Source organism: Podarcis bocagei, assembly GCF_964188305.1.
Source record: "Podarcis bocagei genome assembly, chromosome: 15".
NCBI classification, from domain to species: Eukaryota; Metazoa; Chordata; class Lepidosauria; order Squamata; family Lacertidae; genus Podarcis; species Podarcis bocagei.
The window spans coordinates 187,119-258,192 of record NC_138141.1 but is presented as its reverse complement, the minus strand read 5'-3'; positions in this window follow the sequence as shown (position 1 = coordinate 258,192).

Below are 71,074 nucleotides of genomic sequence, written 5' to 3'. Positions count from 1 at the left end.
GATGACGACGACCCGAGATCTCCTAGTCTTTCCAGTGAATCAGAGGATTCACAGAAAGGAGCACCAGTGGCCAGGGCAAGGGGGGAGTCTAGGGGGGCACCCCAGGAAGATAGAGCCAGAGGGGACTCAGGGGAGAGCAGTTGGAAATCGGGACCACGTCACCGCCAGGGAGCAGGGAAGAAGGAGGGAGCCAGGGGGCAAGCGCTGGCAGCTCACCACAGGAGGGAGGGCATGAGTCAGGAGTGGCCACACCTCCATCGGGGAGCGAAGAAACGGTTAAGAGGAAAGTGGAAGGCTGGGCGCGCGCGCCAAGTTCAAATGCAGAGGAAGGCGGCGCAGTAAGCAGCCCGGAAAGGGAACCAGGTCCTAAAGCCCGGCGCAAGGAGGCAGGAGGGTCCGGGTCAGCGTCAGAAGAATCCAGGAAGGAAGAAACCCCGGGGGGTAGAGGGACCCAGAGGAGGACAGTCAGGCGGAAAAGGTGGAGCAGGGCTAGGATATTAAGTTGGTGCACAAGGGGCGGAGACTCAGACGGAGCTTCGCCGATCTAGCCATTAGACGTAGAGTTGCAAGTAGCAGCTTGAGAATGGAAACTGTAACTCAATAAAGACTTTTACTTAATGACCGCTGGCTAGCGTGATCCTCTGTGAGCTAGGATCTTGAAGCAGCTCTGACAACGGCACTGAAAGAAAATGTTATGAAAATGTTTTACAGATGGTACATCACACCTGTAAAGTTAGCAAAGATGTATAAGACGTGTAACAAATGTTGGAAATGTAAAGAAAAAGAAGGGACGTTCTTTCATGTGTGGTGGGAATAAGAAAGTGAAAAGCTTTTGGGAAATGATATACAATAAAATGAAAAAACTGTTAAGATATACTTTTGCCAGTGGCATAGCGTGGGGGGTGCAGGGGGGGCGGCCGCACCGGGCGCAACATCTGGGGGTTAGGGTTAGGGGGCGCAAATCCACGGGTTAGGGGGCGCAAATTACTTGCCTTGCCCCGGGTGCTGACAACCCACGCTACGCCACTGACTTTTGCAAAAAAACCAGAGGCTTTTCTTTTAGAGATCTTAGGAAAAGACATAAGAAGAAAAGACTGTAAACTTTTTCAATATGCAGCAACGGCAGCCAGAATCTTGTTGGCCCAGAAATGGAAGCAAGAGGAAATACCGACGATAAAAGAATGGAGACTGAAATTGACAGATTATGCGGAATTGGACAAATTAACTGGGAAAATCAGATACACCAAAGACCAAAAGTTCATCGAAGACTGGGGAAAGTTCGTAGATTATCTGAAAAACGTATGCGGCGTGAACACAACTCTAGTGGGATTTCAAGAGGCACTGTAAAAATAGAGAAATATTGTTAATATGAAATAGTGGGGGAAGGGAGGTATAATGGCAATACGAAAGAAGGGAATGTGTAATTAAAGTTATAAATATGGATGATTATCAGAGACGCTGAAGGAAATTAAAAAAAGAAGATAATTTGTTGTATTTTGGATAAAAATGTATAATTGCATGGAAAATCAATAAAATTTATTATAAAAAAAACAAAAAAAACCTTATGCGAATGTCAGAGCTGCTTGAAGATCCTAGCTCACAGAGGATCACGCTAGCCAGCGATCATTAAGTAAAAGTCTTTATTGAATTACAGTTCCCATTCTCACGCTGCTGCGCGCAAACTCTACGTCTAGTAGCTAGATCGGCGAAGCTCCGTCTGAGTCTCCGCCCCGTGTGCACCAACTTAATATCCTAGCCTTGCTCCACCTTTTCCGCCTGACTGTCCTCCTCTGGGTCCCTCTACCCCCCGGGGCTTCTTCCTTCCGGGATTCTTCTGACGCTGACCCGGACCCTCCTGCCTCCTTGCGCCGGGCTTTAGGACCTGGTTCCCTTTCGGGGCTGCTTACTGCGCCGCCTTCCTCTGCATTTGAACTTGGCGCGCGCGCCCAACCTTCCACTTTCCTCTTAACCGTTTCTTCGCTCCCCGATGGAGGTGTGGCCACTCCTGACTCATGCCCTCCCTCCTGTGGTGAGCTGCCAGCGCTTCCCCCCTGGCTCCCTTCCTCTTCCCTGCTTCCTGGCGGTGACGCTGATCCCGATTTCCAGCTGCTCTCCCCTGAGTCCCCTCTGGCTCTATCTTCCTGGGGTGCCCCCCTAGACTCCCCCCTTGCCCTGGCCACTGGTGCTCCTTTCTGTGAATCCTCCGATTCACTGGAAAGACTGGGAGATCTCGGGTCGTCGTCATCACTCATCTTTTCTTCTGCCTCCTCCCCTTCGCTCTCTGTTTCCTCCCTTGCCCGTGCCTCTGCTCCTAAACCCCTGACATCCATCCCCCCCTCGAAGCCCCCCATTCCCCCCTCCCCTCCTTCCGGTGCTGGAGCTGGGGGCTGCTGTTGCAAAGGGACGAACGTCGGATATCGGTCGCTTCCCGTGGCGGGCCTCCATCTGAACTCTCCCGGGTCTTCCTCCCTGCTCTCGTCGACGACGGTCACCTCCGCTTCCATCTCTGTGCCGCCGTGCTCGAAACCAGGATCTTCCCCGAAAATGTCCATGTCCGTCTCTCCCTCACTTCCTCCTGGCGGCGTTGCTCGTCCTGAGCATTCCAGCCACTTCCTGCGGAACTGCTCCTCTGGCCTATCGTCCCACCAATACGAGGGTTCTGAGGCGGATCCCGAGGGTGACCCCTCCGGGGAACGGACGTCTCGTGTCGGTTCCTCGTCCGAGTCGAACCCCCGGAAAGTGCTGGCCGAAAGCGTGGGCGTGAAAAGCCAGTCGTCGAAAAAGTCTGCTGGCATAGGTCTATGTGGGAAGAGGGCATGAAACTCGTCTTTGAGCAGAGGTTCGTCTAAGGCGTAGCCCGGCACCCAGCTGTTCGCACTGGCCGGGGTGCCCTCCTTGGCGAGAAGGTATTCTACCCCCTCTTCCCCCCATCTGGAGTCCAAAATCTCCGTGACTTCGTTGATGCGCTCCTTCTGTGCCACTCCCGCGTGCCCTGTTCTGTCTCTGGCCGGACTCGGCGCCGTTCCGGGTTCCTGGAACCTGTGCGGTGCCTTGTAGGGAGTGAGCACCGATCTGTGGAATACCGGATGCATTCTGGAACCCTCCGGAAGTGCCAGTCTGAAAGCTACCGGGTTGACCTGCTCTTCGACTTGGTAGGGCCCCAGTTGCTTATGCCCAAGTTTCTTCTTGGCCAACGACCTGGCCGGCACTGCGTGGGCTGCTAACCAAACCCAGTCTCCCACGTGGAGCTCTTCTCCAACCCTTCTGTGCTTGTCTGCTTGTACCTTGTATGCGTGCTTGGCCAGCTCCAGGTGGCGCCTCAGCTGATCGTGGACTTCCTGCAGCTCCGACGCGAACGCATCTGCTGTCTGCGGCTCCCCCTCCCCCATTCTTTCCAGTCCCGGGAAGGTTCTGGGGTGCCTCCCGTTGTTGGCGAAGAACGGCGTGACCCCCGTGGACACGTGCTTCGTGTTGTTGTAGGCGAACTCGGCAAGCGGCAGGTAATCCCCCCACGTCGCAGGCTGTTGATTTGCATAACATCTCAGGTACTGCTGCATGATGGCATTGACCCGCTCCGCTTGCCCGTTGGTCTGCGGGTGTCTCGCCGACGCCAGGTTGATCTTGACGTTCAGGAAGCCCATCAGCTTCTGCCAGAAATTCGAGATGAACTGCCGCCCCCGGTCGGACAGAATAGACCGTGGCAGACCGTGAACCTTGAACACGTGGTCTATGAACAGTTTGGCGGTTTGCTCCGCCGTGGCCACCTTAGCACACGGAATGAAATGCGCCATCTTGGAAAACAGGTCCACCACCACCAGCACTGCCGTCTTGCCCCTTGAGCTGGGCAGATCCGTGACAAAGTCCAGGGCCACCCTTTCCCAAGGTTCGACCGGAGTTTGCAGCGGTTCCAACAGTCCGGCCGGCGGTTTGTGCACTGGTTTGGCCCTCTGGCAGGTGTCACACCTCGCCACGTAGTCTGCGACCTCCCCTCTCATTCCAGGCCACCAGAAATCCCTGGCTACTAATTCCACCGTCTTCTCCTTGCCAAAGTGCCCGGCCGTGGGCGCGTCGTGCAGCTGCTGCAGCACCTTGGCTCGAAGTTCGTCTCCCGGCACGTAGATGGCCCCTTTACGGATGAGCAATCCATCTCTTAGCTGGAAACCGTCGGCCGCTGCCTTGCCCCTTTGCACCTCTGCCATCTTTGCTTGTGCGAAGGAGTCCCCCTGCAACGCTCGTCGCACCGCCTCTAGGTCCACGGTCGCCGCGGCGCACGCCCACACCGTCGGTGCGAAGATGTGCATGGCGGCCGCTGGTGTTGCGTCCTCCAGATACTGTGGCTTACGGGAGAGAGCGTCTGCCATGATGTTGGTGTCCCCCGGGACATACTCTATTCGGAAGTCGAAGTTCGCAAAGAACTCAGCCCAACGTATCTGCCTCTGGTTCAGGAACTGTGCCGTGCGCCAGTGCTCTAGATTCTTGTGGTCCGTGCAAACCTGCACCGTGTGCTTGGCGCCGATCAGAAAGTGCCTCCACGCCTTGAACGCTGCGTGAATGGCCAGCAACTCCCTGTCCCATATGGTGTAGTTCTGCTCGGACTTGCTGAGCTTCCTGGAGTAAAACGCTCCCGGTCGCCACACCCCCTGCGGGTCTTTCTGCAGCAGGACCGCCCCCACGGCTCTGTCCGAAGCGTCTGTCTCCACCCTCATCGGCTTGCTGGGGTTGACATGAAGCAGCTGCTCTTCCGACGCGAAGAGACGCTTGAGTGCCTGAAAGGACTGCTCCGCCTGCTCTGTCCAAATGAACTTCTTTTTCTTGGAGCTAAGCGTGTCAGTGATGGCCGCCGTCTGCATCGCGAAGCCCTTGATAAACTTGCGATAGAAGTTCGCAAAGCCGACAAACCGTTGGACCTCCTTCCGGTTGCGCGGGCTCTTCCAATCCAACACCGCTCGAACCTTGGCGCTGTCCATGGCGAGCCCCTTGTCAGACAGCTTGTAGCCCAGAAAATCCACCTCCGGCACGTCAAATTGGCACTTCTCCAGCTTGGCGTAGAGCCTATGTTGCTTTAGCCTGCTCAGCACTTCCTTGACGTGTTTGTCATGCTCCTGCTGCGACTCCGAAAAGATCAGGATGTCATCTAAGAAACAGACGCACGTCTTGTAGAGAAGTCCCGCCAACACGTGATGCATAAATGCTTGAAAAACGTGGGAGCCATTTTGCAATCCAAAAGGCATAACTCTATATTCGTAGGTCCCCAGTGGCGTGAACATGGCTGTCTTCCACTCATCACCCTCCCGCATGCGAATGAGGTTGTACGCCCCCCGCAGGTCCAACTTGGTGAACACTCTGCCCTTCCGTACCTTTGCGAGGAGGTCGTCAATTCGGGGCATGGGGAAGTCCGATGGCCTAGTCACACTGTTCAAAATCCTGTAATCCACTACGAGTCTCTTTTGGGGCGTGTCCCGCTTCTTAACAAAGAATACGGGACTGCCCCCCACTGCCTTGGACTCCCGGATGAAGCCGCGCTGCAAATTATGATCAATGAACTCCTTGAGTTCTTGCAGTTCGTCCTCTGACATGGAATACAGTCTCCCTTTAGGCAGCGCCGCCCCCGGCAGCAGGTCAATTTTGCAGTCATATGGTCTGTGAGGGGGTAGCCTGTCTGCCTCCTTCTCGCAGAAAACTTCCAAAAATTCAGCGTACTTGTGGGGAATCGCTTGCAGCGTGCCTAGCAGCAGCTGTGACTCCTCTTCCTCTCCTTCCTGCCTGGGCACGATGCAGTGTTCAGCACAAAAGGAAGAGCCGAAGGTCAGCTGCCTCTGGTACCAAGCCATCGTTGGGCTGTGCTTGTCCAGCCAACTCATGCCCAATACCACGGGCGTGTCAGATAGTTGAGTGACGTTGAAGCTGATGATTTCTCTGTGATTCCCAAGTCGCATCACCATTGGTGGCGTCTGCTTCACCACTTGCCCCCCGAGCAGCTCCCTGCCATCCACCGTGACAACCTGCAGGGGCAGTGTGGCCGGCAGCAACTGCACAGCGTGCCTGTCGACAAAGTCCTGCCCTATAAAGTCCGCATTGCTGCCTGAGTCAATGGTGATTGGCACGTCTATGGTGATGCCATTGGGCAGCTGGAGAGATGCTGTGAGCCTCACTACTGGTTTGGGCGGGAGGGGGTTCACGGGCTGTAAAATCTCTGGGGACTGCGTCACTAACACGTCTGGCTGGGCCCCAGTGCCTCTTCCTCCAGCCAGACTGCGTCGTTTCCCTGCTGTGGTCCTCCTTGCTGCGTTGCTGCAGTCACCATTGCTGAGGCTGCAGTGAGCTTGTGGGGCCTCTGGGGACACTCTTTCGCCATATGCCCTGGTTCCTCACAGACGTAACACTTCCTGTTCCCTCTAGGAGGCTTCGCTTTCACTGCTGCCGGTGCTAGGGCTCTGGTTGCTGACTGAGCCCTTGCACCTCCAACCTCCATAGGTTCGGCTCCTCCTCCTGGCGGAGGCGTGGATTGCGCCCGCGCTGCTTCTCTGGGAAGGAAGGAGGGGCCCCCGGCTGGTTCGCGCCCTCCACGCCCTTCGTCCTTGCTCCACGGACGTCCTTCCAGCCTCACCCCCACTGCCAGTGCCCTCTGAACGACCTCCTGGGTGGTCCGGGGTCTCTCCCCCCTCGCGATCTCATCTTTAATCGAGTTGTGCAGCCCCTCCCAAAAGAGGTCTCTTACAGGAGCCGAATCTCTGTCCCATTCCAGGGCACTGACCAAGGCGAAAAAGCGGGCATGATACTGCCTGACGCTGGCCCTCCCTTGTCTCAGCCCATGCACCTCCTTCCGTGCAAGATCCACGTCAATACTTGATAAAAAGCACCCATCCATCGCTTTAATAAAGGCATCCGCATTCTGGAGCGCCGGATCCTTATCTCTCCATAAATTGCGTAGCCATGCTTTCGCATCCCCATGCAGATGGGACATGATGAACCCCACTCTCTCTTGTTCATCTCTAAAGTCTTTATGCAGCAGTTGCAGTGCGCACAGTACGTCGGCTCTAAAGTTGGGATACTGTTGCAGGTTCCCATCGAAGTGAGAGACCAGCCCGCCTGTCCGTCTCGCCAACCCAATTCCCTCCTGCCGGGGTGTCTGCTTTGTCAGCACGTCTAACCTGACCTGGAGATCCCTGCAGGCGGCAGCTGCCTCCTCCTCTCTCTTCCTGGATGCGAGAACCTCGGCGTTCAGTTGTGCCACTGCTTTTCTGAGGTCCTCTATCTGCTGCTCAGCCGTCATGTCGTCTGCCGTTCGTGAGCTCGCTAGTAGGCACCTGTTTCTCTCCCCTCCTCGAGGCTGTAGATGCCCACAATGGAGAGACGGAGCTTACTGTCAGAGCTGCTTGAAGATCCTAGCTCACAGAGGATCACGCTAGCCAGCGATCATTAAGTAAAAGTCTTTATTGAATTACAGTTCCCATTCTCACGCTGCTGCGCGCAAACTCTACGTCTAGTAGCTAGATCGGCGAAGCTCCGTCTGAGTCTCCGCCCCGTGTGCACCAACTTAATATCCTAGCCTTGCTCCACCTTTTCCGCCTGACTGTCCTCCTCTGGGTCCCTCTACCCCCCGGGGCTTCTTCCTTCCGGGATTCTTCTGACGCTGACCCGGACCCTCCTGCCTCCTTGTGCCGGGCTTTAGGACCTGGTTCCCTTTCGGGGCTGCTTACTGCGCCGCCTTCCTCTGCATTTGAACTTGGCGCGCGCGCCCAACCTTCCACTTTCCTCTTAACCGTTTCTTCGCTCCCCGATGGAGGTGTGGCCACTCCTGACTCATGCCCTCCCTCCTGTGGTGAGCTGCCAGCGCTTCCCCCCTGGCTCCCTTCCTCTTCCCTGCTTCCTGGCGGTGACGCTGGTCCCGATTTCCAGCTGCTCTCCCCTGAGTCCCCTCTGGCTCTATCTTCCTGGGGTGCCCCCCTAGACTCCCCCCTTGCCCTGGCCACTGGTGCTCCTTTCTGTGAATCCTCCGATTCACTGGAAAGACTGGGAGATCTCGGGTCGTCGTCATCACTCATCTTTTCTTCTGCCTCCTCCCCTTCGCTCTCTGTTTCCTCCCTTGCCCGTGCCTCTGCTCCTAAACCCCTGACAGCGAATAAAGCATTGCTTATTCTTCATCCACTGGTGTGCTTATTGGCTCCAGATCCAGAAATAACCCTGCCCTTGGCAGAACATATACAGTGCTTTTTTCGGGGGGGGGGCACAGAGGAATGCATAAAACATTTTGTGAATGTACTTTTGTCCATTTACTGTATTTATTTTTCCCGGTTTGAACTAAAAAATGGCGATTTTCTTGAGTCAAAATGAGAGTACCCCCAATCATTTTTTTTAGAAAAGAAGCACTGCATATATACACACACATATACATATATCCGTTTTATTTTTATTTATTTACAAACGGACACCTATATCTAGGTATGTATATTCTTGTATATAAACTTCCGCGGCCCACCCGCCCCATCCCTCCGCCAAGGGGCACGAGAGGAAGGCCACTGGGGGAGAAAGGCAGGTGAGGGCGGGGCGGGGGACAGGGCTGCCCCCTGGGGAGAGCGGGGTCGAGAGAGAGTGGGCGGGAGAAAGAGAGAGGGCCAGCCTGGCTCCGCACGTCTCTGCTGGCCCAACGTCGCAGCACAGGCTCTTCCGCCCGTTTCCCACCCCTTCCTGTCAGCTTGCCTCTCCTCCGGTGGCACCTCCTTCCGGTACCCCTGCCCTCTCCCAAGATGGCGGCAGCACAGGCTCTTCCGCCCGTTTCCCTCCCCTTCCTGTCCTCTTGCCTCTCCTCCGGTGGCACCTTCTTCCGGTACGCCTGCCCTCGCCCAAGATGGCGGCAGCACAGGCTCTTCCGCCCGTTTCCCTCCCCTTCCTGTCCTCTTGCCTCTCCTCCGGTGGCATCTCCTTCCGGGTACCCCTGCCCTCGCCCAAGATGGCGGCAGCACAGGCTCTTCCGCCCGTTTCCCTCCTTTTCCTGTCCTCTTGCCTCTCCTCCGGTGGCATCTCCTTCCGGTACCCCTGCCCTCGCCCAACATGGCGGTAGCACAGCCTCTTCTGCCCTTCCGAGCTAGGAGTGCAGAAAAATGTGAAACTGCCAGGAAAAGGAGAGGAGGAGTGAGTGAGTGAGTGAGTGAGTGAGAGTGAGACAGGGAGCATCCTAGTAGAGATGGAAGGGGAACCCAAGGGTCATCTAGTCCAATCCTCTGGAAAGAAGCTCAGAGCTTTTTTGGGTGTATACCAGAATCACCCCCAAAGAAAGCAATAAAGTATTTTGCGTTCTATCTACGTATGAAGAAGATAAAAACGCTCTTTGTATTATTTCAAATAGCTGTTTTTGGGGTTAGAATGCACATTCAACAAAAAATCACTGAGCGAAATGTTTGTTATCAGCCCAAATCAACCATACGTGTTTATGTTCATCTCAATAGAAAGAGAACGAATAAGCTTGGATTGCTCTTTCGGTATTCATTCACCCACAAGCTGCAAAGCAAAGTGTCATAAGCATAAACAACGCAAAAGAGGTAGTTTTGGTTTCCATCTACATAGAAAGAAGAATCTTGGATTTCGCTTATTTCAAAATCGTGTTCTTTGGACTTAATGCACATTTACCCAGAAATCGCAGTGTATGTAATGAGACCAAAATAACAAAACGACATATTTCCGCTTCCATATGAGTAGAAAGAAGACGAATAAGCTTCGATTGGGCTTATTTCAATTCATAGAATCATAGAATCATAGAGTTGAAATTAGCGTGGTGTTTTTTGGGTGTGCACCAGAATCTCTTAACCAAAGCAAAAAATTGTTCTGGGTTCAATCTACATAAAAAGAAGATGATAACGCTCTCATTGGGCTTATTTCAAATTGGTGTTTTCTGGGTTAGAATGCACATTCAACAAAAAATCGCTGTGAAATGTTTGTTAGCCCAAATCAAGCATAGTTAATCTCAATAGAAAGACGAATAAGCTTGGATTGCTTTTTCGGTGTTCATTCACCCGGAAATAGCAAAGCAAAGTGTCATAAGCCTAAAGAAAGCAAAACAGGTTGTTTTCGGGTCCATCTACATAGAAAGAAGAATCTTGGATTTCGCTTATTTCAATGTCGTGTTCTTTGGTGTTAATGCACATTTACCCTGAAATCGCAAAGTGTATGTAATGAGACCAAAATAACAAAACGCCATATTTCCGCTTCCATTTGCGTAGAAAGAAGACGAATAAGCTTCGATTGGGCTTATTTCAATTCATAGAATCATAGAATCATAGAGTTGAAATTAGCGTGGTGTTTTTTGGGTGTGCACCAGAAACACAACAACAAAAGCAAAAAGGTCTTTTGGCTAACATCTGCATAAAAGAATAATATTGGATTTCGCTTATTAAAAAGTAGTGTTCTTTGGTGTTAATGCACATTTACCCAAAAATCACAAAGTGAATGTAATGCGACCAAACTAAAGAAACACCATATTTCCGCTTACACATGCGTAGAAAGAAGACGAATAAGCTTCGAGAGGGCTTATTAGAATTTGCATGGTATTTTTTGGGTGTATACCAGTCACCCCCAAACAAAGCAATAAAGTATTTTGCGTTCTATCTACGTAGGAAGAAGATAAAAACGCTCTGATTGGGATTATTTCAAATAGGTGTTTTTGGGGTTAGAATGCAGATTCAACCAAAAATCGCAGAGCGAAATGTTTGTTATCAGCCCAAATCAAGCATAGACGTATTAGTTAATCTCAATAGAAAGAGTAGGAATAAGCTTGGATTGCTCTTTAGGTGTTCCAAAGCCGAAAGAAAGCAAAACAGGTTGTTTTGGATTCCATCTACATAGAAAGAGGAATCTTGGATTTCGCTTATTTCAAACCCAGAACACCTTTTTGCTTTGGTTAGGTAATTCTGGTGCACACCCAAAAAACACCACGCTAATTTCAACTCTATGATTCTATGAATCTATGAATTGAAATAAGCCCAATCGAAGCTTATTCGTCTTCTTTCTACTCATATGGAAGCGGAAATATGTCGTTTTGTTATTTTGGTCTCATTACATACACTGCGATTTCTGGGTAAATGTGCATTAACTCCAAAGAACACGATTTTGAAATAAGCGAAATCCAAGATTCTTCTTTCTATGTAGATGGAATCCAAAACAACCTGTTTTGCGTTGTTTATGCTTATGACACTTTGCTTATGACTTTGCTTTGTGGGTGAATGAACAACGAAAGAGCAATCCAAGCTTATTCGTTCTCTTTCTAGTGAGATGAACATGAACACCTATGGTTGATTTGGGCTGATAACAAACATTTCACTGCGATTTTTGGTTGAATGTGCATTCTTTTTGCTTTGGTTGTGTGATTCTAGTGCAAACCCAAAAAACACCATGCAAATTCAAATAAGCCCTCTCGAAGCTTATTCGTCTTCTAGAAGAAGTCTATGGAAGAGGAATGGTGTTTCTTTATTTTGGTCGCATTACATTCACTTTGCGATTTTGGGGTAAATGTGCATTAACACCAAAGAACAATACTTTTTATTAAGCGAAATCCAAGATTCTTCTTTCTATGTAGACGGAACCCAAAACAACCTGTTTTGCGTTGATTATGCTTATGATACTTCGATTTTCTATTTGTGGGTGAAAGAAAACCGAGTGCAATCCAAGCTTATTCTCCCTCTTTAAATTGAAATGAACCGAAACACCCATGCTTGATTTGGGCTGATAACATACATTTCGCTCTGCGATTTTTGGTTGAATGTGGATTGTAACCCCAAAAACACTTATTTGAAATAAGCCCAATCAGAGCGTTTTCATCTTCTTCCTATGTAGATGGAATCCAGAAGACCTTTCTGCTTTGGTAGTGTGATTCTGGTGCAAACCCAAAAAACACCACGCTAATTCCAACTATATGATTCTATGATTCTATGAATTGAAATAATCCCAATCGAACCATTCGTCTTCTTTCTACGGATATGGAATCGGAAATATGGCGTTTTGTTATTTTGTTCTCACATACACTTTGCGATTTCTGGGTAAATGTGCATTAACTCCCTAGAACAGGACTTTGAAATAAGCGAAATCTAAATTCTTCTTTCTATGTAGATGGAACCCAAAACAACCTGTTTTGCTTTCTTTAGGCTTTGGAATTTGTGGGTGAATGAACACCTAAAGAGCAATCCAAGCTTATTCGTCCTCTTTCTATTGAGATTAACTGAAACGTCTATGCTTGATTTGGGCTGATAACAAACATTTCGCTCTGCGATTTTTGGTTGAATGTGCATTCTAACCCCAAAAACACCTATTTGAAATAATCCCAATCAGAGCGTTTTTATCTTCTTCCTACGTAGATAGAACGCAAAATACTTTATTGCTTTGTTTGGGGGTGACTGGTATACACCCAAAAAATACCATGCAAATTCTAATAAGCCCTCTCGAAGCTTATTCGTCTTCTTTCTACGCATGTGTAAGCGGAAATATGGTGTTTCTTTAGTTTGGTCGCATTACATTCACTTTGTGATTTTTGGGTAAATGTGCAATAAGCGAAATCCAATATTATTCTTTTATGCAGATGTTAGCCAAAAGACCTTTTTGCTTTTGTTGTTGTGTTTCTGGTGCACACCCAAAAAACACCACGCTAATTTCAACTCTATGATTCTATGATTCTATGAATTGAAATAAGCCCAATCGAAGTCTTCTTTCTACGCAAATGGAAGCGGAAATATGGCGTTTTGTTATTTTGGTCTCATTACATACACTGCGATTTCTGGGTAAATATGCATTAACTTTTTAATAAGCGAAATCCAAGATTCTTCTTTCTATGTAGATGGAACCGAAAATATCCTGTTTTGCTTTCTTTAGGCTTATTACACTTTGCTTTGTTATTTCTGGGTGAATGAACACCGAAAAAGCAATCCAAGCTTATTCGTCCTCTTTCTATTGAGATTAACTAAAACACCTATGCTTGATTTGGGCTGATAACAAACATTTCACTCTGCGATTTTTGGTTGAATGTGCATTCTAACCCAGAAAACACCAATTTGAAATGAGAGCGTTATCATCTTCTTTTTATGTAGATTGAACCCAGAATACCTTTTTGCTTTGGTTAAGTGATTCTGGTGCACAGCCAAAAAACACCACGCTAATTTCAACTCTATGATTCTATGATTCTATGAATTGAAATAAGCCCAATCGAAGCTTATTCGTCTTCTTTCTTACTCATATGGAAGCGGAAATATGTCGTTTTGTTATTTTGGTCTCATTACATACACTGCGATTTCTGGGTAAATGTGCATTAACTCCAAAGAACACGATTTTTGAAATAAGCGAAATCCAAGATTCTTCTTTCTATGTAGATGGAAACCAAAACAACCTGTTTTGCGTTGTTTATGCTTATGACACTTTGCTTTGCAGCTTGTGGGTGAATGAACACCGAAAGAGCAATCCAAGCTTATTCGTTCTCTTTCTATTGAGATAAACATAAACACTTATGGTTGATTTGGGCTGATAACAAACATTTCGCTCTGTGATTTTTTGTTGAATGTTCATTCTAACCCCAAAAACAGCTATTTGAAATAAGCCCAATCAGAGCGTTTTCATCTTCTTTCTACGTAGATGGAACGCAAAACACCTTATTGCTTTGTTTGGGAGTGATTCTGGTGCTCACCCAAAAAACACCATATAAATTCCAACTATGATTCTATGATTCTATGAATTGAAATAAGCCCAATCGAAGCTTATTCGTCTTCTTTCTACGCATATGGTTTCGGAAATATGGCGTTTTGTTATTTTGGTCTCATTACATACACTTTGCGATTTCTGGGTAAAAGTCCCTTAATACCAAACACGACATTGAAATAAGCGAAATCCAAGATTCTTATTTCTATGTAGATGGAACCGAATACAACCTGTTTTGCTTTCTTTAAGCTTATTACACTTTGCTTTGTTATTTGTGGGTGAATGAACACCGAAAGAGCAATCCAAGCTTATTCGTTCTCTTTCTATTGAGATGAACTTAAACACCTATTGTCAGAGCTGCTTCCAGATCCTAGCTCACAGAGGATCACGCTAGCCAGCGGTCACTTTGTAAAAGTCTTTATTGAGTTACAGTTTCCATTCTCAAGCTGCTGCGTGCAGCTCTACGTCTTATGGGTTAGACCGGCGAAGCTCCGTCTGAGTCTCCGCCCCCTGTACACCAGCTTAATACCCTAGCCTTACTCCACCTTTTCCGCCTGACCGTTCTTCTCTGGGTCCCTCTTCCCCCCGTGGTCTCTTCCTTCCGGGACTCTTCTGACGCTGACCCCCCGGACCCTTCTGTCTCCTTGCGTCGGGCTTTAGGACCTGGCTCCCTTTCCGGGCTGCTTACTGCGCCACCTTCCTGTGCATTTGAACTTGGCGCGCGCGCCCAACCTTCCACTTTCCGCCTGACCGTTTCTTCGCTCCCCGATGGAGGTGTGGCCACTCCTGACTCATGCCCTCCCTCCTGCTGCAAGCTGCCAGAGCTCGATACCTGGCGCCCTTCCTCTCCACTGCGCTCTGTTGGTGACGCTGGTCCCGATTTCCAACTGCTGCCCTCTGAGCCCCCTCTGGACCCTTCTTCCTGGGATATCCCCCTAGGCTCCCCCCTTGCTCTGGCCACTGGCACTCTTTTCTGTGAATCTTCTGATTCACTGGAAAGACTCGGAGATCTCGGGTCGTCGTCATCACTCATCTTTTCTTCTGCCTCCTCCCCCTCGCTCTCTGTTTCCTCCTCCCCCTCGCTCTCTGTTTCCTCCCAGAGGCTGCATTGAGCTTGTGGATCCTCTGGGGACACTCTTTCGCCATGTGTTGCGGACTTTCGCAGATGTAACACTTCCGGTTCCCTCTAGGAGGCTTCGCTTTGACTGCTCCCGGCGCTAGGGCTCTGGTTGCTGACTGAGCTCTGGCACCGCCAACCTCCATAGGTTCCGCTCCCCCTCCTGGCGGAGGCGTGGATTGCGCACGCGCAGCTTCCCTGGGAACGAAGGAGAACCCTCTTGCTGGTTCGCGCCCTCCACGCCCTTCGTCCCTGCTCCATGGACGTTCCTCCAGCCGCACCCCAACCGCCAGCGCCCTCTGAACGATCTCCTGCGTGCTCCGGGGTCTCTCCCCCCTTGCAATTTCGTCTTTAACCGCGCTGTTCAATCCTTCCCAAAACAGGTCTCTGACTGGAGCCGAATCTCTGTCCCATTCCAGGGCACTGACTAATGCAAAAAAGCGGGCATGATACTGCCTTACACTGGCCCTCCCTTGTTTTAGTCCATGTACCTCCTTCCGGGCAAGATCCACGTCTATGCTTGATAAAAAGCACCCATCCATCGCTTTAATAAAGGCATCCGCATCTTGGAGCGCCGGATCCTTATCTCTCCACAAATTGCGCAGCCATGCTTTGGCATCTCCATGCAAATGGGACATGATAAATCCCACCTTCTCTTGCTCATCTCTAAAGTCCTTAGCCAGCAGTTGCAGTGCACACATTACATCTGCTCTAAAGTTGGGGTACTGTTGTAAATTCCCATCGAAGTGAGAGACTAGACCGCCTGTTCGTCTCCCCAACCCAATCCCCTCCGGTTTGGGTGTCAGTTGCCCTTGCTTCGTAAGCATTTCCAACCTGACCTGGAGATCCCTGTAGGCGGCAGCTGCGTCCTCCTCTCTCTTCCTGGATGCAAGTGTCTCGGCATTCAGTCGTGTCACTGCTTCTCTGAGTTCCGCTATCTGCTGTTCGGCCGTCATATTGTCTGCCGTTTGTGAGCTCGCTAGTAGGCACCCGCCTTCTCTCCTCTCCGCGAGGCCGTAGATGCCCACAAGTTGGGACGGAGCTTACTGTCAGAGCTGCTTCCAGATCCTAGCTCACAGAGGATCACGCTAGCCAGCGGTCACTTTGTAAAAGTCTTTATTGAGTTACAGTTTCCATTCTCAAGCTGCTGCGTGCAGCTCTACGTCTTATGGGTTAGACCGGCGAAGCTCCGTCTGAGTCTCCGCCCCCTGTACACCAGCTTAATACCCTAGCCTTACTTCACCTTTTCCGCCTGACCGTTCTTCTCTGGGTCCCTCTGCCCCCCGTGGCCTCTTCCTTCCGGGACGCTTCTGACGCTGACCCCCCGGACCCTCCTGTCTCCTTGCGTCGGGCTTTAGGACCTGGCTCCCTTTCCGGGCTGCTTACTGCGCCACCTTCCTGTGCATTTGAACTTGGCGCGCGCGCCCAACCTTCCACTTTCCGTCTGACCGTTTCTTCGCTCCCCGATGGAGGTGTGGCCACTCCTGCCTCATGCCCTCCCCCCTGTTGTGAGCTGCCAGTGCTTGATCCCTGGCTCCCTTCCTCTTCCCTGCTCTCTGGCGGTGACGCTGGTCCCGATTTCCAACTGCTCTCCTCTGAGTCCCCTCTGGCTCTATCTTCCTGGGGTGCCCCCCTAGACTCCCCCCTTGCCCTGGCCACTGGTGCTCCTTTCTGTGAATCTTCTGATTCACTGGAAAGACTCGGAGATCTCGGGTCGTCGTCATCACTCATCTTTTCTTCTGCCTCCTCCCCCTCGCTCTCTGTTTCCTCCCTTGCTCTTGCCTCTGCTCCTGAACCCCTGACAACGTGGATCTTGCCCGGAAGGAGGTACATGGACTGAAGCAGGGGAGGGCCAGCGTACACCAGTACCATGCCCGCTTTTTTGCATTGGTCAGTGCCCTGGAATGGGACAGAGATTCAGCCCCAGTCAGAGACCTATTTTGGGAAGGATTGAACAGCGCGGTTAAAGACAAAATTGCAAGGGGGGAGAGACCCAGGAGCACGCAGGAGGTCGTTCAGAGGGCGCTGACGGTTGGGGTGCGGCTGGAGGAACGTCCATGGAGCAGGGACGAAGGGCGTGGAGGGCACGAACCAGCGAGAGGGTTCTCCTTCGTTCCCAGGGAAACTGCGCGTGCGCAATCCACGCCTCCGCCAGGAGGGGGAGCGGAACCTATGGAGGTGTGCGGTGCCAGGGCTCAGTCAGCAACCAGAGCCATAGCACCAGGAGCAGTGAAAGTGAAGCCTCCTAGAGGGAACAGGAAGTGTTACATCTGCGAAAGTCCGCAGCACATGGCGAAAGAGTGTCCCCAGAGGATCCACAAGCACACTGCAGCCTCAGCAATGGTGACTGCAGCAACGCAGCAAGGAGAACCACAGCAGGGAAACGACGGAGTCTGGCTGGAGACAGAGGCACTGGGGCCCAGCCAGACGAGTCAGTGAAGCAGTCCCCAGAGATTTTGCAGCCCACAGACCCCCTCCCGCCCAAACCAGTAGTGCAGCTCACTGCATCGCTTCAGCTACCCAATGGCCTCACTCTAGACGTGCCAATCACCGTTGACTCAGGAAGCAATGCGGACTTTATAGGGCAAGACTTTGTAGATAAACACGCTATACAGCTGCTGCCTGCCACGCTGCCCCTGCAGGTCGTCACGGTGGATGGCAGGGAGCTGCTAGGGGGGCAGGTGGTGAAGCAAACGCCACCAATGGTGATGCGACTTGGAAATCACAGGGAAGTCATCAGTTTTAATGTTACCAGACTGTCGGACACGCCTATTGTCTTGGGCATGAGTTGGCTGGACAGACACAGTCCGACGTTGGCTTGGTACCAGCGGCAGCTGGTCTTCGGCTCATCGTATTGCACTGAACACTGCATTCTGCCCCGGCAGGAGGGAGAGGAGGAGGAAGCGCAGCTGCAGCTGGGGACGCTGCAAGCAATCCCCCACAAATACGCGGGATTTTTAGAGGTCTTCTGCGAGAAGGAGGCGGACAAGCTACCCCCCCACAGGTCATATGACTGCAAGATTCACCTGCTGCCAGGGGCGGCACTGCCCAAAGGGAAGCTGTATTCCATGTCTGAGGACGAGCTACAGGAACTCAAAGAGTTCATAGATCATAATTTGGAGCGCGGTTTCATCCGAGAGTCCAAGGCAGCGGGGGGCAGTCCTGTATTCTTTGTTAAGAAGAAGGACACGCCCCAAAAAAGACTTGTGGTGGACTATCGGATCTTGAACAGTGTGACCAAGCCATCGGACTTCCCCATGCCCAGGATCGACGACCTCCTCGCGACGGTACGCAAGGGCCGCGTGTTCACCAAGTTGGACATGCGTGGGGCGTACAACCTCATTCGCATGCGGGAAGGTGATGAGTGGAAGACAGCCATGTTCACGCCCCTGGGCACCTACGAATACAGAGTTATGCCTTTTGGATTGCAAAATGGCTCCCACTGTTTTCAAGCTTTCATGCATCACGTGCTGGCGGGGCTCCTCTACAAGACGTGCGTCTGCTTCTTGGATGACATCCTGATATTTTCTGAATCGCAGCAGGATCACGACAGACACGTCAAGGAAGTGCTGAGCAGGCTACAGCAGCATAGGCTTTACGCCAAGCTGGAAAAGTGCCAGTTCGACGTGACGGAGGTGGATTTCCTGGGCTACAGGTTGTCAGACAAGGGGCTCGCCATGGACAGCGCCAAGGTTCGTGCAGTGTTGGACTGGAAGAGCCCGCGCAACCGGAAGGAAGTCCAGCGGTTTGTCGGCTTTGCGAACTTCTATCGCAAGTTTATCAAGGGGTTCGCTATGCAAACAGCGGCCATCACGGACACGCTCAGTTCCAAGAAAAAGAAGTTCATCTGGACGGAACAGGCGGAGCAGTCCTTTCAGGCACTCAAGCGTCTCTTCGCGTCGGAAGAGCAGCTACTCCATGTCAACCCCAGCAGGCCGATGAGGGTGGAGACGGACGCGTCAGACAGAGCCGTGGGAGCAGTCCTGTTGCAGCAAGACCCGCAGGGGGCTTGGAGGCCGGGAGCGTTTTACTCCAGGAAGCTCAGCAAGTCTGAACAGAACTACACCATCTGGGACAGGGAGTTGCTCGCCATTCATGCTGCATTCAAGGCGTGGAGGCACTTCCTGATCGGCGCCAAGCACATGGTGCAGGTCTGCACGGACCACAAGAATCTGGAGCACTGGCGCACGGCGCAGTTCCTAAACCAGAGGCAGATACGTTGGGCCAAGTTCTTTGCAAACTTCGACTTCCGAATTGAGTATGTCCCGGGAGACACCAACATCATGGCGGATGCCCTATCCCGTAATCCACAGTATCTGGAGGAGGCGACGCCAGTGGCTGCCATGCACATCTTCGCACCGACAGTGTGGGTGTCAGAGCTGCTTCAAGATCCTAGCTCACAGAGGATCACGCTAGCCAGCGGTCATTAAGTAAAAGTCTTTATTGAATTACAGTTTCCATTCTCACGCTGCTGTCTGCAACTCTACGTCTACTAGCTAGATCGGCGAGGCTCCGTCTGAGTCTCCGCCCCGTGCGCACCAACTTAATATCCTAGCCTTGCTCCACCTTTTCCTCCTGACTGTCCTCCTCTGGGTCCCTCTACCCCCCGGGGCTTCTTCCTTCCGGGATTCTTCTGACACTGACCCGGACCCTTCTGCCTCCTTGCGCCGGGCTTTAGGACCTGGTTCCCTTTCGGGGCTGCTCACTGCGCCGCCTTCCTCTGCATTTGAACTTGGCGCGCGCGCCCAACCTTCCACTTTCCTCTTAACCGTTTCTTCGCTCCCCGATGGAGGTGTGGCCACTCCTGACTCCTGCCCTCCCTCCTGTGGTGAGCTGCCAGCGCTTCCCCCCTGGCTCCTTTCCTCTTCCCTACTTCCTGGCGGTGACGCTGGTCCCGATTTCCAGCTGCTCCCCCCTGAGTCTCCTCTGGCTCTATCTTCCTGGGGTGCCTCTCTAGATTCCCCCCTTGCCCTGGCCACTGGTGCTCCTTTCTGTGAATCCTCTGATTCACTGGAAAGACTGGGAGATCTCGGGTCGTCGTCATCACTCATCCTTTCCTCTGTCTCCTCCCCTTCGCTCTCTGTTTCCTCCCTTGCCCGTGCCTCTGCACCTAAACCCCTGACATCCATCCCCCCCTCGAAGCCCCCCAGTCCCCCCTCCCCTCCTTCCGGTGCTGGAGCTGGGGGCTGCTGTTGCAAAGGGACGAACGTCGGATATCGGTCGCTTCCCGTGGCAGGCCTCCATCGGAACTCTTCCGGGTCTTCCTCCCTGCTCTCGTTGACGACAGTCACCTCCTCTTCCATCTCTGTGCCGCCGTGCTCGAAACCAGGGTCGTCCCCGAAAATGTCCATGTCCGTCTCTCCCGCACTTCCTCCAGGCGGCGTTGCTCGGCCGGAACAGTCCAGCCACTTCCTGCGGAACTGCTCTTCCGGCCTATCGTCCCACCAATACGAGGGTTCTGAGACAGATCCCGAGGGTGACCCCTCCGGGGAACGGACGTCTCGTGTCGGTTCCTCGTCCGAGTCGAACCCCCTGAACGTGCTGTCCGAAAGCGTGGGCGTGAAAAGCCAGTCGTCGAAAAAGTCCGCTGGCATAGGTCTATGTGGGAAAAGGGCATGAAACTCGTCTTTGAGCAGAGGTTCGTCTAAAGCGTAGCCCGGCACCCAGCTGTTCGCACTGGCCGGGGTGCCCTCCCTGGCGAGAAAGTATTCTACTCCCTCTTCCCCCCATCTGGAGTCCAAAATCTCCGTGACTTCGTTGATGCGCTCCTCCTGTGCCACTCCCGCGTGCCCCGTTCCTTCTCTGAGCGGACTCGGCGCCGTTCCGGGTTCCTGGAACCTGTGCGGTGCCTTGTAGGGAGTGAGCACCGATCTGTGGAACACCGGATGCATTCTGGAACCCTCCGGAAGCGCCAGCCTGAAAGCCACCGGGTTGACTTGCTCTTCGACTTGGTAGGGCCCCAGTTGTTTATGCCCTAGTTTCTTCTTGGCCAACGACCTGGCCGGCACTGCGTGGGCTGCTAACCAGACCCAGTCTCCCACGTGGAGCTCTTCGCCAACCCTTCTGTGTTTGTCCGCTTGTACCTTGTATGCGTGTTTAGCCAGCTCCAGGTGGCGCCGCAGCTGATCGTGGACTTCCTGCAGCTCCGACGCGAACGCATCTGCTGACTGCGGCTCCCCTTCTCCCCTGCATTCCAGTCCCGGGAAGGTTCTAGGGTGCCGCCCGTTGTTGGCGAAGAACGGCGTGACGCCCGTGGATACGTGCTTCGTGTTGTTGTAGGCAAACTCTGCAAGCGGCAGGTAATCCACCCACGTCGCAGGCTGTTGGTTCGCATAACATCTCAGGTACTGCTGCATGATGGCATTGGCTCGCTCCGCTTGCCCGTTGGTCTGCGGGTGTCTCGCCGACGCCAGATTGATCTTGACGTTCAGGAAGCCCATCAGCTTCTGCCAGAAGTTCGAGATGAACTGCCGCCCGCGGTCGGACAGAATAGACCGTGGCAGACCGTGAACCTTGAACACGTGGTCTATGAACAGTTTGGCGGTTTGCTCTGCCGTGGCCACCTTAGCACACGGAATGAAATGCGCCATCTTGGAGAACAGGTCCACCACCACCAACACTGCCGTCTTGCCCCTTGAGCTGGGCAGATCCGTGACAAAGTCCAGAGCCACCCTTTCCCAAGGTTCGACCGGAGTTTGCAGCGGCTCCAACAGTCCAGCCGGCGGTTTGTGCACCGTCTTTGCCCTCTGGCAGGTGTCACACCTCGCCACGTAGTCTGCGACCTCCCCTCTCATTCCAGGCCACCAGAAATCCCTGGCTACTAATTCCACTGTCTTCTCCTTGCCAAAGTGCCCGGCCGTGGGTGCGTCGTGCAGCTGCTGTAGCACCTTGGCTCGAAGTTCGTCACCCGGCACGTAGATGGCCCCTTTACGGATGAGCAATCCATCTCGTAGCTGGAAACCGTCGGCCGCTGCCTTGCCCCCTCGCACCTCTGCCATCTTCGTTTGTGCGAAGGAGTCCCCCTGCAACGCTCGCCGCACCGCCTCTAGGTCCACGGTCGCCGCGGCGCACGCCCACACTGTCGGTGCAAAGATGTGCATGGCGGCCGCTGGTGTTGCGTCCTCCAGATACTGTGGCTTGCGGGAGAGAGCGTCTGCCATGATGTTGGTGTCCCCCGGGACATACTCTATTCGGAAGTCGAAGTCCGCAAAGAACTCAGCCCAACGTATCTGCCTCTGGTTCAGGAACTGTGCCGTGCGCCAGTGTTCCAGATTCTTGTGGTCCGTGCAAACCTGCACCGTGTGCTTGGCGCCGATCAGAAAGTGCCTCCACGCCTTGAACGCTGCATGAATGGCCAGCAACTCCCTGTCCCATATGGTGTAGTTCTGCTCGGACTTGCTGAGCTTCCTGGAGTAAAACGCTCCCGGCCGCCACACGCCCTGCTGGTCCTTCTGCAGCAGGACCGCCCCTACTGCTCTGTCCGAAGCGTCTGTCTCCACCCTCATCGGCATGCTGGGGTTGACATGAAGCAGCTGCTCTTCCGACGCGAAGAGACGCTTGAGGGCCTGAAAGGACTGCTCCGCCTGCTCTGTCCAGATGAACTTCTTCTTCTTGGAGCTAAGGGTGTCAGTGATGGCCGCCGTCTGCATCGCGAAGCCCTTGATAAACTTGCGATAGAAGTTCGCAAAGCCGACAAACCGTTGGACCTCCTTCCGGTTGCGTGGGCTCTTCCAATCCAACACTGCTCGAACCTTGGCGCTGTCCATGGCGAGCCCCTTGTCAGACAGCTTGTAGCCCAGAAAATCCACCTCCGGCACGTCAAATTGGCACTTCTCCAGCTTGGCGTAGAGCCTGTGTTGCTTTAGCCTGCCCAGCACTTCCTTGACGTGCTTGTCATGTTCTTGCTGCGACTCCGAAAAGATCAGGATGTCATCCAAGAAACAGACGCACGTCTTGTAGAGAAGTCCCGCCAACACGTGATGCATAAATGCTTGAAAAACGTGAGCGCCATTTTGCAGTCCAAAAGGCATAACTCTGTATTCGTAGGTACCCAGTGGCGTGAACATGGCCGTCTTCCACTCATCACCCTCCCGCATGCGAATGAGGTTGTACGCCCCCCGCAGGTCCAACTTGGTGAACACCTTTCCCTTCCGTACCTTCGCCAGGAGGTCGTCGATGCGGGGCATGGGGAAGTCCGACGGCTTGGTCACACTGTTCAAAATCCTGTAATCCACTACGAGTCTTTTTTGGGGCGTGTCTCGCTTCTTAACAAAGAATACAGGACTGCCCCCCGCTGCCTTAGACTCTTGGATGAAACCGCGCTCCAAATTATGATCGATGAAGTCTTTGAGTTCCTGCAGTTCGTCCTCAGACATGGAATACAGCTTCCCTTTAGGCAGCGCCGCCCCCGGCAGCAGGTCAATTTTGCAGTCATATGGTCTGTGAGGGGGTAGCCTGTCCGCCTCCTTCTCGCAGAAAACTTCCAGAAATTCTGCGTACTTGTGGGGAATCGCTTGCAGCGTGCCTAGCAGCAGCTGTGACTCCTCTTCCTCTCCTTCCTGCCTGGGTACGATGCAGTGTTCAGCACAAAAGGAAGAGCCGAAAACCAGCTGCCTCTGGAACCAAGCCATCGTTGGGCTGTGCTTGTCCAGCCAACTCATGCCCAATACAATGGGCGTGTCAGACAGTTGAGTGACGTTGAAGCTGATGACTTCCCTGTGATTTCCAAGTCGCATCACCATTGGTGGCGTCTGCTTCACCACTTGCCCCCCTAGCAGCTCCCTGCCATCCACAGTGACAACCTGCAGGGGCAGTGTGGCCGGCAGCAACTGCACAGCGTGCCTGTCGACAAATTCCTGCCCTATAAAGTCCGCGTTGCTGCCGGAGTCGATGGTGATTGGCACGTCCATGGTGATTCCAGTGGGTAGCTGGAGAGATGCTGTGAGCCTCACTACTGGTTTGGGCGGGAGGGGGTTCACTGGCTGTAAAATCTCTGGGGACTGCGTCACTAACACGTCTGGCTGGGCCCCAGTGCCTCTTCCTCCAGCCAGACATCGTCGTTTCCCTGCTGTGGTCCTCCCTGCTGCGTTGCTGCAGTCACCATTGCTGAGGCTGCAGTAAGCTTGTGGGGCCTCTGGGGACACTCTTTCGCCATATGCCCTGGCTGCTCACAGACGTAACACTTCCTGGTCCCTCTAGGAGGCTTCGCCTTCACTGCTGCCGGTGCTAGGGCTCTGGTTGCTGACTGAGCCCTTGCACCTCCAACCTCCATAGGTTCGGCTCCTCCTCCTGGCGGAGGCGTGGATTGCGCCCGTGCTGCTTCTCTGGGAAAGAAGGAGGGGCCCCCGGCTGGTTCGCGCCCTCCACGTCCTTCGTCCTTGCTCCACGGACGTCCTTCCAGCCTCACCCCCACAGCCAGTGCCCTCTGAACGACCTCCTGGGTGGTTCGGGGTCTCTCCCCCCTCGCTATCTCATCTTTAATCGAGTTGTGCAGTCCCTCCCAAAAGAGGTCTCTTACAGGAGCCGAATCTCTGTCCCATTCCAGGGCGCTGACCAAGGCGAAAAAGCGGGCATGATACTGTCTGACGCTGGCCCTCCCTTGTCTCAGCCCATGCACCTCCTTCCGTGCAAGATCAATGTCAATACTTGATAAGAAACACCCATCCATCGCTTTAATAAAGGCATCCGCATTCTGGAGCGCCGGATCGTTATCTCTCCATAAATTGCGCAACCATGCTTTCGCCTCCCCATGCAGATGGGACATGATGAACCCCACTCTCTCCTGTTCATCTCTAAAGTCTTTATGCAACAGTTGCAGTGCGCACAGTACGTCGGCTCTAAAGTTGGGGTACTGTTGCAGGTTCCCATCGAAGTGAGAGAGCAGTCCGCCTGTCCGTCTCGCCAACCCAATTCCCTCCTGCCGGGGTGTTTGCTTTGCCAGTACGTCTAACCTGACCTGGAGATCCCTGCAGGCGGCAGCTGCCTCGTCCTCTCTCTTCCTGGATGCGAGAACCTCGGCGTTCAGTTGTGCCACTGCTTTTCTGAGGTCCTCTATCTGCTGCTCAGCCGTCATGTCTCCTGCCGTTCGTGAGCTCGCTAGTGGGCGCCTGTTTCTCTCCCCTCCTCGAGGCTGCAGATGCCCACAATGTAGAGACGGAGCCTACTGTCAGAGCTGCTTCAAGATCCTAGCTCACAGAGGATCACGCTAGCCAGCGGTCATTAAGTAAAAGTCTTTATTGAATTACAGTTTCCATTCTCACGCTGCTGTCTGCAACTCTACGTCTACTAGCTAGATCGGCGAGGCTCCGTCTGAGTCTCCGCCCCGTGCGCACCAACTTAATATCCTAGCCTTGCTCCACCTTTTCCTCCTGACTGTCCTCCTCTGGGTCCCTCTACCCCCCGGGGCTTCTTCCTTCCGGGATTCTTCTGACGCTGACCCGGACCCTTCTGCCTCCTTGCGCCGGGCTTTAGGACCTGGTTCCCTTTCGGGGCTGCTCACTGCGCCGCCTTCCTCTGCATTTGAACTTGGCGCGCGCGCCCAACCTTCCACTTTCCTCTTAACCGTTTCTTCGCTCCCCGATGGAGGTGTGGCCACTCCTGACTCCTGCCCTCCCTCCTGTGGTGAGCTGCCAGCGCTTCCCCCCTGGCTCCTTTCCTCTTCCCTACTTCCTGGCGGTGACGCTGGTCCCGATTTCCAGCTGCTCCCCCCTGAGTCTCCTCTGGCTCTATCTTCCTGGGGTGCCTCTCTAGATTCCCCCCTTGCCCTGGCCACTGGTGCTCCTTTCTGTGAATCCTCTGATTCACTGGAAAGACTGGGAGATCTCGGGTCGTCGTCATCACTCATCCTTTCCTCTGTCTCCTCCCCTTCGCTCTCTGTTTCCTCCCTTGCCCGTGCCTCTGCACCTAAACCCCTGACAGTGGGCGTGCGCTTCGGCTACAGTTGACCTGGATGCGGTGAGGAGAGCGTTGCAGGACGATCCCTTCGCGCGAGCCAAGCTGGCAGAGGCGCAAAGGGGCACGGCGGCGAACGGCGAGTTCCAGGTTCGCGATGGATTACTCCTCCGTAAAGGGGCCATCTACGTGCCGGGGGACGATCTTCGCGCCAAGGTCCTGCAGCAGTTGCGCGACGCGCCCACTGCCGGCCACTTTGGCACAGAGAAGACGATGGAATTAGTCGCCAGGGACTTCTGGTGGCCCAGAATGAGAGGGGAGGTCGCGGACTACGTGGCGAGGTGTGACACCTGCCAGAGGGCCAAACCAGTACACAGACCGCCGGCGGGACTGCTGGAACCGCTGCAAACCCCGTTCGAACCGTGGGAGAGAGTGGCTCTGGACTTTGTCACGGATCTGCCCAGTTCGAGGGGCAAGACGGCAGTGCTGGTGGTGGGGGACTTGTTCTCCAAGATGGCGCATTTCATCCCGTGTGCGAAGGTGGCCACGGCGGAACAAACCGCCAAACTGTTCATAGATCACGTGTTCAAGGTTCACGGTCTGCCGCGGTCTATACTGTCCGACCGGGGGCGGCAGTTCATCTCGAACTTCTGGCAGAAGCTGATGGGCTTCCTGAACGTCAAGATCAACCTGGCTTCGGCTAGACACCCGCAGACCAACGGGCAAGCGGAGCGGGTCAATGCCACCATGCAGCAGTACCTGAGATGTTATGCTAATCAACAGCCTGCGACGTGGGTGGATTACCTGCCTCTCGCCGAGTTCGCCTACAACAACACGAAGCACATATCCACGGGGGTGACGCCGTTCTTCGCCAACAACGGGAGGCACCCCAGAACTTTCCCGGGACTGGAAAGAATGGGGGAGGGGGAGCCGCAGACAGCGGATGCGTTCACGTCGGAGTTGCAGGAGGTCCACGATCAGCTTCGGCGGCACCTGGAGCTGGCTAAACACGCATACAAGGTACAAGCGGACAGACACAGAAGGGTTGGCGAAGAGATCCATGTGGGAGACTGGGTCTGGTTAGCAGCCCACGCAGTGCCGGCCAGGTCGTTGGCAAAGAAGAAACTAGGGCATAAGCAACTGGGGCCCTACCAAGTCGAAGAGCAGGTCAACCCGGTGGCTTTCAGGCTGGCGCTTCCGGAGGGTTCCAGGATGCATCCGGTGTTCCACAGATCGGTGCTCACTCCCTACAAGGCACCGCACAGGTTTCAGGAACCTGGAACGGCACCGAGTCCGCTCAGAGAAAGAACCGGGCACGCGGGAGTGGCACAGGAGGAGCGCATCAACGAAGTCACGGAGATTTTGGACTCCAGATGGGGGGAAGAGGGGGTAGAATACCTTCTCGCCAGAGAGGGCACCCCGGCCAGTGCGAACAGCTGGGTGCCGGGATACGCTTTGGACGAACCTCTGCTCAAAGACGAGTTTCATGCCCTCTTCCCACATAGGCCAATGCCAGAAGACTTTTTCGACGACTGGCTTTTCACGCCCACGCTTTCAGCCAGCACGTTCCGGGGGTTCGACTCGGAGGAGGAACCGATACGAGACGCCCGTTCCCCGGAGGGGTCACCCTCGGGATCCGCCTCAGAACCCTCGTATTGGTGGGACGATAGACCAGAGGAGCAGTGGCGCAGGAAGTGGCTGGTGGGTCCAGGACGAGCAACGCCGCCAGGAGGAAGGGAGGGAGAGACGGACATGGACGTTTTCGGGGACGACCCAGGTTTCGATCACGGCGGCACAGAGATGGAAGCGGAGGTGACCGTCGTCGACGAGAGCAGGGAGGAAGAACCGGAAGACTTCAGATGGAGGCCCGCCACGGGAAGCGAACTGTATCCGACATTCGTCCCCCTGACACAGCAGCACCCAGCTCCTGCACCGGAAGGAGGGGAGGGGGGAACGGGGGGCTTCGAGGGGGGGATGGATGTCAGGGGTTCAGGAGCAGAGGCAAGGGCAAGGGAGGAAACAGAGAGCGAGGGGGAGGAGGCAGAAGAAAAGATGAGTGATGACGACGACCCGAGATCTCCGAGTCTTTCCAGTGAATCAGAAGATTCACAGAAAGGAGCACCAGTGGCCAGGGCAAGGGGGGAGCCTAGGGGGACACCCCAGGAAGAAAGGGCCAGAGGGGACTCAGAGGGGAGCAGTTGGAAATCGGGACCAGCGTCACCGCCAGAGAGCAGGGAAGAGGAAGGGAGCCAGGGATCAAGCGCTGGCAGCTCACAACAGGGGGGAGGGCTCGAGTCAGGAGTGGCCACACCTCCATCGGGGAGCGAAGAAACGGTCAGACGGAAAGTGGAAGGTTTGGCGCGCGCGCCAAGTTCAAATGCACAGGAAAGTGACGCAGTAGGCAGCCCGGAAAGGGAGCCAGGTCCCAAAGCCCGGCGCAAGGAGACAGGAGGGTCCGGGGGGTCGGTGTCAGAAGAATCCAGGAAGGAAGAGACCCAGGGGGGCAGAGGGACCCAGAGGAGAACAGTCAGGCGGAAAAGGTGGAGCAGGGCTAGGATATTAAGTTGGTGCACAAGGGGCGGAGACTCAGACGGAGCCTCGCCGATCTAACCACTAGACGTAGAGTTGCACGCAGCAGCTTGAGAATGGAAACTGTAACTCAATAAAGACTTTTACTTAATGATTGCTGGCTAGCGTGATCCTCTGTGAGCTAGGATCTGGAAGCAGCTCTGACACCCACGCTTTCAGCCAGCACGTTCCAGGGGTTCGACTCGGACGAGGAACCGACACGAGACACCCGTTCTCCGGAGGGGTCACCCTCGGGATCTGCCTCAGAACCCTCGTATTGGTGGGACGATAGACCAGAGGAGCAGTGGCGCAGGAAGTGGCTGGAGGGTCCAGGACGAGCAACGTCCCCAGAAGGAAACGAGGGAGAGACGGACATGGACGTGTTCCGGGACGACCTGGGCTTCGAGCACGGCGGCACAGAGATGGAAGCGGAGGTGACCGTTGTCGACGAGAGCAGGGAGGAAGAACCGGGAGTCTTCAGTTGGAGGCCCGCCAAGGGAAGCGAACTGTATCCGACATTCGTCCCCATGACACGGCAGCACCCAGCTCCCGCACCGGAAGGAGGGGAGGGGGGAAGGGGGGGCTTCGAGGGGGTATGGATGTCAGGGGTTCAGGAGCAGAGGCGAGGGCAAGGGAGGAAACAGAGAGCGAGGGGGAGGAGGCAGAAGAAAAGATGAGTGATGACGACGACCCGAGATCTCCGAGTCTTTCCAGTGAATCAGAAGATTCACAGAAAGGAGCACCAGTGGCCAGAGCAAGGGGGGAGCCTAGGGGGACACCCCAGGGAGAAGGGTCCAGAGGGGGCTCAGAGGGGAGCAGTTGGAAATCGGGACCAGCGTCACCAACAGAGAGCAGGGGAGAAGAAGGGCGCCAGGTATCGAGCGCTGGCAGCTCGCAACAGGAGGGAGGGCACGAGTCAGGAGTGGCCACACCTCCTTCGGGGAGCGAAGAAACGGTCAGGCAGAAAGTGGAAGGTTGGGCGCACGCGCCAAGTTCAAATGCACAGGAAGGTGGCGCAGTAAGCAGCCCGGAAAGGGAGCCAGGTCCTAAAGCCCGGCGCAAGGAGACAGGAGGGTCCGGGGGGTCCGCGTCAGAAGAGTCCCAGAAGGAAGAGACCACGGGGGGCAGAGGGACCCAGAGAAGAACGGTCAGGCGGAAAAGGTGGAGTAAAGCTAGGTTAGTAAGCTGGTGCACAGGGGGCGGAGACTCAGACGGAGCTTCGCCGGTCTAACCCATAGGACGTAGAGCTGCGCGCAGCAGCTTGAGAATGGAAACTGTAACTCAATAAAGACTTTTACAAAGTGACCGCTGGCTAGCGTGATCCTCTGTGAGCTAGGATCTGGAAGCAGCTCTGACATTATTGAACCAGATAAAGCAGATAAATTTAATAAATTATCTCTACTCTCATGGTCACTTTTCTTTGCTCTGGCCGGAAAGAAGCCGTGCAAAAATACTGTCTCTCAAACCCTGGATCCACCAATTGCTGGGCTTCTTCACCTTCCTTGCTGCTCCCCTGGCACTGCTCCTCGCACCCACCTCCGGCTGCGTACGCTATGTTGTCCACCGCAAGACACGGGTTCAGACTAGCAGCTTTAAGTCTGCATTCCTGCCAGGGAGGAATTCGAACCCACCACCTGGCTGCCCAGAGAGGCATTTCAAAGTGGCAGGGAGTTCCAAAGCCCCCCCGGCACTGTAGCAGTGAGTCCCAAAGGGGTCATTGGGATTTCTTTTTCATGCTGAAAAGCCCCATATCTTTATAGGGCATCCAGTGGCAGGCAGTCCCAAAAGTGGACAAACACTGTCACCTTTAAAAGGAGTTTAACAGGAATAACATAAGGAAAAGTCATTATTATAGCAACTCCAGTGGCAGGCAGTCCCACAGCCCCCAAACTTTCTGAGAAGGCTTGCCTGAAACTTGCCACCGCTGTCGACCAGAAGCTTCTCCTCTTGCCAGGCCCAACCAGAACTCGGTGCCAGCTGAGAGATGAAAAGAAGAGTCAGGTGGGCAGTGGATTCAAGTGCCGGAGGCTCTTCCTTTGGCAGGGAGTTCCATTGGCCCAAGCAAACCCTGACTTGCCACTTTCTCCCTGGAAAGCTGGTAGTGGTAGCGGAAGAGTCTCGCTTGCGAGGCGGGTGGCACGGCGCCCACCTGGACGGAGACTAGCACCCTAGAAAATAGAAAATACTTATCGGGAGAGAAAGAGAGGGCTGAATCAGCTCCGTTCACACCCAGCTGGGTGTAAATTGTTATTGGGATGATTCATTCCCATCCCCTCAGCCCACCACACAGGGTTGTGAGCTGGAGGCACTCGATGGTCATCCCTCCTGACCCGGACACTTAGGGGTGCCTTGTGTGAGCCCCACCTTCATCACCCACCTCAGCCCAATCCCAGCTCCACCAATCGCCGTGGGGCATCCTCCAGCTTCAGGTGTCATATTCAAAATCGCACAAGCCTGAGCGGGAAACCACATTTTCAGGAGTTCTTTAATAGAAGTATGGGATAGATACAAAAATATATTGGAGCCAAAAGTCCCTTATTGGCTATCTCTGATGGAGGTAATGAGTGTTAAGAAAATTAATATGAAAGGTAATTGGAGTACATATGGTGAATTGGTAATTAAAGAAGGAGGAAAATGGAAATTGAAACCATTTGAACAAGTTAAAGATTATGTATATGATTGGTTGCATTACTTTCAAGTAAATGAAATTGTCAGGGGTTTAGGAGCAGAGGCAAGGGCAAGGGAGGAAACAGAGAGCGAAGGGGAGGAGGCAGAAGAAAAGATGAGTGATGACGACGACCCGAGATCTCCGAGTCTTTCCAGTGAATCAGAGGATTCACAGAAAGGAGCACCAGTGGCCAGGGCAAGGGGGGAGTTTAGGGGGGCACCCCAGGAAGATAGAGCCAGAGGGGACTCAGAGGAGAGCAGTTGGAAATCGGGACCAGCGTCACCGCTAGGGAGCAGGGAGGAGGAAGGGAGCCAGGGGGCAAGCGCTGGCAGCTCACCACAGGAGGGAGGGCATGAGTCAGGAGTGGCCACACCTCCATCGGGGAGCGAAGAAACGGTTAAGCGGAAAGTGGAAGGTTGGGCGCGCGCGCCAAGTTCAAATGCAGAGGAAGGCGGCGCAGTAAGCAGCCCGGAAAGGGAGCCAGGTCCTAAAGCCCGGCGCAAGGAGGCAGGAGGGTCCGGGTCAGCGTCAGAAGAATCCCGGAAGGAAGAAACCCCGGGGGGCAGAGGGACCCAGAGGAGAACAGTCAGGCGGAAAAGGTGGAGCAGGGCTAGGATATTAAGTTGGTGCACAAGGGGCGGAGAATCAGACGGAGCTTCGCCGATCTAGCTACTAGACGTAGAGTTGCACGCAGCAGCTTGAAAATGGAAACTGTAACTCAATAAAGACTTTTACTTAATGATCGCTGGCTAGCGTGATCCTCTGTGAGCTAGGATCTTCGAGCAGCTCTGACAGTAAGCTCCGTCACACAAGTGTGGGCATCTACAGCCTCGAGGAGGGGAGAGAAGCAGGTGCCTATCAGCGAGCTCACGAACGGCAGCCGACATGACGGCTGAGCAGCAGATAGAGGAACTCAGAAAAGCAGTGTCACAACTGAATGCAGAGGCTCTCGCATCCCGGAAGAGAGAGGAGGAGGCAGCTGCCGCCTGCAGGGATCTCCAAGTCAGGTTAGACGTGCTTACAAAGCAGACACCCAGACAGGAGGGAATTGGGTTGGCGAGACGTACAGGCGGTCTGGTCTCTCACTTCGATGGGAACCTGCAACAGTATCCCAACTTTAGAGCAGATGTACTGTGCACACTGCAACTGCTGAATAAAGACTTTAGAGATGAGCAAGAGAAGGTGGGATTCATCATGTCCCATTTGCATGGGGATGCTAAAGCATGGCTGCGCAATCTATGGAGAGATAAGGATCCGGCGCTCCAAGATGCGGATGCCTTTATTAAAGCGATGGATGGGTGTTTTTTATCAAGCATTGACGTGGATCTTGCCCGGAAGGAGGTGCATGGACTAAGGCAAGGGAGGGCCAGCGTAAGGCAATATCATGCCCGCTTTTTCGCTTTGGTCAGTGCCCTGGAATGGGACAGAGATTCGGCCCCTGTGAGAGACCTCTTTTGGGAGGGGCTGCACAGCTCGATTAAAGATGAAATCGCGAGGGGGGAGAGACCCCGGACCACCCAGGAGGTCGTTCAGAGGGCACTGGCAGTGGGGGTGCGGCTGGAAGAACGTCCGTGGAGCAGGGACGAAGGGCGTGGAGGGCGCGAACCAGCCAGGGGCCCCTCCTTCCTTCCCAGAGACGCAGCGCGGGCGCAATCCACGCCTCCACCAGGAGGAGGAGCGGAACCTATGGAGGTTGGAGGTGCAAGGGCTCAGTCAGCAACCAGAGCCCTAGCACCGGCAGCAGTGAAAGGGAAGCCTCCTAGAGGGAACAGGAAGTGTTACGTCTGTGAGGAGCCAGGGCACATGGCGAAAGAGTGTCCCCAGAGGCCCCACAAGCTCACTGCAGCCTCAGCAATGGTGACTGCAGCGACGCAGCAAGGTGGACCACAGCAGGGAAACGACGCAGTCTGGCTGGAGGAAGAGGCACTGGGGCCCAGCCAGACGTGTTAGTGACGCAGTCCCCAGAGATTTTACAGCCCGTGAACCCCCTCCCGCCCAAACCAGTAGTGAGGCTCACCGCATCTCTCCAGCTGCCCAATGGCATCACCATGGACGTGCCAATCACCGTGGACTCGGGCAGCAATGCGGACTTTATAGGGCAGGAATTTGTCGACAAACACGCTATACAGTTGCTGCCGGCCACACTGCCCCTGCAGGTTGTCACGGTGGATGGCAGGGAGCTGCTAGGGGGGCAAGTGGTGAAGCAGACGCCACCAATGGTGATGCGACTTGGGAATCACAAAGAAGTCATCAGCTTCAATGTCACTCAACTATCGGATACGCCCATTGTATTGGGAATGAGTTGGCTGGACAAGCACAGCCCAACGCTGGCTTGGTACCAGAGGCAGCTGATCTTCGGCTCTTCCTTTTGTGCTGAACACTGCATCGTGCCCCGGCAGGAAGGAGAGGAAGAGGAGTCACAGCTGCTGCTAGGCACGCTGCAAGCGATTCCCCACAAGTACGCAGAATTTTTGGAAGTTTTCTGCGAAAAGGAGGCGGACAGACTACCCCCTCACAGACCATATGACTGCAAAATTGACCTGCTGCCGGGGGCGGCGCTGCCTAAAGGGAAACTGTATTCCATGTCAGAGGACGAACTGCAAGAACTCAAGGAGTTCATAGATCATAATTTGGAGCGCGGTTTCATCCGAGAGTCCAAGGCAGCGGGGGGCAGTCCTGTATTCTTTGTTAAAAAGCGAGACACGCCCCAAAAAAGACTGGTCGTGGACTATCGCATTTTAAACAGTGGGACCAAGCCATCGGACTTCCCCATGCCCCGAATCGACGACCTCCTAGCGAAGGTGCGGAAGGGAAAAGTGTTCACCAAGTTGGACCTGCGAGGGGCGTACAACCTCATTCGCATGCGGGAAGGAGATGAGTGGAAGACGGCCATGTTCACGCCACTGGGCACCTACGAATATAGAGTTATGCCTTTTGGATTGCAAAATGGCTCCCTCGTTTTTCAAGCTTTCATGCATCACGTGTTGGCGGGACTTCTCTACAAGACGTGCGTCTGTTTCTTAGATGACATCCTGATCTTTTCGGAATCGCAGCAGGAGCATGACGGGCACGTCAAGGAAGTGCTGAGCAGGCTAAAGCAACATAGGCTCTACGCCAAGCTGGAGAAGTGCCAATTTGACGTAACGGAGGTGGACTTTCTGGGCTACAAGCTGTCTGACAAGGGGCTCGCCATGGACAGCGCCAAGGTTCGAGCGGTGTTGGATTGGAAGAGTCCACGCAGCCGGAAGGAGGTCCAACGGTTTGTCGGCTTCGCGAACTTCCATCGCAAGTTTATCAAAGGCTTCGCTATGCAGACAGCGGCCATCACAGACACGCTTAGCTCCAAGAAAAAGAAGTTCGTTTGGACGGAGCAGGCGGAGCAGTCCTTTCAGGCACTCAAGCGTCTCTTCGCGTCGGAAGAGCAGCTGCTTCATGTCAACCCCAGCAGGCCGATGAGGGTGGAGACAGACGCCTCGGACAGAGCCGTGGGGGCGGTCCTGCTGCAGAAGGACCAGCAGGGGGTGTGGCGACCGGGAGCGTTTTACTCCAGGAAGCTCAGCAAGTCCGAGCAGAACTACACCATCTGGGACAGGGAGTTGCTGGCCATTCATGCAGCGTTCAAAGCGTGGAGGCACTTCCTGATCGGCGCCAAGCACACGGTGCAGGTTTGCACGGACCACAAGAATCTGGAGCACTGGCGCACGGCACAGTTCCTAAACCAGAGGCAGATACGTTGGGCTGAGTTCTTTGCGAACTTCGACTTCCGCATAGAGTATGTCCCGGGGGACACTAACATCATGGCGGACGCCCTCTCCCGTAAGCCACAGTATCTGGAGGACGCAACGCCAGCGGCCGCCATGCACATCTTCGCACCAACAGTGTGGGCGTGCGCCGCGGCCACCGTGGACCTGGAGGCGGTGCGACGAGCGTTGCAGGATGACTCCTTCGCGCAAGCAAAGATGGCAGAGGTGCAAAGGGGCAAGGCTGCGGCCGACGGTTTCCAGCTACGAGATGGATTGCTCATCCGTAAAGGGGCCATCTACGTGCCGGGAGACGACCTTCGCGCCAAGGTGCTGCAGCAGCTGCACGACGCGCCCACGGCCGGGCACTTTGGCAAGGAGAAGACGGTGGAATTAGTAGCCAGGGATTTCTGGTGGCCTGGAATGAGAGGGGAGGTCGCAGACTACGTGGCGAGGTGTGACACCTGCCAGAGGGCCAAGCCAGTGCACAGACCGCCGGCCGGACTGTTGGAACCGCTGCAAACTCCGGTCGAACCTTGGGAGAGAGTGGCTCTGGACTTTGTCACAGATCTGCCCAGCTCGAGAGGCAAGACGGCAGTGCTGGTGGTGGTGGACCTGTTTTCCAAGATGGCACATTTCATTCCGTGTGCGAAGGTGGCCACGGCGGAGCAAACCGCCAAACTGTTCATAGACCACGTGTTCAAGGTTCACGGTCTGCCACGGTCTATTCTGTCCGACCGGGGGCGGCAGTTCATCTCGAATTTCTGGCAGAAGCTGATGGGCTTCCTGAACGTCAAGATCAACCTGGCGTCGGCGAGACACCCGCAGACCAACGGGCAAGCGGAGCGGGTCAATGCCATCATGCAGCAGTACCTGAGATGTTATGCAAATCAACAGCCTGCGACGTGGGTGGATTACCTGCCGCTCGCCGAGTTCGCCTACAACAACACGAAACACGTGTCCACGGGGGTCACGCCGTTCTTCGCCAACAATGGGAGGCACCCCAGAACCTTCCCGGGACTGGAAAGAATGGGGGAGGGGGAGCCGCAGACAGCAGATGCGTTCGCGTCGGAGCTGCAGGAAGTCCACGATCAGCTGAGGCGCCACCTGGAGCTGGCCAAACACGCATACAAGGTACAAGCGGACAAGCACAGAAGGGTTGGCGAAGAGCTCCACGTGGGAGACTGGGTCTGGTTAGCAGCCCACGCAGTGCCGGCCAGGTCGTTGGCCAAGAAGAAACTAGGGCATAAACAACTGGGGCCCTACCAAGTCGAAGAGCAGGTCAACCCGGTAGCTTTCAGACTGGCACTTCCGGAGGGTTCCAGAATGCATCCGGTGTTCCACAGATCGGTGCTCACTCCCTACAAGGCACCGCACAGGTTCCAGGAACCCGGAACGGCGCCGAGTCCGGTCAGAGACAGAACAGGGCACGCGGGAGTGGCACAGAAGGGGCGCATCAACGAAGTCACGGAGATTTTGGACTCCAGATGGGGGGAGGAGGGGGTAGAATACTTTCTCGCCAAGGAGGGCACCCCGGCCAGTGCGAACAGCTGGGTGCCGGGCTACGCTTTGGACGAACCTCTACTCAAAGACGAGTTTCACGCCCTCTTCCCACATAGACCAATGCCAGCAGACTTTTTCGACGACTGGCTTTTCACGCCCACGCTTTCGGCCAGCACTTTCCGGGGGTTCGACTCGGACGAGGACCCGACACAAGACGTACGTTCCCCGGAGGGGTCACCCTCGGGATCTGCATCAGAACCCTCGTATTGGTGGGACGATAGACCAGAGGAGCAGTTCCGCAGAAAGTGGCTGGAATGCCCAGGACGAGCAACGCCGCCAGGAGGAAGTGAGGGAGAGACGGACATGGACGTTTTCGGGGACGACCCTGGTTTCGAGCACGGCGGCACAGAGATGGAAGCGGAGGTGACCGTCGTCGACGGGAGCAGGGAGGAAGACCCGGGAGCCTTCAGATGGAGGCCCGCCACGGGAAGCGAACGATATCCGACGTTCGTCCCTTTGCAACAGCAGCACCCAGCTCCAGCACCGGAAGGAGGGGAGGGGGGAATGGGGGGCTTCGAGGGGGGGATGGATGTCAGGGGTTTAGGAGCAGAGGCAAGGGCAAGGGAGGAAACAGAGAGCGAAGGGGAGGAGGCAGAAGAAAAGATGAGTGATGACGACGACCCGAGATCTCCGAGTCTTTCCAGTGAATCAGAGGATTCACAGAAAGGAGCACCAGTGGCCAGGGCAAGGGGGGAGTTTAGGGGGGCACCCCAGGAAGATAGAGCCAGAGGGGACTCAGAGGAGAGCAGTTAGAAATCGGGACCAGCGTCACCGCTAGGGAGCAGGGAGGAGGAAGGGAGCCAGGGGGCAAGCGCTGGCAGCTCACCACAGGAGGGAGGGCATGAGTCAGGAGTGGCCACACCTCCATCGGGGAGCGAAGAAACGGTTAAGCGGAAAGTGGAAGGTTGGGCGCGCGCGCCAAGTTCAAATGCAGAGGAAGGCGGCGCAGTAAGCAGCCCGGAAAGGGAGCCAGGTCCTAAAGCCCGGCGCAATGAGGCAGGAGGGTCCGGGTCAGCGTCAGAAGAATCCCGGAAGGAAGAAACCCCGGGGGGCAGAGGGACCCAGAGGAGAACAGTCAGGCGGAAAAGGTGGAGCAGGGCTAGGATATTAAGTTGGTGCACAAGGGGCGGAGAATCAGACGGAGCTTCGCCGATCTAGCTACTAGACGTAGAGTTGCACGCAGCAGCTTGAAAATGGAAACTGTAACTCAATAAAGACTTTTACTTAATGATCGCTGGCTAGCGTGATCCTCTGTGAGCTAGGATCTTCGAGCAGCTCTGACAGAAATGTTTAAAAAAGACTTAAAAGAAAGGGGTTGTCAGAGCTGCTTCAAGATCCTAGCTCACAGAGGATCACGCTAGCCAGCGGTCATTAAATAAAAGTCTTTATTGAGTTACAGTTTCCATTCCCAAGATGCTGCGTGCAACTCTACGTCTAATGGCTAGATCGGCGAAGCTCCGTCTGAGTCTCCGCCCCTTGTGCACCAACTTAATATCCTAGCCCTGCTCCACCTTTTCCGCCTGACTGCTCTCCTCTGGGTCCCTCTGCCCCCCGGGGTCTCTTCCTTCCGGGATTCTTCTGACGCCGACCCCCCGGAACTCCCTGTCTCCTTGCGCCGGGCTTTAGGACCTGGCTCCCTTTCCTGGCTGCCTACTGCGTCACTTTCCTGTGCATTTGAACTTGGCGCGCGCGCCCAACCTTCCACTTTCCGTCTGACCGTTTCTTCGCTCCCCGATGGAGGTGTGGCCACTCCTGACTCGTGCCCTCCCCCCTGTTGCGAGCTGCCAGCGCTTGATCTCTGGCGCTCTTCCTCTTCCCTGCTCTCTGGCTGTGACGCTGGTCCCGATTTCCAACTGCTCTCCTCGGAGTCCCCTCTGGCTCTATCTTCCTGGGGTGTCCCCCTAGGCTCCCCCCTTGCCCTGACCACTGGTGCTCCTTTCTGTGAATCTTCTGATTCACTGGAAAGACTCGGAGATCTCGGGTCGTCGTCATCACTCATCTTTTCTTCTGCCTCCTCCCCCTCGCTCTCTGTTTCCTCCCTTGCCCTTGCCTCTGCTCCTGAACCCCTGACAGGGGTTATGTAGAAAAAGAATCTAAATTTCAAATAGACATAATAAACAATTAATATAAAACTCGGTCAAAAATGTATAAGATATTGTTGGAATGGCATACGAAAGATGAAGAGGTTAAATCGGTAATGATACAGTGGGCCAAAGATTTTGGGTATAATATTCAATTTGATGAATGGGAAAAATTGTGGAAAGAGAATATAAAATTTACTGCATGCACGGCACTGAAAGAAAATGTTATGAAAATGTTTTACAGATGGTACATCACACCTGTAAAGTTAGCAAAGATGTATAAGACGTGTAACAAATGTTGGAAATGTAAAGAAAAAGAAGGGACGTTCTTTCATGTGTGGTGGGAATAAGAAAGTGAAAAGCTTTTGGGAAATGATATACAATAAAATGAAAAAACTGTTAAGATATACTTTTGCCAGTGGCGTAGCGTGGGGGGTGCAGGGGGGGCCGGCCGCACCGGGCACAACATTTGGGGTTTAGGGTTAGGGGGCGCAAATCCACGGGTTAGGGGGCGCAAATCCACGGGTTAGGGGGCGCAAATTACTTGCCTTGCCCCGGGTGCTGACAACCCACGCTACGCCACTGACTTTTGCAAAAAAACCGGAGGCTTTTCTTTTAGAGATCTTAGGAAAGGACATAAGAAGAAAAGACTGTAAACTCTTTCAATATGCAGCAACGGCAGGCAGAATCTTGTTGGCCCAGAAATGGAAGCAAGAGGAAATACCGACGATAAAAGAATGGAGACTGAAATTGACAGATTATGCGGAATTGGACAAATTAACTGGGAAAATCAGATACACCAAAGACCAAAAGTTCATCGAAGACTGGAAAAAGTTCCTACTGAAAGTTCCTATCTGAAAAACGTATGCGGCGTGAACACAACTCTAGTGGGATTTCAAGAGGCACTGTAAAAATAGAGAAATATTGTTGTCAGAGCTGCTTCCAGATCCTAGCTCACAGAGGATCACGCTAGCCAGCGATCATTAAGTAAAAGTCTTTATTGAGTTACAGTTTCCATTCTCAAGCTGCTGCGTGCAACTCTACGTCTAATGGCTAGATCGGCGAAGCCCCGTCTGAGTCTCCGCCCCTTGTGCACCAACTTAATATCCTAGCCCTGCTCCACCTTTTCCGCCTGACTGTTCTCCTCTGGGTCCCTCTGCCCCCCGGGGTCTCTTCCTTCCTGGATTCTTCTGACGCCGACCCCCCGGACCCTCCTGTCTCCTTCCGCCGGGCTTTAGGACCTGGCTCTCTTTCAGGGCTGCCTACTGCGTCACTTTCCTGTGCATTTGAACTTGGCGCGTGAGCCCAACCTTCCACTTTCCGTCTGACCGTTTCTTCGCTCCCCGATGGAGGTGTGGCCACTCCTGACTCATGCCCTCCCCCCTGTTGTGAGCTGCCAGTGCTTGATCCCTGGCTCCCTTCCTCTTCCCTGCTCTCTGGCGGTGACGCTGGTCCCGATTTCCAACTGCTCTCCTCTGAGTCCCCTCTGGCTCGATCTTCCTGGGGTGCCCCCCTAGACTCCCCCCTTGCCCTGGCCACTGGTGCTCCTTTCTGTGAATCTTCTGATTCACTGGAAAGACTCGGAGATCTCGGGTCGTCGTCATCACTCATCTTTTCTTCTGCCTCCTCCCCCTCGCTCTCTGTTTCCTCCCTTGCTCTTGCCTCTGCTCCTGAACCCCTGACATCCACCCCCCTCGAAGCCCCCCGTTCCCCCCTCCCCTCCTTCCGGTGCGGGAACTGGGTGCTGCTGTGTCAGAGGGACGAACATCGGATACAGTTCGCTTCCCGTGGCGGGCGTCCATCTGAAGTCTCCCGGTTCTTCCTCCCTGCTCTCGTCGACGACGGTCACCTCCGCTTCCATCTCTGTGCCGCCGTGCTCGAAACCAGGGTCGTCCCCAAAAACGTCCATGTCCGTCTCTCCCTCACTTCCTCCTGGCGGCGTTGCTCGTCCTGGACCTTCCTGCCACTTCCTGCGCCACTGCTCCTCTGGTCTATCGTCCCACCAATACGAGGGTTCTGAGGCAGATCCCGAGGGTGACCCCTCCGGGGAACGGGCGTCTCGTATCGGGTCCTCGTCCGAGTCGAACCCCCGGAACGTGCTGGCAGAAAGCGTGGGCGTGAAAAGCCAGTCGTCGAAAAAGTCTGCTGGCATTGGTCTATGTGGGAAGAGGGCATGAAACTCGTCTTTGAGCAGAGGTTCGTCCAAGGCGTAGCCCGGCACCCAGCTGTTCGCACTGGCCGGGGTGCCCTCCTTGGCGAGAAGGTATTCTACCCCCTCTTCCCCCCATCTGGAGTCCAAAATCTCCGTGACTTCGTTGATGCGTTCCTCCTGTGCCACTCCCGCGTGCCCGGTTCTTTCTCTGAGCGGACTCGGTGCCGTTCCGGGTTCCTGAAACCTGTGCGGTGCCTTGTAGGGAGTGAGCACCGATCTGTGGAACACCGGATGCATTCTGGAACCCTCTGGAAGCGCCAGCCTGAAAGCCACCGGGTTGACCTGCTCTTCGACTTGGTAGGGCCCCAGTTGCTTATGCCCTAGTTTCTTCTTGGCCAACGACCTGGCTGGCACTGCGTGGGCTGCTAACCAGACCCAGTCTCCCACATGGATCTCTTCGCCAACCCTTCTGTGTTTGTCCGCTTGCACCTTGTATGCATGTTTGGCCAGTTCCAGGTGCCGCCGCAGCTGATCGTGGACCTCCTGCAACTTCGACGCGAACGCATCCGCTGTCTGCGGCTCCCCCTCCCCCATCCTTTCCAGTCCCGGGAAGGTCCTGGGGTGCCTCCCGTTGTTGGCGAAGAACGGCGTGACCCCCGTGGACACGTGCTTCGTGTTGTTGTAGGCGAACTCGGCGAGCGGCAGGTAATCCACCCACGTCGCAGGCTGTTGATTCGCATAACATCTCAGGTACTGCTGCATGATGGCATTGACCCGCTCCGCTTGCCCGTTGGTCTGCGGGTGTCTCGCCGACGCCAGGTTGATCTTGACGTTCAGGAAGCCCATCAGCTTCTGCCAGAAATTCGAGATGAACTGCCGCCCCCGGTCGGACAGAATAGACCGTGGCAGACCGTGAACCTTGAACACGTGGTCTATGAACAGTTTGGCGGTTTGCTCCGCCGTGGCCACCTTGGCACACAGAATGAAATGTGCCATCTTGGAGAACAAGTCCACCACCACCAGCACGGCCGTCTTGCCCCTCGAGCTGGGCAGATCCGTGACAAAGTCCAGGGCCACTCTCTCCCACGGTTCGACCGGAGTTTGCAGCGGTTCCAACAGTCCGGCCAGCAGTCTGTGCACCGGTTTGGCCCTCTGGCAGGTGTCACACCTCGCCACGTAGTCCGCGACCTCCCCTCTCATTCCGGGCCACCAGAAGTCCCTGGCGACTAATTCCACCGTCTTCTCCTTGCCAAAGTGTCCGGCAGTGGGCGCGTCGTGCAGCTGCTGCAGTACCTTGGCGCGAAGTTCGTCTCCCGGCACGTAGATGGCCCCTTTACGGATGAGCAATCCATCTCTCAGCTGGAACCCGTCGGTCGCTGCCGTACCCCTTTGCACCTCTGCCATCTTTGCTTGCGCGAAGGAGTCATCCTGCAACGCTCGTCGCACCGCCTCCAGGTCAACTGTTGCCGCAGCGCACGCCCACACTGTTGGTGCGAAGATGTGCATGGCGGCCGCTGGCGTGGCGTCCTCCAGATATTGTGGCTTACGGGAGAGAGCGTCCGCCATGATGTTGGTGTCCCCCGGGACATACTCTATTCGGAAGTCGAAGTTCGCAAAGAACTCAGCCCAACGTATCTGCCTCTGGTTCAGGAACTGTGCCGTGCGCCAGTGCTCCAGATTCTTGTGGTCCGTGCAGACCTGCACCGTGTGCTTGGCGCCGATCAGGAAGTGCCTCCACGCTTTGAATGCTGCATGAATGGCCAGCAACTCCCTGTCCCAGATGGTGTAGTTCTGTTCGGACTTGCTGAGCTTCCTGGAGTAAAACGCTCCCGGCCGCCAAACCCCCTGCGGGTCTTTCTGCAGCAGGACTGCTCCCACGGCTCTGTCTGAGGCGTCTGTCTCGACCCTCATCGGCCTGCTGGGGTCGACATGCAGCAGCTGCTCTTCCGACGCGAAGAGACGCTTGAGTGCCTGAAAGGACTGCTCCGCCTGCTCTGTCCAGATGAACTTCTTTTTCTTGGAGCTAAGTGTGTCCGTGATGGCCGCTGTCTGCATAGCGAAGCCTTTGATAAACTTGCGATAGAAGTTCGCGAAGCCGACAAACCGTTGGACCTCCTTCCGGTTGTGTGGGCTTTTCCAGTCCAACACCGCTCGAACCTTGGCGCTGTCCATGGCGAGCCCCTTGTCAGACAACTTGTAGCCCAGAAAATCCACCTCCGTCACGTCGAATTGGCACTTCTCCAACTTGGCGTAGAGCCTATGCTGCTGTAGCCTGCTTAGCACTTCTTTGACGTGTCTGTCATGCTCCTGCTGCGATTCCGAAAAGATCAGGATGTCATCTAAGAAACAGACGCACGTCTTGTAGAGGAGCCCCGCCAACACGTGATGCATGAACGCTTGAAAAACGTGGGAGCCATTTTGCAATCCAAAAGGCATAACTCTATATTCGTAGGTGCCCAGTGGCGTGAACATGGCTGTCTTCCACTCATCTCCTTCCCGCATGCGAATGAGATTGTACGCCCCTCGCAGGTCTAACTTGGTGAACACGCTGCCCTTCCGTACCTTTGCGAGGAGGTCGTCGATTCGGGGCATGGGGAAGTCCGATGGCTTGGTCACACTGTTTAAGATGCGATAGTCCACTACAAGTCTTTTTTGGGGCGTGTCCCGCTTCTTAACAAAGAATACAGGACTGCCCCCCGCTGCCTTGGACTCCCGGATGAAACCGCGCTCCAAATTATGATCTATAAACTCTTTGAGTTCCTGCAGTTCGTCCTCAGACATGGAATACAGCTTCCCTTTAGGCAGCGCCGCCCCCGGCAGCAGGTCAATTTTGCAGTCATATGGTCTGTGGGGGGGTAGCCTGTCTGCCTCCTTCTCGCAGAAAACCTCCAAATATCCTGCGTACTTGTGGGGAATCGCTTGCAGCGTGCCTAGCAGCAGCTGAGACTCCTCTTCCTCTCCTTCCTGCCGGGGCACAATGCAGTGTTCAGCACAAAAGGAAGAGCCGAAGGTCAGCTGCCTCTGGTACCAAGCCAGCGTCGGGCTGTGCTTGTCCAGCCAACTCATGCCCAATACAATGGGCGTGTCCGATAGTTGAGTGACGTTGAAGCTGATGATTTCCCTGTGATTCCCAAGTCGCATCACCATTGGTGGCGTCTGCTTCACCACTTGCCCCCCTAGCAGCTCCCTGCCATCCACCGTGACCACCTGCAGGGGCAGCGTGGCAGGCAGCAACTGTACAGTGTGCCGGTCGACAAAGTCCTGCCCTATAAAGTCCGCATTGCTTCCCGAGTCAATGGTGAGCGGCACGTCCATGGTGATTCCATTGGGCAGCTGGAGCGATGCGGTGAGCCTCACTACTGGTTTGGGCGGGAGGGGGTCCATGGGCTGTGAAATCTCCGGGGACTTCTTCACTGACACGTCTGGCTGGGCCCCATTGCCTCTTCCTCCAGCCAGACATCGTCGTTTCCCTGCTGTGGTTGTCCTTGCTGCGTTGCTGCAGTTACCATTGCTGAGGCTGCAGTGTGCTTGTGGAGCCTCCGGGGACACTCTTTCGCCATATGCCCTGGATCCTCGCAGATGTAACACTTCCTGTTCCCTCTAGGAGGCTTCGCTTTCACTGTTGCCGGTGCTAGGGCTCTGGCTGCTGACTGAGCCCTTGCAATTCCAACCTCCATAGGTTCCGCTCCCCCTCCTGGCGGAGGGGTGGATTGCGCACGCGCTGCTTCTCTGGGAAGGAAGGAGGAGCCCCTGGCTGGTTCGCGCCCTCCACGCCCTTCGTCCCTGCTCCACGGACGTTCTTCCAGCCGCACCCCCACGGCTAGCGCCCTCTGAACGATCTCCTGCGTGGTCCGGGGTCTCTCCCCCCTCGCAATTTCATCTTTAACAGAGCCGTGCAATCCCTCCCAAAACAGGTCTCTTACAGGAGCCGAATCCCTGTCCCATTCCAGGGCACTGACCAAAGCGAAAAAGCGGGCATGGTACTGCCTTACGCTGGCCCTCCCTTGTTTCAGTCCATGTATCTGCTGCCGAGCAAGATCCACGTCAATGCTTGATAAAAAGCACCCATCCATCGCTTTAATAAAGGCATCCGCATTTTGGAGCGCCGGATCCTTATCCCTCCACAAATTGCGCAGCCATGCTTTAGCTTCCCCATGCAAATGGGCCATGATGAATCCCACTTTCTCTTGCTCATCTCTAAAGTCTTTTTTCAGCAGTTCCAGTGCGCACATTACATCTGCTCTAAAGTTGGGGTACTGTTGCAGGTTCCCATCGAAGTGAGAGACCAGCCCGCCTGTTCGTCTCGCCAACCCAATTCCCTCCTGTTTGGGTGTCAGTTGCCCTTGCTTCATAAGTATGTCCAACCTGACCTGGAGATCCCTGCAGGCGGCAGCTGCCTCCTCCTCTCTCTTCCTGGATGCGAGAGCCTCGGCATTCAGTTGTGTCACTGCTTCTCTGAGTTCCGCTATCTGCTGCTCAGCCGTCATGTCGTCTGCCGTTCGTGAGCTCGCTAGTAGGCACCTGCTTCTCTCCTCTCCTCGAGGCTGTAGATGCCCACAATTAGGAGACGGAGCTTACTGTCACAGCTGCTTCCAGATCCTAGCTCACAGAGGATCACGCTAGCCAGCGATCATTAAGTAAAAGTCTTTATTGAGTTACAGTTTCCATTCTCAAGCTGCTGCGTGCAACTCTACGTCTAATGGCTAGATCGGCGAAGCCCCGTCTGAGTCTCCGCCCCTTGTGCACCAACTTAATATCCTAGCCCTGCTCCACCTTTTCCGCCTGACTGTTCTCCTCTGGGTCCCTCTGCCCCCCGGGGTCTCTTCCTTCCTGGATTCTTCTGACGCCGACCCCCCGGACCCTCCTGTCTCCTTCCGCCGGGCTTTAGGACCTGGCTCTCTTTCAGGGCTGCCTACTGCGTCACTTTCCTGTGCATTTGAACTTGGCGCGCGCGCCCAACCTTCCACTTTCCGTCTGACCGTTTCTTCGCTCCCCGATGGAGGTGTGGCCACTCCTGACTCATGCCCTCCCCCCTGTTGTGAGCTGCCAGTGCTTGATCCCTGGCTCCCTTCCTCTTCCCTGCTCTCTGGCGGTGACGCTGGTCCCGATTTCCAACTGCTCTCCTCTGAGTCCCCTCTGGCTCTACCTTCCTGGGGTGCCCCCCTAGACTCCCCCCTTGCCCTGGCCACTGGTGCTCCTTTCTGTGAATCTTCTGATTCACTGGAAAGACTCGGAGATCTCGGGTCGTCGTCATCACTCATCTTTTCTTCTGCCTCCTCCCCCTCGCTCTCTGTTTCCTCCCTTGCTCTTGCCTCTGCTCCTGAACCCCTGACATCCGTTAATATGAAATAGTGGGGGAAGGGAGGTATAATGGCAATACGAAAGAAGGGAATGTGTAATTAAAGTTATAAATATGGATGATTATCAGAGACGCTGAAGGAAGTTAAAAAAAGGAGATAATTTGTTGTATTTTGGATAAAAATGTATAATTGCATGGAAAATCAATAAAATTTATTATAAAAAAAACAAAAAAAACCTTATGCAAATAAAGCATTGCTTATTCTTCATCCACTGGTGTGCTTATTGGCTCCAGATCCAGAAATAACCCTGCCCTTGGCAGAACATATACAGTGCTTTTTTCTGGGGGGGGGGGCACAGAGGAATGCATAAAACATTTTGTGAATGTACTTTTGTCCATTTACTGTATTTATTTTTCCCGGTTTGAACTAAAAAATGGCGATTTTCTTGAGTCAAAATGAGAGTACCCCCAATCATTTTTTTTAGAAAAGAAGCACTGCATATATACACACTGTCAGGGCTGCCACTCAGTCCCAGCTCACATAGGACCACGTTAGCCAGCGTTCAGGTTAAAAGAGTCTTTATTGGATTACAGCTTCCATTTCCAAACTGCGATATGCAGCCCTACTTCTTCTAGGTCAGACCGGCGAAGACCCGTCTGAGTCTCCGCCTCTAGCACACCAGCTTAATACCCTAGCCTTGCTCCACCTCCTGCGCCTTTCCCTCCGTCTCTGGGTCCTTCTGCCCCCCGGGGTCTCCTTTTTCCTACTCTCTTCTGACGCGGACCCCCCTGACCCTTCCGCCTCCTTGCGGCGGGCTTTGGGACCTGGTTCACTCTCTGGGCTGCTTACTGCGCCAGCTTCCGCTACATTTGAACTTGGCGCGCGCGCCCAACTCTCAACCTTCCTCTTGATCGTTTCGTCGCTCCCCGAGGTGGGCGTGACTACTCCTGACTCATGCCCTCCCTCCTTCTGAAAGCCTCCGGAACCCGATATCTGGTCCCCTTTCTCCCCGCTGTTCCCGTCTGGGTACGTGGGTCCCGATCTCCAACTGCTGCTCTCTGATTCCTCTCTGGACCCTTCTTCCTGGGGTGTCCCCCTGCTTTCCCCCCTTGCTCTGACTGCTGGCGCTCCCTTCTGGGAATCCTCGGACTCACTGGATAAGCTCGGCGATCTCGGTTCGTCATCCCCACTCATCTTTCCTTCGTATTCCTCCCCCTCGCTCTCTGTCTCCTCCCTTCTCTGCGTCTCTGCTTCTGAACCCCTGACATCCATCCCCCCCTCGAAGCCCCCCCTTCCCCCCTCCCCACTTTCAAGGGTGGTTGCAGGGTGCTCCATCATCACAGGAGTGAATGCCGGATACAGTTCGCTCCTCGTTGCTGGCCGCCAACTGAAGACCTCCGAGTCTTCCTCCTCGCGTTCGTCAACGGTGAGCTGCTCCGCCTCCATTTCAGTGCCGCCGTGCTCGAAACCGAGATCCTCCCCGCACACGTCCATGTCAATCTCTGCGTCGGTCGCTTGACCTGGCATCTCCAGCCACCTCCGGCGCCACTGCTCCTCTGGCCGATCGTCCCACCAATACGAGGTGTCGGACGCCGAACCCTCCGGTGACCCCTCTGGGGAATGTGTGCGCTGTGCGGGCTCCCCGTCCGAGTCGAAGCCATGGAACGTGCTGGAGGAAAGTGTGGGCGTGAACAACCAGTCGTCGAAGAAGCCTGCTGGCATGGGTCTGTGTGGGAAAAGGGCATGAAACTCGTCCTTGAGCAGGGGTTCCTCCAAAGCGTAGTCTGGCACCCAGCTATTAGCACTAGCCCGGGTGCCCTCTCTGGCTAGGAGGTATTCCACTCCGTCTTCCCCCCATCTGGAGTCCAAAATCTCCGTGACTTCGTTGATGGGGTCCTGCTGTGGCAATCTTCCCGCCTCCGACCGCTCCTGAGACGGACTCGGTGCTGTTCCTGGTTCCTGGAACCTGTGAGGTGTCCTGTAGGGAGTGAGCACCGACCTGTGGAACACCGGATGCATCCTGGAACCCTCCGGGAGCACCAGCCTGAAAGCTACTGGGTTGATCTGCGCTTCGACTTGGTATGGACCGAGTTGCTTGTGCCCCAACTTCTTTTTGGCTAACGATCTGGTCGGCACTGCGTGGGCTGCCAACCAGACCCAGTCTCCCACTCGGATCTCTTCGCCAACCCGCCTGTGCTTGTCCGCTTGCACCTTGTATGCGTGCTTCGCTAGCTCCAGCTGCCGTCGGAGTTGATCGTGGACCTCCTGCAACTCAGACGCGAAAGCGTCCGCCGTCTGCGGTTCCCCTTCCCCCACTCTGTCCAGTCCCGGGAAGGTTCTGGGATTCCTCCCATTGTTGGCGAAGAACGGTGTCACCCCTGTGGACACGTGCTTCGTGTTGTTGTAGGCGAACTCGGCGAGCGGCAGGTAATCCACCCACGTCGCAGGCTGTTGATTGGCATAGCATCTCAGGTACTGCTGCATGATGGCATTGACCCTCTCCGCTTGCCCGTTGGTCTGCGGGTGTCTCGCTGATGTCAGGTTGATTTTGACGTTCAGGAAGCCCATCAGCTTCTGCCAGAAATTCGAGATGAACTGGCGACCCCGGTCGGACAGTATAGACCGTGGCAGCCCGTGCACTTTGAACACGTGATCTATGAACAGTTTGGCTGTTTGTTCTGCCGTGGCCACCTTCGCACACGGTATGAAGTGTGCCATCTTGGTGAACAAGTCCACCACCACTAGTACAGCCGTCTTGCCTCTCGAGCTGGGTAGATCCGTGACAAAGTCCAGGGCCACCCTCTCCCACGGTTCAAACGGCGTTTGCAGCGGTTCGAGCAGTCCCGCCGGTGGTTTGTGCACCGGCTTGGCCCTCTGGCAGGTGTCGCACCTCGCGACGTAGTCCGCGACTTCCCCTCTCAGTCTGGGCCACCAAAAGTCCCTTGCGACTAATTCCACCGTTTTTTCCGTGCCAAAGTGCCCGGCCGTGGGTGCGTCGTGCAACTGCTGCAGTACCTTGGCGCGAAGTTCATCTCCAGGCACGTAGATGGCCCCTTTACGTAAGAGCAAGCCGTCCCGTATCTGGAACTCGTCGCTCTTCGCCGTGCCCTTGTGCACCTCGGCCATCTTCGCCTGCGCGAATGAGTCGTCCTGCAACGCCCGCCGCACCGCCTCCAGGTCTACTGTGGCTGAAGCGCACGCCCACGCTGTTGGCGCGAAGATGTGCATGGCTGCCGCTGGCGTCGCTTCTTCGAGGTATTGCGGTTTTCGGGACAGTGCATCCGCCATGATGTTAGTGTCGCCTGGGACGTACTCTATGCGGAAATCGAAGTCAGCAAAGAACTCCGCCCAACGTATCTGCCTCTGGTTCAGGAACTTCGCCGTGCGCCAGTGCTCCAGATTCTTGTGGTCCGTGCAGACCTGCACCGTGTGCTTGGCGCCGATCAGGAAGTGCCTCCATGCTTTGAATGCTGCATGAATGGCAAGCAACTCCCTGTCCCAGATGGTGTAGTTCTGCTCCGACTTGCTGAGCTTTCTGGAGTAGAACGCTCCCGGTCTCCAGACCCCCTGTGGGTCCCTCTGCAGCAGGACAGCTCCCACTGCTCTATCGGACGCGTCTGTCTCTACCCGCATCGGTCTGCTGGGGTCGATATGCAGCAGTTGCTCTTCCGACGCGAAGAGACGCTTGAGTGCCTGAAAGGACTGCTCTGCCTGCTCCGTCCAGATGAATTTCTTTTTCTTGGAGCTTAGCGTGTCCGTAATAGCCGCCGTCTGCATCGCGAACCCTTTGATAAACTTGCGATAGAAGTTGGCGAAGCCGACAAACCGCTGGACCTCCTTCCGGTTGCGCGGGCTCTTCCAATCCAACACCGCTCGCACCTTGGCGCTGTCCATGGCTAGCCCCTTGTCCGACAACTTGTAACCCAAGAAATCCACCTCTGTCGTGTCGAACTGGCACTTCTCCAGTTTGGCGTACAGTCTATGCTGCTGCAACCTCTCCAGCACCTCCCGAACGTCTTGGTCATGCGCTTGCTGCGACTCGGAGAATATCAGGATGTCATCCAGAAAGCAGACGCACTTCTTGTAGAGGAGTCCCGCCAACACATGATGCATGAAAGCTTGAAAACAGTGAGAACCGTTTTGCAATCCAAACGGCATCACTCTGTACTCGTAGGTGCCCAGAGGCGTGAACATGGCTGTCTTCCACTCATCGCCCTCCCTCATGCGGATGAGATTGTACGCCCCTCGCAGGTCCAACTTGGTAAACACGCGTCCCTTGCGCACCGTCGCCAGTAGGTCGTCAATCCTGGGCATGGGGAAATCAGAGGGCTTGGTCATCTTGTTCAAGAGGCGAAAATCCACCACCAGCCTCTTTTGGGGCGTGTCCTTCTTCTTCACAAAGAAAACAGGACTGCCCCCTACTGCCCTGGACTCCCGGATGAAACCGCGCTCCAAATTGTGATCTATGAACTGTTTGAGTTCCTGTAGTTCATCCTCAGACATGGAATACAGCCTCCCCTTCGGTAGCGTCGCCCCTGGTAGGAGGTCAATCTTGCAGTCATATTGCCTGTGCGGTGGTAACTTGTCTGCCTCCTTCTCGCAGAAGACCTCCAGAAAGTCTGCGTATTTGTGGGGGACTGCTTGCAACGTTCCCAACTGCAGTTGTGATTCCTCCTCCTCTCCCTCCTGTCCGGGCAGGATGCAGTGTTCTGCGCAGTAAGAGGAGCCGAAGATCAGCTGTCGCTGGTACCAAGCCAGTGTCGGACTGTGCCTGTCCAGCCAACTCATGCCCAACACAATGGGTGTGTCCGACAGTCGTGTGACGTTAAAACTGATGACTTCCCTGTGGTTGCCAAGGCGCATCACCATTGGCGGCGTTTGCTTCACCACCTGCCCCCCCAGCAACTCTCTGCCATCCACTGTGACGACTTGCAGGGGCAGAGTGGCCGGCAATAGCTGTATAGCGTGCTGCTCCACAAAATCCTGTGCTATAAAGTCTGCGTTGCTTCCAGAATCCACAGAAAGCGGGACTTCGATAGTGACGCCATCGGGCAGCTGGAGAGATGCTGTGAGTTGCACTACTGGTTTGGGTGGGAGGGGGTCTGTGGGTTGCAAGATCGCTGGGGACTGCTTCAGTGATGCGTCTGGCTGGGCCCCAGTGCCTCTGTCTCCAGCCAGACATCGTCGTTTCCCTGCTGGTGTTCGCTGTGTTGCGTGGCCGCTTTCACCGTTGCGGAGGCTGCAGTGTGCTTGGAGCTCCTCTGGGGACACTCTTTCGCCAAGTGTTGAGAGCTGTCGCATATATAACACTTCCTGGTCCCTCTAGGAGGTTTAGTCTTGACTGCCGCCGGTGCAGGGGCTCTGGTAGCTGACTGAGCCCTGGCTCCTCCCACCTCCATAGGTTCCACTCCCCCTCCTGGCGGAGGTGTAGATTGCGCACGCGTAGCGTCCCTGGGAACGAAAGAGAAACTTCTCGCTGCTTCGCGCCCTCCACGTCCTTCGTCTCTGCACCACGGACGTTCTTCCAGCCTCACCCCCACAGTCAGCGCCCTTTGGACCACCTCCTGCGTGCTCCGGGGCCTCTCCCCCCTCGCAATTTCGTCTTTAACAGCACTGCTTAATCCCTCCCAGAAGAGGTCTCTGACTGGGGGCGAATCCCGGTCCCATTCCAAGGCACTGACCAGCGCAAAAAAGCGGGCGTGATACTGGCGTACGCTCGCCCTCCCTTGTTTCAGTCCATGAATCTCCCGTCGGGCAAGATCCACGTCAATGGTAGATAAAAAGCACGCATCCATCGCTTTGATAAAGGCATCTGCATTCTGAAGCGCCGGATCTTTATCCCTCCACAAATTGCGTAGCCACGCTTTAGCATCCCCATGCAAATGGGATAGTATAAACCCCACTTTCTCTTCCTCATCCCTAAAGTCTTTCGCCAGCAGTTGCAGTGCGCACATTACGTCTGCTCGAAAATTGGGGTACTGTTGTAAATTCCCATCGAAGTGAGCCACAAGCCCTCCTGCTCTCCGTGCCAACCCAACCCCCTCCGGTCTGGGTCCTGGCTGCCCATGCTTAACCAATGCTTCAAACCTGGCGTGGAGATCTCTGTAGGCGGCTGCCGCATCCTCCTCCCTTTTCTTGGATGCCTGTACGTCCGCGTTCAATTGGGTCACTGCCTGTTGCAGCGCTAAAATTTTCTCTGCTTCCGTCATCTCTGCCAACCATTGTGAGCTCGCTCCCAAACACCAATTTCCTCCTCTCGCTGCTTCTGCCTCCGCTGCGAGGTATCAGGTGTCCGAAGCTTAAATGAGACGGGTCTTACTGTCAGGGCTGCCACTCAGTCCCAGCTCACATAGGACCACGTTAGCCAGCGTTCAGGTTAAAAGAGTCTTTATTGGATTACAGCTTCCATTTCCAAACTGCGATATGCAGCCCTACTTCTTCTAGGTCAGACCGGCGAAGACCCGTCTGAGTCTCCGCCTCTAGCACACCAGCTTAATACCCTAGCCTTGCTCCACCTCCTGCGCCTTTCCCTCCGTCTCTGGGTCCTTCTGCCCCCCGGGGTCTCCTTTTTCCTACTCTCTTCTGACGCGGACCCCCCTGACCCTTCCGCCTCCTTGCGGCGGGCTTTGGGACCTGGTTCACTCTCTGGGCTGCTTACTGCGCCAGCTTCCGCTACATTTGAACTTGGCGCGCGCGCCCAACTCTCAACCTTCCTCTTGATCGTTTCGTCGCTCCCCGAGGTGGGCGTGACTACTCCTGACTCATGCCCTCCCTCCTTCTGAAAGCCTCCGGAACCCGATATCTGGTCCCCTTTCTCCCCGCTGTTCCCGTCTGGGTACGTGGGTCCCGATCTCCAACTGCTGCTCTCTGATTCCTCTCTGGACCCTTCTTCCTGGGGTGTCCCCCTGCTTTCCCCCCTTGCTCTGACTGCTGGCGCTCCCTTCTGGGAATCCTCGGACTCACTGGATAAGCTCGGCGATCTCGGTTCGTCATCCCCACTCATCTTTCCTTCGTATTCCTCCCCCTCGCTCTCTGTCTCCTCCCTTCTCTGCGTCTCTGCTTCTGAACCCCTGACACACACACATATACATATATCCGTTTTATTTTTATTTATTTACAAACGGACACCTATATCTAGGTATGTATATTCTTGTATATAAACTTCCGCGGCCCACCCGCCCCATCCCTCCGCCAAGGGGCACGAGAGGAAGGCCACTGGGGGAGAAAGGCAGGTGAGGGCGGGGCTGCCCCCTGGGAAGAGCGGGGTCGAGAGAGAGTGGGCGGGAGAAAGAGAGAGGGCCAGCCTGGCTCGGCACGTCTCTGCTGGCCCAACGTCGCAGCGCCTCTTCCGCCCGTTTCCCTCCCCTTCCTGTCAGCTTGCCTCTCCTCCGGTGGCACCTCCTTCCGGTACCCCTGCCCTCGCCCAAGATGGCGGCAGCACAGGCTCTTCCGCCCGTTTCCCTCCCCTTCCTATCCGCTTGCCTCTCCTCCGGTGGCACCTCCTTCCGGTACGCCTGCCCTCGCCCAAGATGGCGGCAGCACAGGCTCTTCCGCCCGTTTCCCTCCCCTTCCTGTCCTCCTGCCTCTCCTCCGGTGGCACCTCCTTCTGGGTACCACTGCCCTCGCCCAAGATGGCTGCAGCACAGGCTCTTCCGCCCGTTTCCCTCCCCTTCCTGTCCTCTTGCCTCTCCTCCGGGGGCACCTCCTTCCGGGTACCCCCTGCCCTCGCCCAAGATGGCGGCAGCACAGGCTCTTCCGCCCGTTTCCCTCCCCTTCTGTTTGCACCAGAATCACACTACCAAAGCAGAAAGGTCTTCTGGATTCCATCTACATAGGAAGAAGATGAAAACGCTCTGACTGGGCTTATTTCAAATAAGTGTTTTTGGGGTTACAATCTACATTCAACCAAAAATCGCAGAGCGAAATGTATGTTATCAGCCCAAATCAAGCATGGGTGTTTTGGTTCATCTCAATTGAAAGAGGGAGAAGAAGCTTGGATTGCACTCGGTTTTCATTCACCCACAAATAGAAAATCGAAGTATCATAAGCATAATCAACGCAAAACAGGTTGTTTTGGGTTCCGTCTACATAGAAAGAAGAATCTTGGATTTCGCTTAATAAAAAGTATTGTTCTTTGGTGTTAATGCACATTTACCCCAAAATGGCAAAGTGAATGTAATGCGACCAAAATAAAGAAACACCATTCCTCTTCTATATACTTCTTCCAGAAGACGAATAAGCTTCGAGAGGGCTTATTTGAATTTGCATGGTGTTTTTTGGGTTTGCACTAGAATCACACAAACAAAGCAAAAAGAATGCACATTCAACCAAAAATCGCAGTGAAATGTTTGTTATCAGCCAAAATCAACCATAGGTGTTTAAGTTAATCTCAATCGAAAGAGGACAAATAAGCTTGGATTGCATTTCGGTATTCATTTACCCACAAACTGCAAATCGAAGTGTCATAAGCATAAACAAAGCAAAACAGGTTGTTTTGGATACCATCTACATAGAAAGAAGAATCTTGGATTGCGCTTATTTCAAAGTCGTGTTCTTTGGTTCTATGTACATTGACCCACAAATCGCCAAGTGAGTGTAATGAGCCTAAAATGACAAAACACCATATTTCCGCTTCCATATGCGGAGAAAGAAGACGCATAAGCTTCGAGGCTTATTTCAATTCACAGGGTGTTTTTTGGGTTTGCACTAGAATCACACAACCAAAGCAAAAAGAATGCACATTCAACCAAAAATCGCAGAGTGAAATGTTTTTTATCAGCCAAAATCAACCATATAGGTGTTTAAGTTCATCTCAATAGAAAGAGAACGAATAAGCTTGGATTGCTCTTTCGGTGTTCATTCACCCACAAATAACAAAGCAAAGTGTAATAAGCCTAAAGAAAGCAAAACAGGTTGTATTCGGTTCCATCTACATAGAAATAAGAATCTTGGATTTCGCTTATTTCAAAGTCGTGTTCTTTGGTATTAATGCACTTTTACCCAGAAATCGCAAAGTGTATGTAATGAGACCAAAATAACAAAACGCCATATTTCCGCAACCATATGCGTAGAAAGAAGACGAATAAGCTTCGATGGGGCTTATTTCAATTCATAGAATCATAGAATCATAGTTGGAATTTATATGGTGTTTTTTGGGTGAGCACCAGAATCACCCCCAAACAGAGCAATAAAGTGTTTTGCGTTCTGATTGGGCTTATTTCAATTCATAGAATCATAGAATCATAGAGTTGAAATTAGCGTGGTGTTTTTTGGGTGTGCACCAGAACCACCTAACCAAAGCAAAAAGGTGTTCTGGGTTCAATCTACAATAAAAGAAGATAACGCTCTGATTGGGCTTATTTCAAATTGGTGTTTTTTGGGTTAGAATGCACATTCAACCAAAAATCGCAAATGTTTGTAATCAGCCCAAATCAAGCATAGGTGTTTTAGTTAATCTCAATAGAAAGAGGACGAATAAGCTTGGATTGCTTTTTCGGTGTTCATTCACCCACAAATAACAAAGCAAAGTGTAATAAGCCTAAAGAAAGCAAAACACGTTGTTTTCGGTTCCATCTACATAGAAAGAATAATCTTGGATTTCGCTTATTTCAAAGTCGTGTTCTTTGGTGTTAAATGCACATTTACCCTGAAATCGCAAAGTGTATGTAATGAGACCAAAATAACAAAACGCCATATTTCCGCTTCCATTTGCGTAGAAAGAAGACGAATAAGCTTCGAGAGGGCTTATTTGAATTTGCATGGTCTTTTTTGGGTGTATACCAGAATCACCCCCAAAGAAAGCAATAAAGTATTTTGCGTTCTATCTACGTAGGAAGAAGATAAAAACGCTCTGATTTGGATTATTTCAAATAGCTGTTTTTGGGGTTAGAATGCACATTCAACAAAAAAATCACTGAGCGAAATGTTTGTTATCAGCCCAAATCAACCATAGGTGTTTATGTTCATCTCAATAGAAAGAGAACGAATAAGCTTGGATTGCTCTTTCGTTGTTGTTCATTCACCCACAAGCTGCAAAGCAAAGTGTCATAAGCATAAACAACGCAAAACAGGTTGTTTTGGTTTCCATCTACATAGAAAGAAGAATCTTGGATTTCGCTTATTTCAAAATCGTGTTCTTTGGAGTTAATGCACATTTACCCAGAAATCGCAGTGTGTGTAATGAGACCAAAATAACAAAACGACATATTTCCGCTTCCATATGAGTAGAAAGAAGACGAATGAGCTTCGATTGGGCTTATTTCAATTCATAGAATCATAGTTGAAATTAGCGTGGTGTTTTTTGGGTGTGCAGCAGAATTATCTAACCAAAGCAAAAAGGTGTTCTGGGTTTGAAATAAGCGAAATCCAAGATTCCTCTTTCTATGTAGATGGAAACCAAAACAAAATGTTTTGCTTTCTTTCGGCTTTGGAATTTGTGGGTGAATGAACACCTAAGGAGCAATCCAAGCTTATTCGTCCTCTTTCTATTGAGATTAACTATGCTTGATTTGGGCTGATAACAAACATTTCGCTCTGCGATTTTTGTTTGAATGTGCATTCTAACCCCAAAAACACCTATTTGAAATAATCCCAATCAGAGCGTTTTTATCTTCTTCCTACGTAGATAGAACGCAAAATACTTTATTGCTTTCTTTGGGGTGATTCTGGTATACACCCAAAAAACACCATGCAAATTCAAATAAGCCCTCTCGAAGCTTATTCGTCTTCTTTCTACCCATGTGGAAGCGGAAATATGGTGTTTCTTTACTTTGGTCGCATTACATTCACTTTGTGATTTTTGGGTAAATGTGCATTAAAACCAAAGAACACTACTTTTTAATAAGCGAAATCCAATATTATTCTTTTATGCAGATGTTAGCCAAAAGACCTTTTTCTTTGGTTGTGTAATTCTGGTGCACACCCAAAAAACACCACGCTAATTTCAACTCTATGATTCTATGATTCTATGAATTGAAATAAGCCCAATCGAAGCTTATTGTCAGGGGTTTAGAAGCAGAGGCAAGGGCAAGGGAGGAAACAGAGAGCGAAGGGGAGGAGGCAGAAGAAAAGATGAGTGATGACGACGACCCGAGATCTCCGAGTCTTTCCAGTGAATCAGAGGATTCACAGAAAGGAGCACCAGTGGCCAGGGCAAGGGGGGAGTTTAGGGGGGCACCCCAGGAAGATAGAGCCAGAGGGGACTCAGAGGAGAGCAGTTGGAAATCGGGACCAGCGTCACCGCCAGGGGGCAAGCGCTGGCAGCTCACCACAGGAGGGAGGGCATGAGTCAGGAGTGGCCACACCTCCATCGGGGAGCGAAGAAACGGTTAAGCGGAAAGTGGAAGGTTGGGCGCGCGCGCCAAGTTCAAATGCAGAGCAAGGCGGCGCAGTAAGCAGCCCGGAAAGGGAGCCAGGTCCTAAAGCCCGGCGCAAGGGGGCAGGAGGGTCCGGGTCAGCGTCAGAAGAATCCCGGAAGGAAGAAACCCCGGGGGGCAGAGGGACCCAGAGGAGAACAGTCAGGCGGAAAAGGTGGAGCAGGGCTAGGATATTAAGTTGGTGCACAAGGGGCGGAGAATCAGACGGAGCTTCGCCAATCTAGCCACTAGACGTAGAGTTGCACGCAGCAGCTTGGGAATGGAAACTGTAACTCAATAAAGACTTTTACTTAATGACCGCTGGCTAGCGTGATCCTCTGTGAGCTAGGATCTTGAAGCAGCTCTGACAGTAAGCTCCGTCTCCAAAATTGTGGGCATCTACAGCCTCGAGGAGAGGAGAGAAGCAGGTGCCTACTAGCTAGCTCACGAACGGCAGACAACATGACGGCTGAGCAGCAGATAGAGGAACTCAGAAAAGCAGTGTCACAACTGACTGCCGAGGCTCTCGCATCCAGGAAGAGAGAGGAGGAGGCAGCTGCCGCCTGCAGGGATCTCCAGGTCAGGTTGGACATGCTTACGAAGCACGGGCAACTGACACCCAGACAGGAGGGAATTGGGTTGGCGAGACGAACAGGCGGTCTGGTCTCTCACTTCGATGGGAACCTGCAACAGTATCCCAACTTTAGAGCAGATGTACTGTGCGCACTGCAACTGCTGAATAAAGACTTTAGAGATGAGCAAGAGAAGGTGGGATTCATCATGTCCCATTTGCATGGGGATGCAAATGGCTAAAGCATGGCTGCGCAATCTATGGAGAGATAAGGATCCGGCGCTCCAAGATGCGGATGCCTTTATTAAAGCGATGGATGGGTGTTTTTTATCAAGCATTGACGTGGATCTTGCCCGGAAGGAGGTGCATGGACTAAGGCAAGGGAGGGCCAGCGTAAGGCAATATCATGCCCGCTTTTTCGCTTTGGTCAGTGCCCTGGAATGGGACAGAGATTCGGCCCCTGTGAGAGACCTCTTTTGGGAGGGGCTGCACAGCTCGATTAAAGATGAAATCGCGAGGGGGGAGAGACCCCGGACCACCCAGGAGGTCGTTCAGAGGGCACTGGCAGTGGGGGTGCGGCTGGAATAACGTCCGTGGAGCAGGGACGAAGGGCGTGGAGGGCGCGAACCAGCCAGGGGCCCCTCCTTCCTTCCCAGAGACGCAGCGCGTGCGCAATCCACGCCTCCACCAGGAGGAGGAGCGGAACCTATGGAGGTTGGAGGTGCAAGGGCTCAGTCAGCAACCAGAGCCCTAGCACCGGCAGCAGTGAAAGCGAAGCCTCCTAGAGGGAACAGGAAGTGTTACGTCTGTGAGGAGCCAGGGCACATGGCGAAAGAGTGTCCCCAGAGGCCCCACAAGCTCACTGCAGCCTCAGCAATGGTGACTGCAGCGACGCAGCAAGGTGGACCACAGCAGGGAAACGACGCAGTCTGGCTGGAGGAAGAGGCACTGGGGCCCAGCCAGACGTGTTAGTGACGCAGTCCCCAGAGATTTTACAGCCCATGAACCCCCTCCCGCCCAAACCAGTAGTGAGGCTCACCGCATCTCTCCAGCTGCCCAATGGAATCACCATGGACGTGCCAATCACCGTGGACTCGGGCAGCAATGCGGACTTTATAGGGCAGGACTTTGTCGACAAACATGCTATACAGTTGCTGCCGGCCACACTGCCCCTGCAGGTTGTCACGGTGGATGGCAGGGAGCTGCTAGGGGGGCAAGTGGTGAAGCAGACGCCACCAATGGTGATGCGACTTGGGAATCACAAAGAAGTCATCAGCTTCAATGTCACTCAACTATCGGATACGCCCATTGTATTGGGAATGAGTTGGCTGGACAAGCACAGCCCAACGCTGGCTTGGTACCAGAGGCAGCTGATCTTCGGCTCTTCCTTTTGTGCTGAACACTGCATCATGCCCCGGCAGGAAGGAGAGGAAGAGGAGTCACAGCTGCTGCTAGGCACGCTGCAAGCGATTCCCCACAAGTACGCAGAATTTTTGGAAGTTTTCTGCGAAAAGGAGGCGGACAGACTACCCCCTCACAGACCATATGACTGCAAAATTGACCTGCTGCCGGGGGCGGCGCTGCCTAAAGGGAAACTGTATTCCATGTCAGAGGACGAACTGCAAGAACTCAAGGAGTTCATAGATCATAATTTGGAGCGCGGTTTCATCCGAGAGTCCAAGGCAGCGGGGGGCAGTCCTGTATTCTTTGTTAAAAAGCGAGACACGCCCCAAAAAAGACTGGTCGTGGACTATCGCATTTTAAACAGTGGGACCAAGCCATCGGACTTCCCCATGCCCCGAATCGACGACCTCCTAGCGAAGGTGCGGAAGGGAAAAGTGTTCACCAAGTTAGACCTGCGAGGGGCGTACAACCTCATTCGCCTGCGGGAAGGAGATGAGTGGAAGACGGCCATGTTCACGCCACTGGGGACCTACGAATATAGAGTTATGCCTTTTGGATTGCAAAATGGCTCCCACGTTTTTCAAGCTTTCATGCATCACGTGTTGGCGGGACTTCTCTACAAGACGTGCGTCTGTTTCTTAGATGACATCCTGATCTTTTCGGAATCGCAGCAGGAGCATGACGGGCACGTCAAGGAAGTGCTGAGCAGGCTAAAGCAACATAGGCTCTACGCCAAGCTGGAGAAGTGCCAATTTGACGTGACGGAGGTGGACTTTCTGGGCTACAAGCTGTCTGACAAGGGGCTCGCCATGGACAGCGCCAAGGTTCGAGCGGTGTTGGATTGGAAGAGTCCACGCAACCGGAAGGAGGTCCAACGGTTTGTCGGCTTCGCGAACTTCTATCGCAAGTTTATCAAAGGCTTCGCTATGCAGACAGCGGCCATCACGGACACGCTTAGCTCCAAGAAAAAGAAGTTCGTTTGGACAGAGCAGGCGGAGCAGTCCTTTCAGGCACTCAAGCGTCTCTTCGCGTCGGAAGAGCAGCTGCTTCATGTCAACCCCAGCAGGCCGATGAGGGTGGAGACAGACGCCTCGGACAGAGCCGTGGGGGCGGTCCTGCTGCAGAAGGACCAGCAGGGGGTGTGGCGACCGGGAGCGTTTTACTCCAGGAAGCTCAGCAAGTCCGAGCAGAACTACACCATCTGGGACAGGGAGTTGCTGGCCATTCATGCAGCGTTCAAAGCGTGGAGGCACTTCCTGATCGGCGCCAAGCACACGGTGCAGGTTTGCACGGACCACAAGAATCTGGAGCACTGGCGCACGGCACAGTTCCTAAACCAGAGGCAGATACGTTGGGCTGAGTTCTTTGCGAACTTCGACTTCCGCATAGAGTATGTCCCGGGGGACACTAACATCATGGCGGACGCCCTCTCCCGTAAGCCACAGTATCTGGAGGACGCAACGCCAGCGGCCGCCATGCACATCTTCGCACCAACAGTGTGGGCGTGCGCCGCGGCCACCGTGGACCTGGAGGCGGTGCGACGAGCGTTGCAGGATGACTCCTTCGCGCAAGCAAAGATGGCAGAGGTGCAAAGGGGCAAGGCTGCGGCCGACGGTTTCCAGCTACGAGATGGATTGCTCATCCGTAAAGGGGCCATCTACGTGCCGGGAGACGACCTTCGCGCCAAGGTGCTGCAGCAGCTGCACGACGCGCCCACGGCCGGGCACTTTGGCAAGGAGAAGACGGTGGAATTAGTAGCCAGGGATTTCTGGTGGCCTGGAATGAGAGGGGAGGTCGCAGACTACGTGGCGAGGTGTGACACCTGCCAGAGGGCCAAGCCAGTGCACAGACCGCCGGCCGGACTGTTGGAACCGCTGCAAACTCCGGTCGAACCTTGGGAGAGAGTGGCTCTGGACTTTGTCACAGATCTGCCCAGCTCGAGAGGCAAGACGGCAGTGCTGGTGGTGGTGGACCTGTTTTCCAAGATGGCACATTTCATTCCGTGTGCGAAGGTGGCCACGGCGGAGCAAACCGCCAAACTGTTCATAGACCACGTGTTCAAGGTTCACGGTCTGCCACGGTCTATTCTGTCCGACCGGGGGCGGCAGTTCATCTCGAATTTCTGGCAGAAGCTGATGGGCTTCCTGAACGTCAAGATCAACCTGGCGTCGGCGAGACACCCGCAGACCAACGGGCAAGCGGAGCGGGTCAATGCCATCATGCAGCAGTACCTGAGATGTTATTACCTGAGATGTTATTTACTTAATGATTGCTGGCTAGCGTGATCCTCTGTGAGCTAGGATCTGGAAGCAGCTCTGACACCCACGCTTTCAGCCAGCACGTTCCAGGGGTTCGACTCGGACGAGGAACCGACACGAGACACCCGTTCTCCGGAGGGGTCACCCTCGGGATCTGCCTCAGAACCCTCGTATTGGTGGGACGATAGACCAGAGGAGCAGTGGCGCAGGAAGTGGCTGGAGGGTCCAGGACGAGCAACGTCCCCAGAAGGAAACGAGGGAGAGACGGACATGGACGTGTTCCGGGACGACCTGGGCTTCGAGCACGGCGGCACAGAGATGGAAGCGGAGGTGACCGTTGTCGACGAGAGCAGGGAGGAAGAACCGGGAGTCTTCAGTTGGAGGCCCGCCAAGGGAAGCGAACTGTATCCGACATTCGTCCCCATGACACGGCAGCACCCAGCTCCCGCACCGGAAGGAGGGGAGGGGGGAAGGGGGGGCTTCGAGGGGGTATGGATGTCAGGGGTTCAGGAGCAGAGGCGAGGGCAAGGGAGGAAACAGAGAGCGAGGGGGAGGAGGCAGAAGAAAAGATGAGTGATGACGACGACCCGAGATCTCCGAGTCTTTCCAGTGAATCAGAAGATTCACAGAAAGGAGCACCAGTGGCCAGAGCAAGGGGGGAGCCTAGGGGGACACCCCAGGGAGAAGGGTCCAGAGGGGGCTCAGAGGGGAGCAGTTGGAAATCGGGACCAGCGTCACCAACAGAGAGCAGGGGAGAAGAAGAGCGCCAGGTATCGAGCGCTGGCAGCTCGCAACAGGAGGGAGGGCATGAGTCAGGAGTGGCCACACCTCCTTCGGGGAGCGAAGAAACGGTCAGGCAGAAAGTGGAAGGTTGGGCGCGCGCGCCAAGTTCAAATGCACAGGAAGGTGGCACAGTAAGCAGCCCGGAAAGGGAGCCAGGTCCTAAAGCCCGGCGCAAGGAGACAGGAGGGTCCGGGGGGTCCGCGTCAGAAGAGTCCCGGAAGGAAGAGACCACGGGGGGCAGAGGGACCCAGAGAAGAACGGTCAGGCGGAAAAGGTGGAGTAAAGCTAGGTTAGTAAGCTGGTGCACAGGGGGCGGAGACTCAGACGGAGCTTCGCCGGTCTAACCCATAGGACGTAGAGCTGCGCGCAGCAGCTTGAGAATGGAAACTGTAACTCAATAAAGACTTTTACAAAGTGACCGCTGGCTAGCGTGATCCTCTGTGAGCTAGGATCTGGAAGCAGCTCTGACATTATTGAACCAGATAAAGCAGATAAATTTAATAAATTATCTGTACTCTTATGGTCACTTTTCTTTGCTCTGGCCGGAAAGAAGCCGTGCAAAAATACTGTCTCTCAAACCCTGGATCCACCAATTGCTGGGCTTCTTCACCTTCCTTGCTGCTCCCCTGGCACTGCTCCTCGCACCCACCTCCGGCTGCGTACGCTATGTTGTCCACCGCAAGACACGGGTTCAGACTAGCAGCTTTAAGTCTGCATTCCTGCCAGGGAGGAATTCGAACCCACCACCTGCTGAACGCCTCGCCCAGAGAGGCATTTCAAAGTGGCAGGGAGTTCCAAAGCCCCCCCGGCACTGTAGCAGTGAGTCCCAAAGGGGTCATTGGGATTTCTTTTTCATGCTGAAAAGCCCCATATCTTTATAGGGCATCCAGTGGCAGGCAGTCCCAAAAGTGGACAAACACTGTCACCTTTAAAAGGAGTTTAACAGGAATAACATAAGGAAAAGTCATTATTATAGCAACTCCAGTGGCAGGCAGTCCCACAGCCCCCAAACTTTCTGAGAAGGCTTGCCTGAAACTTGCCACCGCTGTCGACCAGAAGCTTCTCCTCTTGCCAGGCCCAACCAGAACTCGGTGCCAGCTGAGAGATGAAAAGAAGAGTCAGGTGGGCAGTGGATTCAAGTGCCGGAGGCTCTTCCTTTGGCAGGGAGTTCCATTGGCCCAAGCAAACCCTGACTTGCCACTTTCTCCCTGGAAAGCTGGTAGTGGTAGCGGAAGAGTCTCGCTTGCGAGGCGGGTGGCACGGCGCCCACCTGGACGGAGACTAGCACCCTAGAAAATAGAAAATACTTATCGGGAGAGAAAGAGAGGGCTGAATCAGCTCCGTTCACACCCAGCCGGGTGTAAATTGTTATTGGGATGATTCATTCCCATCCCCTCAGCCCACCACACAGGGTTGTGAGCTGGAGGCACTCGATGGTCATCCCTCCTGACCCGGACACTTAGGGGTGCCTTGTGTGAGCCCCACCTTCATCACCCACCTCAGCCCAATCCCAGCTCCACCAATCGCCGTGGGGCATCCTCCAGCTTCAGGTGTCATATTCAAAATCGCACAAGCCTGAGCGGGAAACCACATTTTCAGGAGTTCTTTAATAGAAGTATGGGATAGATACAAAAATATATTGGAGCCAAAAGTCCCTTATTGGCTATCTCCGATGGAGGTAATGAGTGTTAAGAAAATTAATATGAAAGGTAATTGGAGTACATATGGTGAATTGGTAATTAAAGAAGGAGGAAAATGGAAATTGAAACCATTTGAACAAGTTAAAGATTATGTATATGATTGGTTGCATTACTTTCAAGTAAATGAAATTGTCAGGGGTTTAGGAGCAGAGGCAAGGGCAAGGGAGGAAACAGAGAGCGAAGGGGAGGAGGCAGAAGAAAAGATGAGTGATGACGACGACCCGAGATCTCCGAGTCTTTCCAGTGAATCAGAGGATTCACAGAAAGGAGCACCAGTGGCCAGGGCAAGGGGGGAGTTTAGGGGGGCACCCCAGGAAGATAGAGCCAGAGGGGACTCAGAGGAGAGCAGTTGGAAATCGGGACCAGCGTCACCGCTAGGGAGCAGGGAGGAGGAAGGGAGCCAGGGGGCAAGCGCTGGCAGCTCACCACAGGAGGGAGGGCATGAGTCAGGAGTGGCCACACCTCCATCGGGGAGCGAAGAAACGGTTAAGCGGAAAGTGGAAGGTTGGGCGCGCGCGCCAAGTTCAAATGCAGAGGAAGGCGGCGCAGTAAGCAGCCCGGAAAGGGAGCCAGGTCCTAAAGCCCGGCGCAAGGAGGCAGGAGGGTCCGGGTCAGCGTCAGAAGAATCCCGGAAGGAAGAAACCCCGGGGGGCAGAGGGACCCAGAGGAGAACAGTCAGGCGGAAAAGGTGGAGCAGGGCTAGGATATTAAGTTGGTGCACAAGGGGCGGAGAATCAGACGGAGCTTCGCCGATCTAGCTACTAGACATAGAGTTGCACGCAGCAGCTTGAAAATGGAAACTGTAACTCAATAAAGACTTTTACTTAATGATCGCTGGCTAGCGTGATCCTCTGTGAGCTAGGATCTTCGAGCAGCTCTGACAGTAAGCTCCGTCACACAAGTGTGGGCATTTACAGCCTCGAGGAGGGGAGAGAAGCAGGTGCCTATCAGCGAGCTCACGAACGGCAGCCGACATGACGGCTGAGCAGCAGATAGAGGAACTCAGAAAAGCAGTGTCACAACTGAATGCAGAGGCTCTCGCATCCCGGAAGAGAGAGGAGGAGGCAGCTGCCGCCTGCAGGGATCTCCAAGTCAGGTTAGACGTGCTTACAAAGCAGACACCCAGACAGGAGGGAATTGGGTTGGCGAGACGTACAGGCGGTCTGGTCTCTCACTTCGATGGGAACCTGCAACAGTATCCCAACTTTAGAGCAGATGTACTGTGCGCACTGCAACTGCTGAATAAAGACTTTAGAGATGAGCAAGAGAAGGTGGGATTCATCATGTCCCATTTGCATGGGGATGCTAAAGCATGGCTGCGCAATCTATGGAGAGATAAGGATCCGGCGCTCCAAGATGCGGATGCCTTTATTAAAGCGATGGATGGGTGTTTTTTATCAAGCATTGACGTGGATCTTGCCCGGAAGGAGGTGCATGGACTAAGGCAAGGGAGGGCCAGCGTAAGGCAATATCATGCCCGCTTTTTCGCTTTGGTCAGTGCCCTGGAATGGGACAGAGATTCGGCCCCTGTGAGAGACCTCTTTTGGGAGGGGCTGCACAGCTCGATTAAAGATGAAATCGCGAGGGGGGAGAGACCCCGGACCACCCAGGAGGTCGTTCAGAGGGCACTGGCAGTGGGGGTGCGGCTGGAAGAACGTCCGTGGAGCAGGGACGAAGGGCGTGGAGGGCGCGAACCAGCCAGGGGCCCCTCCTTCCTTCCCAGAGACGCAGCGCGGGCGCAATCCACGCCTCCACCAGGAGGAGGAGCGGAACCTATGGAGGTTGGAGGTGCAAGGGCTCAGTCAGCAACCAGAGCCCTAGCACCGGCAGCAGTGAAAGGGAAGCCTCCTAGAGGGAACAGGAAGTGTTACGTCTGTGAGGAGCCAGGGCACATGGCGAAAGAGTGTCCCCAGAGGCCCCACAAGCTCACTGCAGCCTCAGCAATGGTGACTGCAGCGACGCAGCAAGGTGGACCACAGCAGGGAAACGACGCAGTCTGGCTGGAGGAAGAGGCATTGGGGCCCAGCCAGACGTGTTAGTGACGCAGTCCCCAGAGATTTTACAGCCCGTGAACCCCCTCCCGCCCAAACCAGTAGTGAGGCTCACCGCATCTCTCCAGCTGCCCAATGGCATCACCATGGACGTGCCAATCACCGTGGACTCGGGCAGCAATGCGGACTTTATAGGGCAGGAATTTGTCGACAAACACGCTATACAGTTGCTGCCGGCCACACTGCCCCTGCAGGTTGTCACGGTGGATGGCAGGGAGCTGCTAGGGGGGCAAGTGGTGAAGCAGACGCCACCAATGGTGATGCGACTTGGGAATCACAAAGAAGTCATCAGCTTCAATGTCACTCAACTATCGGATACGCCCATTGTATTGGGAATGAGTTGGCTGGACAAGCACAGCCCAACGCTGGCTTGGTACCAGAGGCAGCTGATCTTCGGCTCTTCCTTTTGTGCTGAACACTGCATCGTGCCCCGGCAGGAAGGAGAGGAAGAGGAGTCACAGCTGCTGCTAGGCACGCTGCAAGCGATTCCCCACAAGTACGCAGAATTTTTGGAAGTTTTCTGCGAAAAGGAGGCGGACAGACTACCCCCTCACAGACCATATGACTGCAAAATTGACCTGCTGCCGGGGGCGGCGCTGCCTAAAGGGAAACTGTATTCCATGTCAGAGGACGAACTGCAAGAACTCAAGGAGTTCATAGATCATAATTTGGAGCGCGGTTTCATCCGAGAGTCCAAGGCAGCGGGGGGCAGTCCTGTATTCTTTGTTAAAAAGCGAGACACGCCCCAAAAAAGACTGGTCGTGGACTATCGCATTTTAAACAGTGGGACCAAGCCATCGGACTTCCCCATGCCCCGAATCGACGACCTCCTAGCGAAGGTGCGGAAGGGAAAAGTGTTCACCAAGTTGGACCTGCGAGGGGCGTACAACCTCATTCGCATGCGGGAAGGAGATGAGTGGAAGACGGCCATGTTCACGCCACTGGGGACCTACGAATATAGAGTTATGCCTTTTGGATTGCAAAATGGCTCCCACGTTTTTCAAGCTTTCATGCATCACGTGTTGGCGGGACTTCTCTACAAGACGTGCGTCTGTTTCTTAGATGACATCCTGATCTTTTCGGAATCGCAGCAGGAGCATGACGGGCACGTCAAGGAAGTGCTGAGCAGGCTAAAGCAACATAGGCTCTACGCCAAGCTGGAGAAGTGCCAATTTGACGTAACGGAGGTGGACTTTCTGGGCTACAAGCTGTCTGACAAGGGGCTCGCCATGGACAGCGCCAAGGTTCGAGCGGTGTTGGATTGGAAGAGTCCACGCAGCCGGAAGGAGGTCCAACGGTTTGTCGGCTTCGCGAACTTCCATCGCAAGTTTATCAAAGGCTTCGCTATGCAGACAGCGGCCATCACAGACACGCTTAGCTCCAAGAAAAAGAAGTTCGTTTGGACGGAGCAGGCGGAGCAGTCCTTTCAGGCACTCAAGCGTCTCTTCGCGTCGGAAGAGCAGCTGCTTCATGTCAACCCCAGCAGGCCGATGAGGGTGGAGACAGACGCCTCGGACAGAGCCGTGGGGGCGGTCCTGCTGCAGAAGGACCAGCAGGGGGTGTGGCGACCGGGAGCGTTTTACTCCAGGAAGCTCAGCAAGTCCGAGCAGAACTACACCATCTGGGACAGGGAGTTGCTGGCCATTCATGCAGCGTTCAAAGCGTGGAGGCACTTCCTGATCGGCGCCAAGCACACGGTGCAGGTTTGCACGGACCACAAGAATCTGGAGCACTGGCGCACGGCACAGTTCCTAAACCAGAGGCAGATACGTTGGGCTGAGTTCTTTGCGAACTTCGACTTCCGAATAGAGTATGTCCCGGGGGACACTAACATCATGGCGGACGCCCTCTCCCGTAAGCCACAGTATCTGGAGGACGCAACGCCAGCGGCCGCCATGCACATCTTCGCACCAACAGTGTGGGCGTGCGCCGCGGCCACCGTGGACCTGGAGGCGGTGCGACGAGCGTTGCAGGATGACTCCTTCGCGCAAGCAAAGATGGCAGAGGTGCAAAGGGGCAAGGCTGCGGCCGACGGTTTCCAGCTACGAGATGGATTGCTCATCCGTAAAGGGGCCATCTACGTGCCGGGAGATGACCTTCGCGCCAAGGTGCTGCAGCAGATGCACGACGCGCCCACGGCCGGGCACTTTGGCAAGGAGAAGACGGTGGAATTAGTAGCCAGGGATTTCTGGTGGCCTGGAATGAGAGGGGAGGTCGCAGACTACGTGGCGAGGTGTGACACCTGCCAGAGGGCCAAGCCAGTGCACAGACCGCCGGCCGGACTGTTGGAACCGCTGCAAACTCCGGTCGAACCTTGGGAAAGGGTGGCTCTGGACTTTGTCACAGATCTGCCCAGCTCGAGAGGCAAGACGGCAGTGCTGGTGGTGGTGGACCTGTTTTCCAAGATGGCACATTTCATTCCGTGTGCGAAGGTGGCCACGGCGGAGCAAACCGCCAAACTGTTCATAGACCACGTGTTCAAGGTTCACGGTCTGCCACGGTCTATTCTGTCCGACCGGGGGCGGCAGTTCATCTCGAATTTCTGGCAGAAGCTGATGGGCTTCCTGAACGTCAAGATCAACCTGGCGTCGGCGAGACACCCGCAGACCAACGGGCAAGCGGAGCGGGTCAATGCCATCATGCAGCAGTACCTGAGATGTTATGCAAATCAACAGCCTGCGACGTGGGTGGATTACCTGCCGCTCGCCGAGTTCGCCTACAACAACACGAAACACGTGTCCACGGGGGTCACGCCGTTCTTCGCCAACAATGGGAGGCACCCCAGAACCTTCCTGGGACTGGAAAGAATGGGGGAGGGGGAGCCGCAGACAGCAGATGCGTTCGCGTCGGAGCTGCAGGAAGTCCACGATCAGCTGAGGCGCCACCTGGAGCTGGCCAAACACGCATACAAGGTACAAGCGGACAAGCACAGAAGGGTTGGCGAAGAGCTCCACGTGGGAGACTGGGTCTGGTTAGCAGCCCACGCAGTGCCGGCCAGGTCGTTGGCCAAGAAGAAACTAGGGCATAAACAACTGGGGCCCTACCAAGTCGAAGAGCAGGTCAACCCGGTAGCTTTCAGACTGGCACTTCCGGAGGGTTCCAGAATGCATCCGGTGTTCCACAGATCGGTGCTCACTCCCTACAAGGCACCGCACAGGTTCCAGGAACCCGGAACGGCGCCGAGTCCGGTCAGAGACAGAACAGGGCACGCGGGAGTGGCACAGAAGGGGCGCATCAACGAAGTCACGGAGATTTTGGACTCCAGATGGGGGGAGGAGGGGGTAGAATACTTTCTCGCCAAGGAGGGCACCCCGGCCAGTGCGAACAGCTGGGTGCCGGGCTACGCTTTGGACGAACCTCTACTCAAAGACGAGTTTCACGCCCTCTTCCCACATAGACCAATGCCAGCAGACTTTTTCGACGACTGGCTTTTCACGCCCACGCTTTCGGCCAGCACTTTCCGGGGGTTCGACTCGGACGAGGACCCGACACAAGACGTACGTTCCCCGGAGGGGTCACCCTCGGGATCTGCATCAGAACCCTCGTATTGGTGGGACGATAGACCAGAGGAGCAGTTCCGCAGAAAGTGGCTGGAATGCCCAGGACGAGCAACGCCGCCAGGAGGAAGTGAGGGAGAGACGGACATGGACGTTTTCGGGGACGACCCTGGTTTCGAGCACGGCGGCACAGAGATGGAAGCGGAGGTGACCGTCGTCGACGGGAGCAGGGAGGAAGACCCGGGAGCCTTCAGATGGAGGCCCGCCACGGGAAGCGAACGATATCCGACGTTCGTCCCTTTGCAACAGCAGCACCCAGCTCCAGCACCGGAAGGAGGGGAGGGGGGAATGGGGGGCTTCGAGGGGGGGATGGATGTCAGGGGTTTAGGAGCAGAGGCAAGGGCAAGGGAGGAAACAGAGAGCGAAGGGGAGGAGGCAGAAGAAAAGATGAGTGATGACGACGACCCGAGATCTCCGAGTCTTTCCAGTGAATCAGAGGATTCACAGAAAGGAGCACCAGTGGCCAGGGCAAGGGGGGAGTCTAGGGGGGCACCCCAGGAAGATAGAGCCAGAGGGGACTCAGGGGAGAGCAGTTGGAAATCGGGACCAGCGTCACCGCCAGGGAGCAGGGAGGAGGAAGGGAGCCAGGGGGCAAGCGCTGGCAGCTCACCACAGGAGGGAGGGCATGAGTCAGGAGTGGCCACACCTCCATCGGGGAGCGAAGAAACGGTTAAGCGGAAAGTGGAAGGTTGGGCGCGCGCGCCAAGTTCAAATGCAGAGGAAGGCGGCGCAGTAAGCAGCCCGGAAAGGGAGCCAGGTCCTAAAGCCCGGCGCAAGGAGGCAGGAGGGTCCGGGTCAGCATCAGAAGAATCCCGGAAGGAAGAAACCCCGGGGGGCAGAGGGACCCAGAGGAGAACAGTCAGGCGGAAAAGGTGGAGCAGGGCTAGGATATTAAGTTGGTGCACAAGGGGCGGAGAATCAGACGGAGCTTCGCCGATCTAGCTACTAGACGTAGAGTTGCACGCAGCAGCTTGAAAATGGAAACTGTAACTCAATAAAGACTTTTACTTAATGATCGCTGGCTAGCGTGATCCTCTGTGAGCTAGGATCTTCGAGCAGCTCTGACAGAAATGTTTAAAAAAGACTTAAAAGAAAGGGGTTGTCAGAGCTGCTTCAAGATCCTAGCTCACAGAGGATCACGCTAGCCAGCGGTCATTAAATAAAAGTCTTTATTGAGTTACAGTTTCCATTCCCAAGCTGCTGCGTGCAACTCTACGTCTAATGGCTAGATCGGCGAAGCTCCGTCTGAGTCTCCGCCCCTTGTGCACCAACTTAATATCCTAGCCCTGCTCCACCTTTTCCGCCTGACTGCTCTCCTCTGGGTCCCTCTGCCCCCCGGGGTCTCTTCCTTCCGGGATTCTTCTGACGCCGACCCCCCGGAACTCCCTGTCTCCTTGCGCCGGGCTTTAGGACCTGGCTCCCTTTCCTGGCTGCCTACTGCGTCACTTTCCTGTGCATTTGAACTTGGCGCGCGCGCCCAACCTTCCACTTTCCGTCTGACCGTTTCTTCGCTCCCCGATGGAGGTGTGGCCACTCCTGACTCGTGCCCTCCCCCCTGTTGCGAGCTGCCAGCGCTTGATCTCTGGCGCTCTTCCTCTTCCCTGCTCTCTGGCTGTGACGCTGGTCCCGATTTCCAACTGCTCTCC